The sequence below is a fragment of the Mesoplodon bidens genome, assembly GCF_964165515.1.
Source record: "Mesoplodon bidens genome assembly, chromosome: 2".
NCBI lineage: Eukaryota > Metazoa > Chordata > Mammalia > Artiodactyla > Ziphiidae > Mesoplodon > Mesoplodon bidens.
Window position 1 is genome coordinate 165,320,166 of NC_138177.1, and position 70,019 is coordinate 165,390,184.

Below are 70,019 nucleotides of genomic sequence, written 5' to 3' on the forward strand. Positions count from 1 at the left end.
ACATAGAAACAGCTCATACAGCTCAATATTAAAGAAATAAACAACCCAATCCAAAAATGGGCAGAAGACCGAAATAGAGATTTCTCCAAAGATGACATATAGATGGCCAAGAAGCACATGAAAAGCTGCTCAACGTCACTAATTATTAGAGAAATGCAAATCAAAACTACAATGAGGTATCACCTCACACCAGTTAGAATGGGCAGCATCAGAAATCTACAAACAACAAATGCTGGAGAGGGTGTGGAGAAAAGGGAACTCTCTTGCACTGTTGGTGGGAATGTAAATTGATACAGCCACTATGGAGAACAGTATGGAGGTTCCTCCAAAAACTAAAAATAGAATTACCATATGATCCAGCAATCCCACTACTGGGCATATACCCAGAGAAATCATAATTCAAAAAGGCACATGCACCCCAATGTTCATTGCAGCACTATTTACAATAGCCAGGTCATGGAAGCAACCTAAATGCCCTTCGACAGACGAATGGATAAAGAAGATGTAGTACATATATACAATGGCATATTACTCAGCCATAAAAGGAATGAAATTGAGTCATTTGTTGAGACGTGGATGGATCTAGAGACTGTCATACAGAGTGAAGTAAGTCAGAAAGAGAAAAACAAATATCGTAAATTAACGCATGTATGTGGAACCTAGAAAAATGGTACAGATGAACCGGTTTGCAGGGCAGAAGTTGAGACACAGATGTAGAGAACAAACGTATGGACACCAAGGGGGGATAACCACCGTGGGGTGGGGATGGTGGTGTGCTGAATTGGGTGATTGGGATTGACATGTATACACTGATGTGTATAAAACTGATGACTAATTAGAACCTGCAGTATAAGCAAACAAACAAACAAAAAAAACTAATACTAAACTTTCTTTGGGTTATTTGTATGGAAATATGTTAATATAAATGTTTCAGCCATTACATGAAATTTCTAAAAATATTATATGTTCTGGTATAATGTTATAAGTCATAATTCTAGTTATTACTTTAAAATGTATATCTCAGAAATAACTAAATTTCCTTGTCAATTGCATTATTATGAACTTTCATAAAATCTTTAACGTGGTCATTTTAAAGTCTTTTGTCATTTATAGACAGTTCTGGGTGTACTCTGATGCTTTTGCAAAAATGTTCCTACAAAAGGGTTTCATCTTCAAGGAATTCATGGAAAAGACTCTGACAAGTACAGGTTTCTGGTAACTGACTATACTGCTGAACTGAATGAATAAGCATTTTCAGAACTCTAATGGAAAACTGATGAATTCATAAAAGTGCTAACAAAAGATCAACATAAAAAAATTAATTACATGGGACTGAGCGAACTGATGAGGATGATTATAATTTTTGTGACTTTCTTTTTGAATAAAAAAAAAATCCCACAAGGACTCAGAGGTAAAAAATATTCAAATCAATTTTCACTGCAAAGTAAAGGACCTGTTACAGTGGAGGATTACTGGACTGAATGTCAATATTATGACATAGTATGAGTGTGTTTCGTGTTTGGTAATTGCAATCATTGTTGCTTTTGTTGTGGTCATCCATTTACAATGCTTGGTGTCAGTTTATTTATCTCTTGTAAAAATAAAATACAGTGTGTGTGTGTGTGAAAAAAAATACCAACACACTTAAAAAAAAACTGAATTCAATTTCTTTTTTAAAAAGTTAATTATTGGACTTCCCTGGTGGCGCAGTGGTTAAGAATCCACCTGCATCAGGGGACACGGGTTCGAGCCCCGGCCCGGGAAGATCTCACATGCCGTGGAGCAACTAAGCCCATGCACCACAACTACTGAGCCTGTGCTCTAGAGCCCGTGAACCACAACTACTGAGCCTGCGTGCCACAACTACTGAAGCCCGCACACCTAGAGCCCGTGCTCCACAACAAGAGAAGCCACCACAATGAAAAGCCCGTGCACCTCAACAAAGAGTAGCTCCCACTCGCCGCAACTAGGGAAAGCCCGCGTGCAGCATCGAAGACACAATGCAGCCAAAAATAAATTATTTTTTTAAAAAGTTAATTATGTCCCCAGCTTTATTGAGATATAATTGACATATAACTGAATTTAATCTCTATATTATTTATCCAGTAAACATGAATTGCACATCTAGTATCCAGTGCTAGGCCCTGGAAGGACAGCAACGAATATGACAAAGTCCCTGCTCTCGTGAACCTTCCATTCCAGAGAGAGGACAGACAGGCGATAATACGAGTAAACAAACGTATAACATAATTTCAAGTGATGCTAAGTGCTCAGATAAAAAATAAAGTGGGGGAAAGGGACAGAGAATGATGGGAAAGGCTCTATTTTAGATAGAATGGTCAAGAAGTCTTCCCTGAGGAGGTGGCACATGAGCAGACACCTAAATGAAGTGAAGGTGTCAAGCATGTGAAGATCTGGGGGAAAGAGTTCCAGAGGAGGGGACAGTAAGTGCAAAGGGCCTGAGGCTAGGAGCGCTGGGCATGTCTGAGTAACAATAAGACCAGTGAAAGGGAGAATGGTAGGAGATAGGTTAGAGAGGCAGCCAGCAGCCAAATCCTCCAGGGTTTATGCGCCATGATAAGGAGTTTGGATGTTGTTCGAGGGTTATGTGAAGTCATTGGAAGGTTTTGAACTGCAGAGTGTGTGATCTGATTTACATTTTAAAAGATCACTCTGGCTGACCTGAGATGAGAATGGCAGCAGGGAGACTAGTTAGATGACCAGAGGTGATGATGCCTGGGACTCAGGAGAAAAAGGTAGAGATGGTGAAAGGTGGCCAGATTGGGATAAGTTTTTTTTCTTTCATTGTGGTCAAATATATATAATTTGCCAGTTTAACCAGTTTTAGATCTATAATTCAGTGGCATTAAATATATTCACAGTGTTATGCAACTATCACTATTTATATCCACCCATCTATATATTTATATCCAGAACATTTTCATCATCCCAAACAGAAACTCTGTACCCGTTAAGCAATAACTCCCCAATTCCCCCTCCCTCCAGCCCCGGTAACCTTTATTCTAACCCCTGTCTGCATGAATTTGCCTATTCAAGGTATCTCAAATAAGTGAAATCATACAAATTTGTCCCTTTATGTTTGGCTTATTTTCAAGGTTCATCCATATTGAAGAATGTATCAGAACCTCATTCCTTTCAATGGCTGAATAATATTCCATTGTATGTATATATCACATTTTGTTTATCCTTTCATCTATTGTTGGACATTTGGGTTTTGTCCACCTTTTGGCTACTGTGAATAATGCTGCTATGAATATCGATGTTCAAGTATCTGTTCGAGTCCTCACTTTCAATTATTTGCAATACATACCTAGGAGTGGAATTGCTGGCTCATATGGCAATTCTATGTTTAACTTTTTGAGGAACCTCCAAATTGTTTTCCACAATAGCTACACCATTGTACGTTCCCACTAGCAATGAATAAAGGTTCCAGCTTCTCCACATCCTTGCCAACACTTATTTCCTATTATTTTTCTTTATAATAGTCATTCTAGTGGGTCTGAAGAGGTCTTCTCATTGTGGTTTTGATTTGTATTTCCCTAATGATTAATGATGGGCATCTTTGCATGTGCTTATTGGTCATTTGTACATCTTTTTTGGAGAAATGTCTGTTCAAATCCTTTGCCCAGTTTTAAATAGGATTGTTTGTTTTTTGTTGTTAACGTGTAGTAGTTCTTTATATATTCTGTATATTAATCCCTTATCAGATGTATAATTCTTTTTCTTTTTTTTTTTTTTTGCAGTGCACGGGCCTCTCACCGCTGTGGCCTCTCCCGTTGAGGCTCCGGACGCGCAGGCTCAGCGGCCATGGCTCACGGGCCCAGCCGCTCTGCGGCATGTGGGATCCTCCCAGACCGGGGCACGAACCCGTGTCCCCTGCATCGGCAGGGGGCCTCTCAACCACTGCGCCACCAGGGAAGCCCCAGATGTATAATTTACAAATATTTTCTCCCATTCTGTGGGGTTTTTTCCTCACTCTCTGGATAGTGTCTTTTAAAAAAAATTTTAAAAATCGAAGTGTTGTTAATTTACAATGTTGTGTTAGTTTCAAGTGTGCAGCAAAGTGATCCAGTTATACATATATAATATATATGTATATTCTTTTTCAGATTCTTTTCCATTATAAGTTATTACAAGATATTGAGTATAGTCCCCTGTGCTATACATTGTCATTGTTTATTTTATATATAGTAGTGTGTATATGTTAATCCCAAACTCCTGATTTATCCCTCCCCCCATTTCCCCTTTGGTAACCATAAGTTTGTTTGCTGTGTCTGTGAGTCTATTTCTGTTTTGTAAATAAGTTCATTTGTATCATTTTTTTAGATTCTACGTATAAGTGATATCATATGATATTTGCTTTTGTCTGACTTACTTCACTTAATATGGTAATCTCTAGGTCCATCCATGTTGCTGCAAATGGCATTATTTCGTTCTTTTTTATGGCTGAGTAATAAGATAATGTCTTTTGATTCATAAAAGTTTTTAATTTTGGTGCGATCCAATTTGTCTATTTTTTTCTTTTGTTGCCCGTGCTTTTGTTGTGACACTTAAGAAACTATTACCAAATCCAAGATCATGAAGATGGGGTAAGTTTCGAGACTAGAACTTAAATGGCCAACCAAGGGATTGGACATTGGTGTGAACAATAGAGAGGAATGAAGGAAGTGTGTCCTATGTTTTTGGCTTGAGCAACTGGGTAAAAAGTGATGGCATTTACTGAGATGGGAAGAGTCGTGGAGGTGCTAATTTGGGAGGGAAAATCAAAGCTTCCATTTTGGCCATGATAATTTTGAGATGATTATAAGATGAATAGGCAGTTAGAGATACAGACCTGGGGTGTAGAGTATCAGCGAGGGCTGCAAGTATAACTTGGAAGTCATGAACATGTAGATGGCTTCAAAAGCCGTGAGATCATCTGGGAAGAGTGAAGAAAGAATTCCAAAGACAGGCCTGGAGCTCCAAACAATAGATTGGGAACTGAGGATGGGATGAAGGAAGGAGAGAGTGGTAATAAGCAAATGAGACTGAGAAGGTACAACCAATTAGGAAGAAAGAAAACCAGGAGAGTTGTTTTTTTGGGGGTTCTTTGCAGTATGTGGGCCTCTCACTGTTGTGGCCTCTCCCATTGCGGAGGACAGGCTCCAGACGCGCAGGCTCAGGGGCCTAGCCGCTCCGCGGCATGTGGAATCTTCCCGGACCGGGGCACGAACCCGTGTCCCCTGCATCGGCAGGCAGACTCTCAACCACTGCGCCACCAGGGAAGCCCCATAAACCAGGAGAGTTTTGAGTCTCAGAAGCCAAGTGAAGAAATGGCTTCAAGAAAGAAGTGATCTCCTGTGGTAAAGGGTGTTTGGTGAGCCTGACATGACCAGTTTCACTGGGTTGGCAGGAAGAAAAGCCTGCTTGGGATGGGTTAAAGACAGAATGGGGGGAGAAGAGAAGAAAGAGAGAGAATGAGAGGTGAGGCAGTGGAGTCAGGGAGTATAGAGAAGCATTTAGAAAAAGTGGAAAACAAAAACAGGATAATAATTGAAGGGGGGCCTGGGGGTCAAGGGAAGTTTGACCTCTTTCTCTCAAATGGGGGTTGTGACAGTAAAGGGGAAATTAGTGATACAGGAGAAGGAGGAGAAATTTGCAGGAACAAAGTCTTTGAGTAGGTGAGTGGGGATGGGATCTAGTGTATAAGCTGAAAGTTGCCTATAGGCATAGCAGGAGGAATAATTTAGAGTTTTCCCCACACACTTCCCAGGGCCTGCATCTAAGTTCTAGGAGTCTTCTGAACCACAAACACAGGTGGAATGGAGCAGGGTAAGGAATATCTAGTCTTTGTCATCTGTCCTTACTGACATCTTCCTTCCTACCTGGTGTGAAGTCATCTGTCCATGTGGCTTGCTGCTGTGTCCTCCTCTTCATGTCTGCCAGCAATATGTGCCACACCTACTTTGCTCAAGGCCACTGGAGAAAATGTTCCACTGCTCCCGGTGCCACCCTCAAACATGAGGAGTCACATTCTTCAACCATTCCTTTTCTACTGCTCCTGGATTGGGTTGGGTGTGAGGACCTAGGGTAAGGCTAGGCTGCTGTTACAAAGAGAATGAACAATCACTCAGTGGCGTGAACAAAATAGAAGTTTCTTCTTCTCTTGTATAATCGCAATGGACTGAATATGTCCTCCCAAAATTCAAATGTTGAAACCTAATCCTGAGTGTGATAGTATTTGGAGGTGGAGCCTTTGAGAGGTGATTAGGTCAAGAGGGCTAAGCCCTCACAAAAGAGGCCCTAGAGAGCTCCCTTTCTCCCTCCACCATGTGAGGACACAGAAGAGAGGAACCAGGAAACAGGTGTCTTCATCAGACCCTGAATCTGCCAGCACCGTGCCCTTAGACTTCACAGCCTAGAGAACTGTAAGAAATAAATTTCTGTTGTTGATTAGCCACCCAGTCTATGGTCTTCTGCTATAGCAGCCTGAGCTGACAATCACGGTCTAAGGACTAACATTCAAGTCACCTGGTGGCTGTGCTCTCTCTCGTCATCCAGGCACCCAGATTCCTTCCACTGTCTGCATGATTGAGGCTAGTTCATGTAGAGTTGAACTGGCAGAAAAAGTCCTGGAGTCCTCCCCCTTTCAGTTAACAACAGTTCCATTTTTCCAGTTGTTTGGGCCAAAAATCCTGGCGTCATCCTTTACTCCTCTCTTTCTCTCATATCTCACATCTGGACGGTCAGTAAAGGCTAGGTATCCCTCACTATTTGAACTCCTGTTATCCAAACTCAGAAACCAAAAAGACACAGATAAATATTTTGAAAAGTCCTTCAGTATCTGAGCCCTTACTACTACAACCAGCTTTCCACCTAGGCCCTGTGTTTTAGGGGACCCTGCATATCACAAACACACATCAAATAAAGAACACACAAGTGCCTCTGACTCTCAGGATCTGAAGCTCATCACTGGCACAGCACAGCTCGTAATCATAAACATCTGCTCTACAACTAGCACCATTCAGGTCCTGGGGAATGCTTCTAAAATCTCTTGCCCTATGTCCTCAAAACAAAAGTTGACTGTGTTGATTGCTGTAAAAGTTTACAGGTTACGTCGCTGCCAACATCAGGGACAGACATGGCTTCAGTGTCTGGGGAAGATTGAGAGATGGAAGAGTTTAGGTAAGAGAAACAACAAACTGGTTGACCTGCCAAATCCTTCCTCTCCGCTAGCATGGATGTAGTTATAAATCCTTGCATGACAAAGCATCATTTGCCGGTAGTGCCCAATATCCATTTTCTTGCTTCTCTTCCAGTTTCAATTCCAAATGAGACGTACTCATAAATTACCCCAACATTCACAACAGCTGCACATGGCAGCAAAGGGATGTTTTCCAATTAAACAATTATTACTCACCTGGGTATGTATAGCTCTAGATTATATGTGAAGCATAGTACAAATTATTTCTATTAGCATTTAGATAGATATTGAATACTAAAATGGTAGAAAGTTTTATTTAAAAAAATAAGATTTGATAAAATTTACCAAAACAAAATATATCAGCTTCAAATTTTGACTTAAAATGTTATATTAGGGGCTTCCCTGGTGGCGCAGTGGTTGAGAGTCCGCCTGCCGGTGCAGGGGACGCGGGATCGTGCCCCGGTCTGGGAAGATCCCACATGCCGCGGAGCGGCTGGGCCCGTGAGCCATGGCCGCTGAACCTGTGCGTCCGGAGCCTGTGCTCCGCAACGGGAGAGGCCATAACAGTGAGAGGTCCGCGTACGGCAAAAAAAAAAAAAAAAAAAGTTATATTAATATGTATAGCTTGCTTTTTTATTTGTAATATATGATTTAAATCTTTGGAGTAATTTTTTTAATTTTAAAATATATAATAAAATTTTAATTTTTAGTTAATCTTTTGATGAAAATATATTCAAATTTTGTGTATTCTGAAAACAATTACATTTTAATTTTAATTCTTTAAATCAGAGGTTGGTAAACTTTTCTGTAAAGGGAGAGATACTAAATATTTTAGGCTTTGTTGGTCATTGCATTCTCTGTCGTAACTACTCTGCCATTGTAGCATGAAAGCAGCCATAGACAATACATAAATGAATTAATGTGGCTGTGTTCCAATAAAACTTTATTTACAAAAGCAGGCAAAAGGCCTGATTTGGCCCACAGGTTATACTTTTCCAGTGCTGTCAAGAGAACACAAATTATGTGAAATTTTTAATTATGAAAAAATATTAGTAATTTTGCTGAAACAAAATCAAGAAAAACACATTGTAGGTGTGTCAGTACCCTTCAGCCAAAGACCAGCAGAAACACACCTGTAGTTAAATGAATTGGATTTATAACTCCCAGCAGTGAGGGAGAATACACATCACTGGGAATCATAGGATGTCTCAGAGGGTGTTAGAAAGAAACTATTATAGGATCTGGGCTAGGGTTGAGTGACTTGGGGGAAGGTCTAAGAAAGTGAGGGATTGCTCTAGATTGGATGTCAGAAAGCAAGGGCAGGGACTTCCCTGGTGGTCCAGTGGCTAGGATGCTGCACTCGCAAGGCAGGGGGCCCAGGTTCCATCCCTGGTCAGGGAACTAGATCCTGCATGCCACAACTAAGAGTTCACAAGCCACAACTAAAGATTCCACATGCCACAACTAAGATCTCACATGCTGCAACTAAGAACTGGCACAGCCAAATAAGTAAATAAATATTAAAAAAAAAAAAGATAGAAAGCAAGGACCATGCTATGACTGGGGATGTAAGTTTGATCTATAGAAGGAAGAGACTAGCCCAAGGGTAAAACTAATTGGTAAGAAGTAGCAGTCACTCATTTTAGCTAAGGTGGGGTTGTTTGATATTTTGACTTGTTGTCTATGCTTAGACAAAATATAAAGTGGCCTTGTTTTGTCTCATTTTATCATGGTGTCAGAGTAATCTTGTCTGAGACTGGTATTCTGTGTGGTCATTTATGTTCAATAACAAGACCTAGCTCTGAGTGCCAGGCCAGCCTCCTTTTTTGTTTTCTTTCTTATATGGAATAAATACATAATTTATTAATTGTGTACATATTTTCTTACTCCTCATCCAAGTATTTTCAGTCCACCAATAGAACACTCAGGTATGTACTAATATTCAGTCATTTTAATAGACTTTCAGTCATATAAAAACCATAGGTTTCTATACATATTTTTCATTTTCTTGTTATAAAGCTATATTTGTTAAGGTATGAAGATAGAATATACCTTAAATAATAGGTTCTTGTCTTGATTTAGAGTTTTTAAATATTTAGACATCTGGTAGGTGAGCATCCAATTTATACCATTGTTCCAGACCCTGTAGAAGTGAGTGGTGAGCCTGTTTGCTTCTCCCTCATCAAACTCAAGGTGACATGACCACTCTCACATCAGAGCTCACCATCCAAGCTCAGAAACCACATAGATTCAGATAGTGAGGGATAGTCAGGATACTTCCAGAATTCAAGCACTTCTTACACCCCTGTTGCCAATACTCTGGTCCAAACCATTTCAATTTCTCATCTGGTGTGGTGGGCTTTGTATTATGTCAACTCAACCAAGCTGCAACTATGTTTCCCAGAGTTCCTTTTCTTGTATAGATTTGGATGAGAATTGGCCACAGAGGGAGATTTAGGCAGGATTTAGGAGGTGGAAGTGAAGCCGTAGACATGCTTACGCTTGGAAGGCTAGTACAGGGTCAAGTGCTGCTGCAGTTCATGCATGTTTTCACTGATCTGTTGGCTCCCCTTGTTGGTGTAAGGCAGCAGATGGACCATAGCTCCTCCAGCACCCACTCCCCGCCCCAATCTCTGCCTTCAGCTTCTCCAGCTCCAGGGTAGGTGTGTGTTGATGAAAGGCACCAGATTCTCTTGCCAGTCATCATCAAAATTGGAGACTTAGAGGTGGGGAGAGAGAAATGCGGGGGTGGAGGTCTAGTTTGTCCTCACAGATTCCAGTTCATCTTCATGGGTGCCAGCTTGACCTTGCCCTCCACCATTTCATGTCCATCTTTCAGAACACCCATCATTTAGGACTTCCCTGATGATTCCTAACCCAACATCAGAAGCACAAACAACAGCTGTACATAAACTGTGTAACCAGCACCCATAATTGCATATAATCAAATATGTATAATAAATCCCTTATTCTTACCACTCTTAATGGTTCTGCTTCTCTGATGGATACATCTGGATTATTGCAACTGACTCCTAACTTGTCCTCTTGCTTCTGTTCCTGCCCTCCTGGGAAGCCAGAGTGATCCTGTGAAAGCTTTTCAGACATGTCACTCCTCTGCTCAAATCTCTCCAATAGCTTCCCATTTCATTCTAAGTAAATGCCAAAGTCTTTCCTTTAATTTTACCAGATTCAGTTTAGATGTCTCTCAGCAGTCAACATCCTTGCCTCATTGCCAAACGTTACTGGCTGCCTCAGCATCATCAGGAGGCAAGAGCTAGTCTTTGGCATGAACTCAATTAAGCCTGCTACAGTAGGAGCACCAGAAGCTTTGGCACTCATGTCTGACCCAACTGGGCTTATGAAGGCTCTGGCTTCCCCTGCAACAGCCCAGTGGAAGGAGTTAACACGGTTCCAAAGGGCAGACTGTTAAGACCCTGTTGGCAACCATGAGACTAGACAATGAAAAATTGATGACAGATAAATTCCTCATTCTTCTGCCTTACTATGGACTATTCCAAGACATAGTGGTTCCATGTGACCCCTTTGAAGAGATCCCATGTGACTGAGCAACTGGCCTTGATTTTTGTGGGGCTCTGGCCAGCTAAGTAATGTAAGAGCTTATATTTCTTTCCTTCTTTTTCTGTTTCACTTCTGTTCTCCCCCTCACTTTTGCTTCCTTGGGATTGCAACACCCAAGAAAGCATCAGTGTACAACCTTTGATTCAGGCTCCATTTTCTAAGGAACATGGGTGGACGTTTAGTACCAGAAGAGGTCCTAGAAAACAGACCTCCGGGGTGTGATTTTGTAGTTGAATTTCTCACCCATGTGAAAGCAATAGGGATCTCATTGTTGGTAGTAGATGGAGTGATAATAACTTTGCCCTTCAGCTGGCATCACAATTAGTAAAGCTTTCACTTGTGGTGAAGGGAAGGCTATGAAGAAAAAAAAATCACAGCCAATCACATTATAAGTGGGAGAGTTGCAAAGGTCTCTAAATGTACAGTGTCAGTAGATCTCCTATGTCATAGTCAAGGTCCTGATAGGGAAAGAGTAGGATCCTGAGACCTGGGCTAGGGACATCAGGGTAGACAAACCTAAGAATCTTTATCTCATAAGTTCTCCTGGGTGGCAGAAGCAGCCCCTTCCCTCTTGCTAAGGAATAACAGTTTCTCACTTCCTTGAGGCCAAACAATAATCTCACATGAAGCAGGTCCTTCATAAGATATTTGTTCTCCTTAATACAAATGTCACTCCCATCACACACTCAAATAACTGGGGTCAGTTCCCAGCAAATCCTAAGTGGGGAGATTCAAGTCTTGACCCAGGAAAAATAAGCTACACATCAAAGGAATCGAAAGGCCTGGCTAATATATGTGGGAGTGATCTTGGGAGTTTTAGACATGGCACTGAGGAGGCAGGCATGGCAGAATATAAGACTGGCTAATGGGGAATACATCATCATGGGCCACACTTGAGTTAGGTCAGGCTTTGATATGCTTGCAAGGATGCCTGAGCTGGTCTCTGGTAGTTTCCAAAGAGGGTCACCATCAATTCCTTCTCTCCCTCTAAGTACATGCCACTCCTCACATCAGAAGATGGAGTCTATTTTCCTCCTTTCCTTGAATTTGGACTGGGCTACGACTTGCCATAACCAACAGAATATGGTAGAAGTGACAATGTTCCAGTTCCAGACCTGGCCTTTGAGAAGACTGGCAGCTTCCATTTCCTCCCTCTTGGATGCCAGCCACCATGTAAGAAATCCAACCACACAGACACCCTTACACCGTGAAGAGACACCATGCTGAGAAAGAGAGATGCCTGACCAGCCCCAGATGTTCCATCCATCCCAGCTGAGCTGCCATTTATGTAAGTGAAAAGGACATCCTGGACACTGTGCCTCCTGCAACACCTACAAACAATACATGAAGCATAGGAACACCCAGCTGTGAGCCTAACCCAGGCTGCAGAATTGTGAGAAATAATAAATTGCTGTTGTGTTAAGCCTTTAAGTCTTGGGTGGTTTGTTATTCAGCAATAGATGATTGAAATATGATCTTAATAGTTTGCAAGGATGGTTCCTTAAAGCAGGATGATGACCTACAATAAATGAGGTCAAGATGCTAGAACTTCCTTGGTAGAGTATTAAGAAGAGGTCAGAAAGTTCAGGGAGGTGGGAATGTAAGATCTAAGAACTCAGCACCCATGTTCTCTAGGAGGGCCCACACGACACCCTCTGCACTAAGTCAAAAGGGACTCACTGATAAAGGGGACACCAGCACTTCTGAGTAGCTCAGTGGTGACTGTTTGGGGCACCCTAGGATTAAGAGTAAGAGATGCTGCTATGGATTTGGGATCCCTAATACCAATACTAATGTTGGGATTCCAGAATGGCAGAGGTGGCATCCAAGACCAGGTGAATATAATTACTGTCAAGGGCAGCGAGGCCAGAGTGACAATGAGGATGCCTCGATCTGCAGTAATCTATGGCAAGTTGTTATGGGGATGGAATGGATGGACAGCTGACTGGGTGATCCTCTGTTTTCATATTTTTTAAAAAATCAGGAGCTGGTAAGCAGACAACTGACATCAGCTGCTACAATGGATAACCACAGTCCCTCATCTAGATTCTAGATCTAAGTTCACAGAGCCAGAACCCCTTGGCTACAGCAGAGGCCATCCCCCTAAAGAAACAACTCTACAGTGATACCATAATTATATATAGTAAATATTCCTCCAATCCTTCCCCAAAGGAATCTGCTGTCATTTACAAGGATAACTGTGCATTGGAAAAAGGACAATACTCAGAATTTTGAAAGATTATTAAAGAAATGGAGTCTGAATTGACACAAAACAGAGTTCTCTGGCTAGAGCAGGGAGTAAAGGAGCGCAGGTGATATAGATGGAGTTTAGTCTAAGTCCAATGGGTCCCAAAGAAGCTGACAGAATCCTTTCATTGATTCCACGATCTGCAGAGTAAAGGCTATAATGATAGGAAAAGCCAAGCAGAAGCTCCTGAAACTCCCTGTATTAGTCAGAGTTCTCCAAAGGAACAGAACCAATAGGATGTGTACATATATAGTAAGGGAGTGATTTATTTTAAGGAATTAGCTCATGTAATTGTGGAGGCCGGCAAGTGCACAATCTGCAGGGTAGGCTGGCCACTTGGCGACCCAGGGAAGAATTGATGTTACAGCTTGAGCCCGAAGGCGGACTGCAGGCAGAATTCCCTCTTCCAATGGGGAGTCAGGATTTTTTTGCTCTTAAGGCTTTTACTCAACTGAATGAGGCTCACCCACATTATGGAAGGTAATCTGCTTTACTCAAAGTACACTGATTTAAATATAAATCTCATGTAAAAACTACCTCACAGCAACATCTAGAGTAGCGTTTGACCAAATATCCAGGTACTGTGGCCTAGCCAAGTTAACACGTAAAATTAACCATTACACTGCCCTACAGCTGATTTGTGCAGTATTATTTCTGATCTAATACTTTGGCTGAGCTTGGATTCCCCATCGTATCCCCATTCAATTCACCTGTCTGGCCTCCAGGAAAACAGATGGATCAGGTAGACGATGGATAGATCACTGTGAACTTAACCTTGTGATAGCCCCAATCAGAGCTGTTCTCCTGGATGTGGTATCTTTACTGGAGCATATCAGCACAATCTCGAGCACTTGTGTGTGGTTATTGATTTAGCAAATGCTTTCTTTTCAATACCCAAGAGAAGAGATGATCAAAGGCGGTTAGCTTGCCTTTACATCACAATATGACAGTGAGAGCACCTTCACTCTCTCCCCTCAGGGCTTTGTTAACTTTCCAGCTCTCTGTTATCTATAGTCTTCAGGGAACTTGATCACCTTGACATCCCACAGAACATCATATTGGTCCACTATATTGATGACATCATGCTCATTGGACATGAAAAGGAAATGGTAAGCACCATATTTGCCAGAGAGTGGAAGGTAAATTGCATGAAGATTCATGGTCCTGCCACACTGGGAATATTTTTAGGGGTTCAGTGGTTTGGGGCATGCCAGGACAAGTTATCTCACCTCACATATCTCTTAGAAAAATGCACAGTCTTCCCTGGTGGCGCAGTGGTTGAGTCCGCCTGCTGATTCAGGGGACACGGGTTCGTGCCCCAGTCCAGGAGGATCCCACATGCCGCAGAGCGGCTGGGCCTGTGAGCCATGGCCGCTGGGCCTGCGCGTCCGGAGCCTGTGCTCCGCGGTGGGAGAGGCCACAACAGTGAGAAGCCCGTGTACTGCAAAAAAAGAAAAAAGAAAAAATGCACAGTTTTTGGTGGACCTCTTTAGATTTTGGAGACAGAATAGACACGCTTAGAACTACTTCTCCAACCCTTTATTAGGTGACCTGGAAAGCTGCCAATTCTGAGTGGTGCCCAGACCAACAGAGGGCTGTATAGCAGGTTCAGATCATAAAACAGGCAATGCGGCCACTTTGGATTATATGATCCTGCAGATACAATGTTGCTTGAGGAATCTGTGGTGGATAAAGTTTCTGTGAGGGGTCTCTGAAAGCTCAAATAGGAGAGTTGCAGTGAGGACCCCTAGGATTCTGGAGTAAGGCATAATTACCATGATCCATTGGAACAAAAAGGTTCTGATGTGTCACTGGGCCCCAGTAGTGACTGAGCATGTGACCACCAGATGTCAGGTGGCTGTATGTCTAAAGTTAGATGTTATCAGACGGGCACAGCAGCAATCCAATATGATGGAAGTGGTACATTCAGGGCTGGGCTCAAAGAGTTCAGAGGCATGAGTAAATCAAATGAACAGGCAGCTCAGACTTCCATGGCATCTAATTCTGTTGATCTGACACCTCTGCTTTACTTCATACCTATGGCCTCATGGAGGGTTCCCTATAGCAAACTGATAAAGGAGGAAGGGAGTAGAAGCCGATTTACACACAAGTCAGTATAGGCACAAGCTGGAAATGGACCACTCTATTACAACCCCAAGTGAGGGTAGCCCTGAAGGACGGCGGTAAACTCCCTGGGGGCAACACTCCAAGCAATATACTTTGTCCTTCCTTTCGTATGGAGGAAGATATGACTGAAGCACAGATATACACTAATTCCTAATAAATGGCAAATGGCTTGGCTAGTTGGTCAAGGGCATGAAAAGAGAAAGAGCAGAATTTGAGAGACAAGCAGGTCTGGGTAAGGGGCATATAGATGAATTTATCGGAGTGGGTGCAAAGTATGCAGATCTTGTGTCTCACATTAATGCTCACCAGAGACCATCGAGGCTCTCCAGCCAGATGGCCAAATGTCCCATCTTGTGGATGTCAGCCAGCCTCTAAAGTTAGCCACCCTGTTGCTTTGCAAAAGACCCATAAAAGGGTGGCCATAGTGGCAAGGATGGAGGCTATGAATGGACCCAACAACTTGGGCTCCCTTTCATCGAGGCTGATCTGACAACAGCCAACAATTAGTCAACCAGCCAGCAGCAGGCAGCAGCACAGAAACATTGGTCAGGGAGGGCAGCCAGCCCCCCGCGGGCAGGTCAATTATATCAACCCCCTTCCACCTTGCAGAAAACAATGATTCATCCTTACTGGAATTATGTACTCCGAATATGGTTTGCATTTCTAGTTCTGCAAGCATCGCCATCCAAAGGTTGAAAGAATGCTCAATCCATTACCCAGAGCCAGAAGACTCATTTTATGGCAAAGGATATATGACAATGGCCTCATGAACATGGGCTTCACCGGTCTTACCATATGCCCATCACCCAGAAGCAGCCAGCCTGAGAGAACAATGGAATAGAGTGATTTCATTTCCACAAGTTTTAATCTCCTCTTCTGCAAAATAGGATTATAAACAGTTCTAGTGCCTCACAAGACTGTTGTGGGATTGGATCTCTTTCTTGGCCCTTGTATGCTGCAAGTGCTCAATAAGTGGTAGGCATTATTATTAATTGAATTAAACTGTGAAAGACCTTCTGCCCCAGGAGGAGCTGGTGATCGGGCTTCACTAAGCCCAGTAGGGCTGTGGATCTCACTCTAGTTTGACCTGCTTTGAATACTCTTAGCTATTCTGAAAGTGTCTGACTTGAGTTACACTTTTTGGCCAGTAGGCAGCTCAGCGGAGATGTTGTCACTGAGCAGAGCTGGAGGGGAAGAGAAAAGATGACGCAGAGCTCGAGAAACCAAAACTGGAAACTCTGACAGGGATTGGCCACCTGGGGGTCAATCTGAAAGGGCTATATAAAATGAGCCTAAGAGCTGTTACCTCACTGCTGTTCCCGTCTATCAGCTGGCTGTAGGCAGGAAGCTTCCTTCTCTGCTTTCCTCCAAGGTAAACCCGGAAGCTATGAGATGTGGGTGTCAAGCTGCCAACCTTTGCCAGGCTACCTGCCCGTGAGGCTCATGCCATGAGAGCCGGGATGCCCACTCTTCAGGGAGTCTACACGCCTGAGTGCCCTGGGCTCAGAGTGGTCTGAGGGGATGTGTTGGTGGGCTTTTAGGCGGTTCGGTTGCAAAACCCCAAGAGTCATGAAACTTAGCTTATAGGTGCCATGTCAGCAGTCTCTGGCCTTAACCCTGCCACTTCACCTCCTTGGGCTTTAGTTCCTCATCTGTAAAATGAGAATCAAGCTACTTTACCTGCCCAAAGGACTGGACGATTTCTGAAACCCCTTTATTGTAGAATCTAATGTGACAGTGAGTTTATCTTTGAGGATAGATGAAGTGATCTGAAGTAGATATTCAAAGTGTGGGTTTGGGCATTAGTCAACTGTGGCTTTAAATCCTGACTGCTACTCCCTAGTTTAGCAGGCTTGGGATTATTACTTTTCTGAGCTTCAGTTTCCTTATCTATAACGTGTGGTTTAGAACAATGGTACCTACTTCATGGGGTTGCTATGGGTATAAATAACCTTGCGCTGTAAAGTGCTGAGTAAGTGCTCAGTACAGGGGAAGTTGTTTGGGTTTTTTGTTAGTTTTCAATTCAAGGAAAATGCATTGAGCGGACAAAGTTCACATTAGAGGTGAGTTGTGCTGGGGAAAGGGAAGTGTGTTTCTATTTTGCTGTGTAGTGGAAAAAGCATAGGTTTTGGATTCTGCAGCCTTGAGTGTGTGTCTAGGCTGCACAATTTCTTATGTGACCCTGCGCAAGCTCCTTTACCCCTCTCTGCTTTCTTTGTGAGAAAGGAAGTTGATGTGAAGCCAGTGTTTGGGGCCTGTAAATATTCAATGCATTGGGAGAATAAATCTATCAACAACCATCATTTAGAAAATTCTGTGTGACAGGCACTGTTCTAAATGCTAGGGATACAGTGGTGAACAGTTGCAAAACTCACAGCCACCCTCCGAAATAGGCTTTATTAATAGGCTCACCTTAGGGATAAGGAAACAGGCTCAAAGAAGTCCCAGGTATCCTGCTTAAGACAAAGCCAGACAAAGCCAGAAACAGAAACCACAGTAATGATACTAGCTGACTTCCGCTGAGTGCGCAGTGCATGCCAGGCACTGTACCAGAGAGGATTCCATCCTGTAATTCTCATAACCACCGGTGTGGCAGGAACATCAGCCCGCTGGTGCCGTGAGGAAACGGAAAGCCTGCGGCTCCTTAGAGGGGTCCTGGGCTCAGTCCAGAGCATCTCGCTGCTTTTTGTGGACTCATCCTCGAATCGAAAGGGAATACAATAGAGCGGGAGTGGCTTCAATAGGGCTCTGGGGACCGTCTCTTCCCTCTCCCCCATCCCAAGTACGGCGACAAAGCCTTGCGCTGTGCCACCATGCGGCAGAAGGCGGTATCGCTCGTCTTGTGCTACCTGCTACTCTACACCTGCGGCTGCGAGGAGACAGGTAAGGATCCTGGGGCACCTGAGGACTCTGGGATAAAGAAGCGGAGAGTTTCAGGATCCCTGGTTTCGAGACCCAGGCGTGCCTCTGAACGAGAGAAGCTATTCCAATGGACAGCGCAGCGCGGGGTCCCTGTAGCTAGAGAGTCCCAGATTCGAATCCGTGCTCTGTCAATTCTTCCATTCTCCCTAAATGAGTTCATGCCAGTTCTGTACCAGGCAGAGCACCCTGGGAAAAGTCTCTTCCCTTCATTGAGGCTCTCCGAAATGGGAGGATGGTGGCCCCACCTCCGGGGGTGGTCTGGAGCATCAGGCACAGAGTAGGGGGACCCTGCTCCCCACTGGACATTGTCCACTATCCTTCCAGATGAGAGAAGCTCAGAGGACAGTGACTCCGGGTTCTGGGGCACGCTGACCTACATGGCCGTCGGAGGAGGTGGGTCTGGAGGGCGGGGAGCCCCGGAAGGTGGGGCGGTCCCTGCGGCTGGCATCCCTCACTGCTTCCTCTTCCTCCAGGGTTCATGGCCATGGCGCTGCCCGCGCTGGGCTTCACGAGCACAGGCATCGCCGCCAACTCGGTGGCTGCTTCGCTGATGAGCTGGTCGGCCGTGGCGAACGGAGGCGGAGTGCCCGCCGGGGGGCTGGTGGCCACGCTGCAGAGCCTGGGTGAGTGCGGGCCGGGCCAGGTGACCCTCTTTTCTGTCCTGAGCCCTTTTCACAGGCTAACTCAGCTCTACTAGGTGGGGCTTCTTCTAATCCCCACCACTCAGTGGGGAAACTGAGGCACCCAGGGATTAAGGAATTTACTCAAATTCTCCCATATAGTTAGCACCACGGCCAGGATTCAAACCCAGTCAGTCTGCCTTTGGGTTTTCAGACTCTAAGGCCAGAGCCTTCACTAATGCTTTGGCCAAGTCACAAGTCTCTCAGTCTCCTCATGCGTTAACCAGGATAAACATCCTCAATCTAACATTTTATGAATCTTCTCAATCTCAGAGAACCAGAGTGGCAAAGAAATGTGGTGAAGCGACCCAATTCAATCTCATACTAACCCTGGTCTTGCATTTCTTGAACATCATGAAGGGGATGGATACAGAGCACAAAATGATGCTTCTAAAAAACGTGCTTTCACCTGTCTCTCTCTCTCTCTTTCATCCAGCCCTTTCTTTTTTTTTTTTTTTTTTCTCTTCCCCTCTGAGGAGTCCAAAATCCTACAGAAAAACCACCCCTGACAAACTGCCCCTCTGCCTTTCTGAACCCTCCATCTTCCCTCAGTTCTGGATGTCAAAAGCCCAAAGAACCAGCCCAAAAGGACACAGCCCTTCTCAGAGGGGGCAGAGAGGAAGACACAGACTAGGCTGCACCCCAGCAGTGAGAGGTGAAGGGTGTGGGCAAGGCTAGAAACAGTCCTGTGCTATAAGATGGTTGTCCTCTCACCAACTGTGTTTGCCTTACAGGGGCTAGCGGTGGCAGTGTCCTCATGGCCAAGATTGGGGCCCTTCTGGGCTATACTGTCCACAAGCAAATCGAAAGCAGAGGGAAGGAGAGAGCGGATGAGGAGTAGCTAGCAGCTCCCTGGACCCTCCTCCTTCCTCCTTGTCTTCCTTTTCCAGCTGCAGTCCAGAGGTTCCTCTTTCACACTTGGCAATGACCTAGGTAAAAAAACAGAATAAACGTCTCTCAGAAAACACTCTGTCCTGCTGTGAGTCGTGCTTGCTATGAGAAGCCCAACAAGATCTGGCTCTGGTCTGCCTCATCCACACACCCCACCTGCATTTCCCCCAAAGGCCATCACAGCTCCTGGAGCAAAACTAGCTGATTTTGCCTCTGAGCCTTGGCATATTCTGTTCTCGCTGTCTAGAATGTCCTTCTGAAGCTCATAACCCAGCTCAGACATCTCCTTCTCCGGGACTCCTTCCCAGCAGAGCTGCTACTCCTGTCACAGCCTGAATGCTCAGGCTCTATTTCTCAGGGTTCCTGGGGAGGCAGATTCTTTCTGTTTTCGGTGAGAGAAGTTTCCAACTACTTCCCTGATTGGGCAGAGATGGAGAAGCCAGATCTCCATTCTCCAAAGAAGTGCTAGAGTGGCCTCCCTCAGGTGGAGGATAGAAGGCCAGACATTTGTCTTGGGGAAACAGTGTAACAGCAGCTTTTGGGGGGTCAACAAGGCCTCCCTTCCCTCAGAAAACTCTGGGGACAGGGTAGGCAGTTTTCATCTGGAGCCTACACGCCTTCTGAGGGGGAAGGGAAGGCCAAGCCCTTGGGAGGATCTGAGGTTTGGGAGGCCTGTTCAGTGAACCAGAGTGCCAGGACCTAGGCAGGGGGAGGGCAGAAAGGCCCTGGAAATTGTTTGGTAGTAAAGCTAGGGCTGGTTCTAGCACCAATTGTGCTGTGGTTCTGGTCTGAGTGGGTGCACCAGCCTCGATGCCAGACCAGCCTTCTAGAGAGATCTGCACCCCTGGGAAGTGGCCATGTGTGAACTACAAAAGCTGGTCACTAAAGGGCCAAGCCAGCTGTCCTCAGGCCTCCCCCACCCAGCCCCACTTCTAATCCAGAATTTCTTCTTCGATTACAAATGTATGGAGGTGAGTAAGAGGCTCTTTCGTGCTTGCTCCCGTCCCCAGGTCCAGCGCCACCCCTGCAGGTGGCAATGGTTTGCCTCAGCTGGCTTGCCCCAGGCCCCCAGAGAAGCAGTGTTTGTGGAAGAGGGGACACAGGTGGTGGAGGCACCATCTGCACCTCAAACACTGTCTCCACAGCTTGTGTCCAAGAGCGGAAGCTGAGCTGAGTCCCCTGCCCTGACAATCACCACTGGGCCTCAGCTGAGTCCTGCCTTGGTTCAGGCCATTCACTGAGAGGCAGATGGAGTGGACTTCTGCCCAGGAGGGGATGGAGTCTCAAGCATCACACTCTCCCAGGCCTGGTAATTGCACCCCAGTTTGTCTGTAGAGTTGATATCCCAGAGACAGAAACGTGTATCCCTCAGTCCCTTCACGGCGAGCACTGCATCTAATTCATTTCTCCTCCCCCGTGCCTGGCACACAGTAGGTGCTCAGTATATGTGGGTAGAATTGAACCTGAGGTTAGTCTCCGCCCATGTACCTGTCCCTTTACCTTTCCCAACTTTCATGGGAAGGAGGGACTGAACCTCTTGTTCTTTCCCTGGGGAGCCCTTGATAATACCCGCTGTCACTGCCATGCAGGCCTCGGGGAGGGGACCTCAACCCCCTTGAACACTGTGGTCAAGTAAACACAGGCCCCTAACCTTTTATTCAATATTCTCTAGCACAGATGAGGCTGGGTTTTCAATAAGGCAGTGGAGCAGAGTGGTTAGGGATGTCCCTCTGGAGTCCCACAGACCTGGGTTCAAACCTGCCCTGCCATCTCCTACCTGCATGCCCTGGCACAAGTTCCTTCACTTCTCTGTGCCTCAGTTTCCTCCCCTGTAAACTGAGAATGATAATAGTATTTACCTCGTGGGGTTTTTTTTTATGAGATTAGATGAAAGAATGAACAGAAAGAGTTTAACGTGATGCTGGCACATAGTAAGCACTCAGTAAATGTCCATTATTATTATGATTAAGGGCTTGCATAAAGCAAAGAGGAAATAGCCAAATAACAGCCAAGAATTAGATAAGCTAACTTTGGAGTCAGGGTTTACTTTCTGGGGCTCACAGCCCCTGTTCTTCCTTCCTCCTAAGGGTGGGCAGCCTGCCCCAGGGGCAAACACCCTCCTTAGACATCATATTGCCTTGAACAGTGTCAAGGCCAGAGAGAAATGGACAGCTCTGCCCCCAGATTTTAGATCTGAGGCCTCAGCAGTTCTCAAGCTGAATGATACTGGCAATGACTTGTCTTTAAGGAGATCCTCTGCCTACCACAGGATCCCTTTGGGCCTGTGCAGGATAAATCTTTGCTTTCATTCTGCAGAGGTTTGCTGGGCACTCACTCTGTGTCAGGCACTGTGCCAGGTGTTAAGGACACTGCAGTGGAAGAGACCCAGTTCCTACGTACTTGGAGCCCATAGCGTACAAACTAGGAGCCCCCCAAAGCATCCATGACCCCCTTTCTCCCTCCCTGTCACCACCTCCTCGCCCCCATCTCCTTTCACCCATCCTGGCCCTTGTCAACTTTCACGGACCACAATCGTCTTGTCTACAAAGTATGAGACAGAATGATGAATACAAACCAGAATTCACTAGTGCAACAAGTCAGGACATGCTAATCACCTTTGGACTTCTCCTTGACAATGGCCTTCAGAAAGACACAATGCTGAGTCCTGGCCCAGCTCCAGGGGGTGGCGCTCAGGCAGGTTACTTGCCCTCTTTGAGTCCCAGCTTCCTCATTTTCAAAACCAGGGGATTTGGACATCAGAGTCTCCGAGCACTTCCTGCTCCAAAACTGCTGAGCCTGAAGCACAGACTTCTGAATCTCCTGGGTCCTGTCAGGTCCCAGTGCTCTGAGATTTTATTTTTGGAAGCTACCAAAAGCCACCTTGTGGTGCCAACTTTGGTGACTAAGGTGGGTGATGTTGCTGAGAGATGCCTGTTTGGTCACAAATGAGGGTAGCTAGAAACTAGCAGGGCATTTCCTCACTCTGGGACCACACCCTAACACAAGCCCAAAAATAGATCCCATCTGTGTGGCTTACTTGATGGAAAACAGTGTTGAGGTCCTCTGACATCATCATTTCTCTCTGGACCTCAGTGTCCTAGTCTATAAAACAGAGGAAGGGAAGTGTTGGACTCTCCTCTAGACCTAGAATGTCTTTCCAAAGTGCTCAAGTTAGGGGTGTCTTGCTCTTTGATTAAAATCCCTTTATCTAGAGATTTCTTTTATTCTTTAAGAGCCTCCCTGGCCCCCAGACCCTTGAAAGTCCACTCACTCCCTCTCCAGGCAAGCCTCCCACAATTCCATTACTCTATGCATGGATATGGCCACCAGGTGGCAATACAGTCCCAGCCTGGAATCCTCAGCCTGAAGCATCCTCCAGCAGCTCCACCAAGATCAACAGCCCTCCCTGGGGCCAGGCACCCCCATAGATGTTAGAGACCAAAAAGATTCAGGCCCTGCGCCTGCTCTGCAGCAGGAGCTCCTGAAGCTCACAGGAGTGGTCAACCCTCAGGATCCCTGCAGGGCCTGCCTCTTCCTCTCCTTCCAGACCCTCAGTCCTGCAATGCTGGGATCTCCTGAGCACAGCATTCAGGACCCTCTGCAATCAGGTCTCACTTCCAGCCTGTGCTTCCAGACCTGAGCCACAGGGATTTAAAGGCAATGAGAGGAAACTCCACACAAACATTTCTTGTCTGGGCAGCAGATGGTGATGCCAGGAAGAGGGCATTCCTGGACCCAGACTTGAAGGGGACCTGGGCCAGCAGAGGGCCTGGGTCAGCAGTAGCCGGAGGGAGCTGAGGCAGAGGAGGCCTGTGGCTTCCTGTGAAGAACTGAAGAGCCACTTCCTTTAAGCAGATGGCTGTGAGGGAGGGGCAGAGGTCAGGGGGAGAGGAAGGCCCTAGGAAGACCCTAGGAAGCGGACCAGGGCAGCCTTCTATTTCCTTCCCCTCTGGGGTCTCCATGAAGCAGACAGTGCAGACAGGCAGTCCTTTATGTGCTGTGAAGCCACAGAGAGGAGAGTCAGGTTAGGGGCAGTTCATTTGTACAAGACCAGTAAACAAATGGCTGCTTGGTTACTCAAAGAAACAGGCCCAAAGGCACCTCCAGGCATGCAGGAACTGAGGCTAGACGAAGGCCTTCCCCATGACCTTCCAATGACAGTTCCTTCTTCACTCTGGGGTCTCCGCTCAAATGTCACCTACTCGGAGAAGCCCTCCCTGACCACTACTTTAAAGCAGCCTCCTTGTTTCTCTCTACCACAGTGGTTCCCAAACTTATCCGCTGATGGGAATTACCTGGGGGCCTCAAAACATACAGATACCTGTGTCTCACCCACAGAGATTGTGATTTAACTGGTCTGGGGTGTAGCCTTGGGCTTTGGAAGTTAAAAAAAAAATCTCTGGGTGATTCTAATGTGCAGACAGGCAAGTGTGGGAACCACTGGGCTAGCATATCACCCTGTTTCAAGTTTCTGTATGAGGCCAGTAAAGAAATGGGGCTTGGTTACTTCAAGAAGCAGGCCCAAGCACTCAGCCCCAAATACTCAAGTCCAAGTACTCAGCTTCAGAACCCAGTCCCAAACACCCAGATCCAAGGTTTTACATATATCAACTCATTTAACCCTTACCACAATCTTTTTTTTTTAATATTTATTTATTTATTTAGGCTGTGCCAGGTCTTAGTTGCAGCACGCGGGATCTTTGTTGCAGCGTGCGAACTCTTAGTTGCGGCATGCATGTGGGACTTAGTTCCCCGACTAGGGATTGAACCCCGGCCACCTGCACTGGGAGCACAGAGTCTTACCCACTGGACCACCAGGGAAGGTGGTAAAGGGTTACCACAATCTTCTTAGGTGTTATTAGGATCCTCATTGTACAGAAAAGAAATCAGGCAGAGAGAGGTCAAATCACTTCCCCGAGGTAAACAGCTGGCAAGTGACAGGCCAGGATTCAAACCCAGTCAGCCTCACTAGGACAGTGCCTGGCACCCAGAGGGGACTCTATAAGTGACTGTCCAATCAAGGAACTAATTTTAATCTCCTTCTGCCTCACCCATCCAACCCCATTCAACTGAGCAACCAGGCAGCCTGGAGATTCTATTTTCTAATTATTTCTTTAGTCTGTTCACGCATCTCCACCCACAGGGCCCCCCTCTCAGCATCTAGCTCACTACCCTCAGGCCTGGAGGGCAACTACAAGGTCCTTCTAATGGGTCTCCCTGTGTCCACTCTTGCCCCCCTGTGCTCACTCTTGTCTATTCTCCACATAGAGTCAGGAAGATCTGAAAACAAAGTAGATCAAGTGACATCCACCCCACCCCCCTCAAAACCAACGGTGGCTTCCCATCACCCTTAGCATAAAATTCTACTTCCTGGGCTTTCCTGGTGGCACAGTGGTAAAGAATCTGCCTGCCAATGCAGGGGACACGGGTACGAGCCCTGGCCCGGGAAGATCCCACATGCCGTGGAGCAACTAAGCCCGTGCGCCACAACTACTGAGCCTGCGCTCTAGAGCCCGCGAGCCACAGCTACTGAAGCCTGCGTGCCTAGAGCCCGTGCTCCGCAACAAGAGAAGCCATCGCAATGAGAAACCCACGCACCACAACAAAGAGTAGCCCCCGCTCGCCGCAACTAAAAGAAAGCCCGCGCGCAGCAACGAGGACCCAACACAGCCAAAAATAAAATAAATAAATAAATTTATTTTTTTAAAAAATTCTACTTCCTTACTTTGGCCTTCAAGGTCTTTAATAACCTGCTCCCCCAAATCTCAGAGTCTTATCTCACCTTCCTTCCCCTCCCCCAACTCTTTTCCAGCCATACTGGCCTCTTTTCCCTTCCCAGAGCCCTCCAAGAGTCTGCCAAGTTCAGTGCCTGTCCACAAGCTCTTTCCTCTGCTTGGAACACTCTTGTTGCTTCAGGAGTCAGCTGGAATGTAACTTCTCCAGAGACCTGAGCCCCCAGTCTAAATTAAACACTCCGTTATTCCAGCAGCCTGTACCTTATGTTCCTAGAATTGATCACGGTTGTAATAACAGCACGATTGGTATAAGCATTTTGTTACTGTCAGACCTGCTCACTAGACTTGAGCTCTCTGAGCACAAGCACAGGACTCGTCGTTATCTACAGCCAGCACCCAGCTCAGCGCCTGGCACACAAGAGGCGCCCAACAGCTTTGGTCGAGTGGATGGACAGATAGGTGGACAGCTGGATGGACAGACGGATGGGTGGACGAGTGACTGAGTGAACAAATATATTTTAAAACTTATAAAACTATTCACCTGCCTGTATTTCTCAGGTCACCTATAAAGTGCACGATTCACAGGGGTGTTATTTTCATCCTTCTAGAGGCCCCACCCACCAGCCCTTCAAGGCCTTTCTCAGGCCAGGCCACTGGGCGGGGCTTCCGGGGGCCGGATGAGTGACGTCACGGGAGGCGTGCCCGGAGTCAACCTCTGCTCCCTGATTGGCGGGCGCCACGAGCGGCTGCACTCACAGCCACTGCTGTCGGAGTAGATGCAGTGGGACCCAAGGCGAGGGAACGCAGCAAGGCGTTCCCGTGGACCTCGGCGAGGCCGTCCACAGCCGCGCCAGCCTCAGCTCATCGGAGTCCCCTGCGGTCGCGTTCGCGTATCGCCGAGCGTTTGGCCAGGTTCTCGCCATCCTGCAGGGAGATGTGACAGCGGAAGGGGCCCGCGCTGTGGCTGGACGGCTGCCCGCAGCGGGCGGGGCAGAGAGCCAGTGACCAAACCTCGACGCGCTCACTGAAGCGCGGCTATTTCGGGCCGCTGACCTCAGCGAGGAAAGTTCCAGAAACACAGCCCCACACTCTCCCCTCACACCTCTGGACACGCTTCACCTCTTCCTCCCACCCCAAACTCAGACCCCAAGGAGCTGGACGAGGAGTAGCACTGGACTCCTACCTCCTTCAGACCCCATGCCAGCCCTGCAGGAGATGCTGTTCTCATTTTACAGAGGCACAAACTGGGGTTTCTGGATGGATGCTCTTTACCTAAGATCACATGTGACATAGTGGCCAAGCCAGGGCAAACTTCAAAGCCCAACCTCTTTCTTCTACCCCTCAGCTTGGTGTCTCTTGTCTACCTGCCCTGCTACCAGGCCCATCCTGCCGGAAGCATCATAAAATCCTGAGGGTCCCATGGCTCCTGTTCCACACAGCTAGATCCCACCCCCACTGGGGCCTCAGCAGCTGTGTCTGGGCAGCACATGGGGGTCACAGATCCTGGGTTGGGCAGGCACCAGGTGGGAGGGGGCATAGCTTCCCCAGGTATCCAGGTGCCCTCCCTCCCTTCACTCAGGTGTCTCCACCTCATCCAAGGGCCTTCCCTTGCTGCCCATCTAAATACTACTTCCTACTTGCCTTCTGTCCTTTTATCTGCTTTATTATTTTTTTCTTGGCACTACCAAATGACAGGTAATTATTTGCTTGGCCTCCATCTCTGCTGAGGAGCCGGCTCTCATCACCTCTGCTCCCTCTACTATCTGTGGCCTTTGCAGAGCCATTCCCCAAGGGACCCTGCCTCTCCTGCCTCCTCCTATTGTCCTCTCTCCCTTCTTCCTCCCACAAATGTTTATCCATGCTTACTCTGTGTCACTGAATAAGCTCAGTGCTGGTCCTTGCAAAGGGAGAGACTGACAAGGAAACCACGTTATAATTCATTCACCCATCCCCAATCCTATTGCCTTCCCCTGTTCTGCCCTCAGCGGTGCAGTCTGCTCTCCACACTGCAGCTTGAGCCATCCTGATAAAAGGGAGGTCAGAACATGTCACTCTTATGCTCAACCCCCTCCCATGGCTCCCTAGCCCAGAGGAAAAACCAGTGTCCTTGCTGTGACCTGCAAGGCCTGCATGAGCTACCTCATCGCCTCCCACTCTCCCCTCTGAGAGCTCTATTCTGGCTGCACGGGCTGCCTTGCTGGTTTTCAACCTGCCAAGCATGCTTCTGCCTCAAGCCTTTGCATTTGCCCTTGGTGCTGCTAGGAATGTCTTCCCCAGGTATCCAGGTGGCCTCCCTCTCTTCACTCAGATGTCTCCACCTCATCCAAGGGCTTCCCTCACTGCCCATCTAAATACTACTTCCTACTTGCCTTCTGTCTTTTTATCTGCTTTATTATCTTTTTCTTGGCCCTACCAAATGACAGGTAATTATTTGCTTATTGTGTGTTCCCCTACAGGAGTATAAGTCCCATGAAATCTCCTATAGTTCCCCACCCCTCAGGAGAAAAAAAAGGGGGGGAAAGAGAAAAGAATATCAGGAAACTATGAAGAAAGAAAAGACAACATTAACCGTACTACTATAGATAATTATATTTAAAGCCTCAATAATTAAAACAACTCGCTTTGGATGCAGGAAGAGACAAAGGAATGGGCTGGACTAGAATGTCCAGAAATAGACCCAACTGCACAGGAGAATTTAGTATTTGATAAAGGTGTCATCTCAAAGTGGAGAATGGACTCTCTAGTAAATTGTTCTAGGACAATTAGGTAGCCTACTGGGGGGAAAATGAGATCTCTACCTCACATGGAGCATTAGGATAAGTTCCAAAGATTTAAATGTTTAAAAAAATTAAAATAAAATAAAAGCACTGGGACTTCCCTGGCGGCACAGTGGTTAAGAATCCGCCTGCCAATGCAGGGGACATGGGTTCGGATTCGAGCCCTGGTTTGGGAAGATCCCACGTGTCGCGGAGCAACTAAGCCTGTGTGCCACTTAGTTGTCATAAATAAATTAATAAGTAAATAAATTTAAAATAAAAGCACTAAAGGAAAACGGGAGAGAATCTGTAATCTCATAGTGGGAAAAGTCTAACCATGACTCAAAAAAAGTCATTAGAAAAGATTGATAGGGACTTCCCTGGTGGCGCCGTGGTTAAGAATCTGCCTGCCAATGCAGGGGACATGGGTTTGAGCCCTGGTCAGAGAAGATCCCACATGCTGCGGAGCGACTAAGCCCTAGCGCCACAAATACTGAGCCTGCACTCTAGAGCCTATGCGCCACAGCTGCTGAGCCCACGTGCCACAACTACTGAAGCCCGCGCACCTAGAGCCCATGTTCCGCGACAAGAGAAGCCACCACAATGAGAAGCCTGTGCACCGCAACGAAGAGTAGCCCCCGCTCACTGCAACTAGAGAAAGCCCACGCGCAGCAGCGAAGACCCAACACAGCCAAAAAAAAGAAAAAGAAAGAAAACCTAAATACATAAATAAATAAAAAAGAAAAGACTGATAAAGTCAACTATATAAAATTAAAAACTGTTTCATGGAAAAATCATATAAATCAAGTCATAAGATGAATGACAAACTAAAGGAAAATATTTGCATCTCAGATCACAGATAAGGGGTCATCTCTCTAATTTATAAGGAATTCCCAGAAGTCCATTAAAAGGGCCAAAAATCTAGTAGAAATAGGCATAAGATATGAACTGACAGTTTGCAGAAAAGTAAATACAAATGGCTTTTAAAGATATGGAAAGAAGATCAAACTCACTCGAAAGAAATGAAAATCAAGAAAACCACACTAGGGGCTTCCCTGGTGGCGCAGTGGTTGAGAGTCCACCTTCCGATGCAGGGGACACAGGTTCGTGCCCCGGTCCGGGAAGATCCCACATGCCGCGGAGCGGCTGGGCCCGTGAGCCATGGCCGCTGAGCCTGCGTGTCGCGTACCGCAAAAAAAAAAAAAAAAAAAGAAAACCACACTAGGATACCATTTCTTATCAGTCTGGCAAAAAATCCAAAATTTTAATAATATACTCTGTGGGCATTTCTGTAAGGAAACCATACTCTCACACCTGCAAATATAAATTGGTACAGGTCCCCGAAAGGGCATTTTGGCAAAATCTATCAAAATTACCAATGAGTCCAGATATTCTACATCTGGGAATTTATCCTTTGGATATACTTGCACAAGTGAGAAATGATGTATGGATACAGTTATTATCTGCAGCACTGTTTGCAATAGCAAAAGACTGGAAACAAGTCAACTGTCCATTAGTAAGTGTTAGGTTAGGTAGAGCACAGTCTATCCATAAAATGGGATACTATGCAACTAAGAAAGAGAATAAGGGAGATCTGTGTGTCCAGATGGGGAAAGGATATCTGTAAGGGATATTAAGTTTAAAAAACAAGGTGCAGAGCAGCATATATGATATCCCACCTTTCGTAGGAAAAGGGGGGAGAATTATATACACAGTTGACCCTTGAACAATGCAGAGGTTAGGGGCTCTGAATCCCTGCACAGTGGAAAAACCCATGTACTACTCTCTCTGCCTCATAAACAAAGGACTTGATAAATGACTCACACAAGGGCAGGAACGGAAACAGTTTGGAGAGAATCAGGATCAGACTCTAACTCTTTTGATTCCATAGATTGTGATCGCCAATCAAACACAAACTTTTCCCCACACCATTAAAGATCTGTAAAATGAAAATCCAGGTACTATATTTATTGGAAAAAATCCCTGTATAAGTGGAACCACCCGTGTCGTTCAAGGGCCAACTATATATTCAAATTCCTACTGAGGGGCAGGGCAACCAGTGATTAAGAGCACAGGCTCAGAAGCTAGACTGCCTGAGTACAAATACACATTCTGGTACCATACTGGGTTCAGTAGTGTCCCACCAAATGTCCACCTGGAACCTGTGAATGTGACCTTATTTGGAAATAGGGTCTTTGCAGATGTAATCAAGGTGAGATGAGGTCATCCCTGATTAGGGTGGGCCCTACATCCAATATGACTGGTGTCCTTATAAGAAGAAGAAAATTTGGACACAGCGACAGACACACACATATGAGACAGAGGCAGAGATTAGAGTGATGCATCTACAAGTCAAGGAATGACAAGGATTGCTGGCAACCACCTGAAAATAGGAAAGAGGCACAGAAATTCTCCCAATAGCCTCCACAAGGAATGAGCCTTGTTGACATCTCAGTTTTGGACTTTTAGCCTCCAGAACTGTGAGAGAATAAATTTCTGTTTTAAGCTACCAGTTTGTGATAATTTCTTATAGCAGCCCTAGAAGCTGTAGTAGTAATACAGCTACTTAGAAGCTGTGTAATCTTGGAAAAGTTATTTAGCCTCTCTGTGCTCCAGTTTTCTCATTGGTCCTGGAACCAATCCTACACAGATACCAAGGGACAACTTTCACTGAATCACTATATTCTTGGACAAGTAACTCAGCCTCCCTGGGACTCAGTTTCCCCATCTGTAAAATAAGGACAGTGAGATTGACCTTACTGTGCATTTAGTGTGCTCGGTGACACGATACAACGGGCACCTCACATGCATCATCTCAGTTCATCACATTACAGATCTTATTAATATAGCCATTTTACAGATGAGGAGACAGGCTTAAGGAGTTTAAGCAGCTTGTTCAAGGTCACCCAGTCAGTAAATGGAGTAGTCAGGATTTGTTTAGAGGCCAATGTCAAGGTTATGGAGAGAAGGCAGTGTTAATCAGTTCAAGCAGACCCTGGGCCAAACCCCAGCTTTTTCACTCATTCACTAGTTGTGTGACCTTGGGTAAGTCTCTGGAACTCTCTGGCCTCTATCCCTATTAACAGGAAGAATGACTCTACTTCACAGGGAGATAATGCAGGTAGAATGTCTAGAACAGGGCCTGGCATAGAGTAGGTGCTCTGTAAAGGGTGGTCCCTCCTCCCTTCCTTATTTCCCTGCTCTGGTAGGGATTTCAGGCCTGCGGGCTGACCTAGCTGTCTTAGAGACAATATTTGTGTTCCCTCCTCCCATACTGAAAAGGCCTGGGGGACTGCTGAGAGCACCCCTCACTCCCAGGGTCGCTCCATTTGCAGGGAGCCTCTGCCTGCTGGGGTCTAGGGGATAGTCTCCAGGCTGATGGAGAGCAGCCCAGTCGGAGAAGGGCTATTCCGGCCCCAGGTCTGACACAGAAACCACAGCATTGTGCCACCTCATTGCACAGTGTGTGTGTGGCTAGGGTGTGCGCACAGGAGGTAGAAGGGCTGGTGCTCCACAGGGGCGTGGCTGGCGCTCTGCCCTATGTTGAGTGAGCTGCTGGGCTACTACCTGCTGGAAGGTGAACACACTGTGTGGACGGCAGCTGGAGAAGTTGGCACCGTGCAGCTGCTGCTTGTCCAAATGACAGCCCAGTACGTCGCTAACGCTACGCATGGTGGAACAAATAGGAATTGTACCCTGAGGGCCTGAGCCACCCAAACTGGCCCACTTTCTTCCACCCATCACCTACTGGCACCCTCTCACTGAGCTCCCTGGCCCCCAAGGGCCTCAGATCTCACAGGCTATGAAGCAGAGTATCTCCTCCACCCCAACAGGGCTCCTATACTCTGGAAATAAGCAAGCCCCCCATAAAGCAGAAGGGACTGCAGGTAGACTGCAGAGAGACCCTTGGAAGAAGGGTCTATGCCCAGCAATGCTCCCCACTTCAACTGGGAGTCCCATTCTTGAGAAAGGGTTGTTGAGGAAAGGAAAGGAGTCCTGCCCAAAGGCAGAGGGATGGCCAAGTTAACCTGACCCTTCTCCGGAAGCCCCAGAGCTCAGACGGGATGCTGCGTCAGGCCTGGCTTCTCCTTGGTGCCACTGACTTGGAGACCACAGCGGATATTGGCCCCCCAAGGCCATGGTCACCAGCATCACCTGGTAGCCCATACTGAAGGGCTGCTTATGGCTGAACTGGAGGGTGATGACCTGCCCTGAGGGGCAGGAGAGAGCATGGGACTTCCAGGGACCCCAGAATCCTTGGACTGCAGACTCGGGGCTGAACGGGGCTCTCTGGGCAGCCTCCAAGACCATACACCATCTTCACCACTATTCTCACTCACCTCTGAAATATCCCAGCCCACTCAGTGAAAGACTCCAGCCCCCGCTGAAGTACTCCTGTTGCCTCTGAAATAATCCAGCCTCCCCCAGAAGACTTCAACCTTCTCTATAACGTTCCAGCTTCTCTCTGAAATATTCAAGATCCTCCTCACTCCCCATAATATTCTAGCACTTTCTGAAATAACCCAGCCCTCAGTGAAATTCTGTACCCCCCCCACTATAAAATATTCCAATCATCTCTGAAATACTCCAGCCCCGGCTTTGAAATAGCACTCCACTGTTAAGCTGCAGCTCAACTTTATTTTTTAATTTTATTTATTTATTTGTTTGTTTGTTTGTTTGTTTGTTTGTTTAGGCCGCACCACACAGCATGCAGAACTTCCCCAACCAGGGATCAAACCCGTGCCTCCTGGAGTGGAAGCGTGGAGTCTTAACCACTGGACCCCCAGGGAAGTCGTGCAGCTCAACTTTAAATGTGTGCTCCAAGTTCAATACTTCAGTCCCCCTGAAATATGCCAACACACGTAATACTCCTCAGTCCTCACTCCCATTATAGTCTCCACCCCCAGTGAAAATCCTCCAGCCCCTTCAGTAACACTCCAGTCTCTCTCTGATAGCCCAAAACCTCTGTAATGCTCTGGCTGTCCACAAAGATGGACCCCCAGGCCTGCCTAGAACATACTGAGAGGTAGTACTTGCTCTGGCTCCTGCTGGTTCAGAAGTCCTCCTGGACCTCAAATGGCTCCTGGACATCAGCATAGGGCAGCATCCACACCCCTGCTGGGAGGAGGCTGTGAGATGACCCCACCAGCTTCATCACAGTCCTCCAGCCAAAGAGAGTCCCCTTCTAGAAATCTTCACCCCGCTCCCACCCAGGTTAAGGGCCCCACTAACAAAACATGATAGCAGTCCCCAAAGGTTGGCGGCGCCCAGTCCCTGTGGGACAGCACTCCACTGACCTGCCAGGTCAACTTGTCAGGAACGCCCTGGCTGGGTCAGCTGCCCAGAGTAATCCCGCAGGCTCAGTCAGCTCCAGCACCCGGCCGGTTTCCCCCTTGTCTGCTCTGAGACATCTGTCCTGTGGCACCATGGATCTAAGATAAAAGGGCAGTTAGGTCGAGGCCAAGCTGTCTCTGTTCAAGGAACACAGTGACCCAGTAGGGCTTCTGAGTCACCAGGGAGTGGAGCTGGGCCCCTGGGGAGGGTTTGGGGGGGCTACTTGCCCTTTTTTGTGCTTATTCAAGTGCTACCCACTGGGTCACCCTTATGTGAGGGTGAGTGTAGCCAGAACCTAGCAAGTCCCTGACCGCGAGGTGGCTGCATGGAAGGTGATATTAATTATGGGTTAGCAGTGGAAGGAGCTAGGTTCCAAGGCCAGCTCTGTTGTGTTATTTTAGGCCAATCACTTTTCCCCTCTGAGCTGCAGTCGCTTTACCTTTGAAACAGATAATAATACTTATCTTGCCCCTTACCAGTTTGCTTCAAGGCTCCAGTGAACTAGCAGTTAGAGAATGAATCTTGCATTTAACAAGTATTTATTGAGTGCCTACTATGTGCCAGGCCTGCATCAGTCATAGACATAAAGTATTTATTATTTCTCTCTGCATCAATCAGCTTATGTGCGTGCAGGGACTAGGGTATACAGTGTGGTGGGAGAGATTCTAAAACTCCTGATCAGACATCCCTCCCTGGCTCCTGACAGCCTTTTGTACACCTACTATGTACGAGGTACTTTCAAAGGCATCATATCCTTTACTCCTCATCCTGGCAGATAAATATTAAGTTCTGGTTTTACTGATGTGGGAATTAAAGCCTAGAGTTGTTAAGTCACGGCCTAAGAAAACATAGCTAGTAACTTATGGGGCTTAAATTTGGTCCATCCTACCTTTGACAAGGAAGAAGTCAGAGCAGCACCACACCCTGCTGCCCTCCATGAGCCAGGTCTGTTCCTGGGGGTCCTGGCAGTGGGACCTGAGCCAGTGCCATCTCTGTCCTCCAAGAGACCCCAGTCCCATAGAGGACAAGAGGACCAGACACCAAGCAAGACATCTGGAGGTTGAATAGGCCTCATAGGGCATCCTGTCCCACCCTGTCCTTGTACAGATCAGGAAACAGAGGTCCAGAGGCGGGCAGACCCTTATTCAAGGTCACACAGCCTGTCAGAAGCCCTGCCTCTTACCCAGGTAAAGACCTGCTGCTCATAAAAGACAGAGCGTGCCAATCTCCCTCCAGCGGTGCCGACAAGAAGTGCTCGAGGGTCAGGGAAGGGAGAAAATACCACCTGCCTAGAAGGCTGAGCCTGGGCAAGAAAAGAGGAGAGAGAGGCTGCCAGCTGGGGAGACCTCTGGGCCAAGGATTGGCAGTGGGACTTGTGTGCATCACCATGGGGGCCCATCCCCTGCCCATACATGAGGCTAGTCCATGAGGATCTCCTCTGTTGCTCTCCCTGGTGATTCCTGAGACCAACCATTCTGCTGCTGAGCTATTCTGAGAACGTAGTTCTTCCTGCTTCTGAGCTGAAATTCTGCTGCCTGAGGCTGCACCCACTGGTCAGAATTCTGCTGTCTGGGTCCCCAGAAGGAGTATCATCCCAGAGCCTCGGGGTGGGGGGTGGAAGTCGGGGGTGGGGTGGAAGTCGGGGGTGGGGTGGAAGTCGGGGGAGGGACTCTATCAGAGTTTTCACCTGTGGGTAATCTCCTATTTCTCCTTCAGAACCCACTAGATACTCTATCCCCTGGGGAGTCATCTCTCTCCCCCAAGCAAAGTTCATTCCTGTTTTCAACCAACGTCTATCAAGCACCTACTAGGTGCCAGGCACTATCGATGTGCTGGGTAGATCTGGTGACCAAAGCCCTGCCCTAGTGGAGCCGAAAGCCTAGGCGGGAGGGAGAAAAACACATTGACTAATACACACCCTGATAGCTGTTTTTTTCCCCAAAACTATCTAGCCAAATTTTATACATTACATTTGGCAATGATGTCTCTTTGGTCTCCTTGAATAGAGAACAGTGACCCCATCCTGCCTTTTTTTTTTAAAGACAGCAACTGTTTTGAATGACCTAGTCAGTTGTCTTTCAGAATGTTCCACATTATAGGTGAGTGTGAAGGTTCCCTCTAGTGTTGTTTACCGTAATCCTCTAAACCCGGTGTCGCTTGTAACTGGAAGTTAGGTGGAGACCACAGGATGGCAAACTTTCTCTGTGAAGGGGCAGAAAGTAAATATTTTGGACTCTGCAGCTCATACAATCTCTGTTGCAAGTACTCAGCATCATCGTCGTAGCATGAGAGTAGCCATACACAGTACGCAAATGGAGCGTGGCTGTGTTTCAGTTACAAGTTTATTCAAGGACATTGAAATTGGAATTTAACGTAATTTTCATATGTCACGCAATATTATTCTTTCTTTGATTTTTTAGAACCGTTTAAAAATGTAAAAACCATTTTACTTCAGGGGCTGCACAAAAACAGGCAGAGGGCCATCTTTTTTTTTTTTTTTTTTTTTTGTGCCTCTCCCGTTGCGGAGCAAAGGCTCCGGACGCGCAGGCTCAGCGGCCGTGGCTCACGGGCCCAGCCACTCCGCGACATGTGGGATCTTCCTGGACCGGGGCACCGGGGCACGAACCCATGTCCCCTGCATCGGCGGGCGGACTCTGCGCCACCAGGAAAGCCCAGAGGGCCATCTTTGACCCATGGTTTGCTAACCCCTGATTGGATTCAGGTTAAGCATCTGTAGCAAGAATTCTTCATACTGATGGTGTATATCTAATAGTCATCGCATGAGGAGGCACGTACTGCCAGCTTATGCCAGTTACAGTGTGAGTTGCAGGATGCCCACTAGACCTCTCCATTGAAAAGAGAGACCCTCTTTGCAAATGCCAGGTCAGCTGTGTGGGGCTCCTTCAGCATTATGCGACGTGACTAACACATCATTGACGATTCTTGCCTAAATTGATTGTCTACTTGAGGCTGCAAAATGGAGTTTTTCTAGTTCTCACATTCCCTCTAGTGTATTAGCTGGCATTCTTCTACAAAGAAAAGCTTTCCTTCATCAAGTAGGAATGAACCGAAGCTCCTCCTAAAAAGACAGGATAAATGTTAAATTCTCTAAGGGAAGGTTTTGAGGTTTTTTTTCTTTCTTAATGGGAAATTCTAGAACCTGTTTGTATGCTGAGAGGACAGTTCTTTGGAGAGGAAAGACATGGTGCAGGAGAGGAGGTTACGGAAGGCGTGAAGTCCTAAAAAGGTGGGAGGATGTAGAGTGCAAGTGGGGAAGGGGGAAAAAGGGTGGGAAGGGGGAGGGCAGAAGAAAGGGTGTGAACTGGTCATCTGGGCAGACATACAAGGCCAGCTTACTAAGAAATGCACTGGAGGGTTGTTGGGCCTGGTTAGCGTCCTTTGAATCTGGGAGCTGTAACTCTTGTCTGTCTGGCAAGTGGCTTTCTCCTCCTCACCCAGAGAAGGTGAATGGTTGGATTGTTGCAGGCCTGGGGCTTTCCAGGCAAGCACACTGGAGGGTGGCAAGGCAGGGCAGGGGCTTGGCAAAGGGGCACCATAACGACTGACCACAGAATCCAAGATAGTTGAAAACAGAAGTGAGAGCGGGAGAGTGATGGCTGGATGAGAAATGGATGGGAGGTCTCAGCAGCTTGCTGGGCCTTGATTTTTGGTTTTGGTATCAGTTTTCAGAACTGATTTAAAGGAACACATGAGCGAGCGCAGGAACTGTGAGCACTAAGGATAGTGGGGGAGGCCCCCCCGTGGCCTTTTTGCCCTGTGCCCATTGTCTCCTGTGTCATATGGGGAGCACGTGCCACATGGAGGGCAAGGACTGGACCTGACTCCTATTTGAGCCTCCACCACCCAGCGTGCCACAGACTAGTGACAGGGAAGTTTGAGTATGATTGAACGAATGAATGAATGATAGCGCACACTTATACGGCACTTACTATGTACCAAGCACTAGTCTAACAGCTCATCAATTTCTCTCAAGACTTCTGTAAGGTAGAGACTCCCCATTTTACAGATGAAGAAAAACTGAAGCATGGAAAGGTAAAATAATTTGTCCAAAGTCACAGAGCTAGGAAGAGGCAGAGTTGGACTGCAAACCAGGCAGTCTGAGCCCAGAAGTCTGTGCTCCTAACCACCATGTTATTCTGAATGGATGAATGAGAGTCATAGACTCGGCCTATCTCTGTCCTGGGTGAAGCCAGATATATCTTGAGGTCAGAGCCCCGATCTAGTCAAGAGAGACCCCGAGATGATCAACAATGAACTGAGAAATACTCAGTTCTAGATTGTGACAACTGCCGTGAAGGAGACAAACTGGGTGCCAAGGGCAAGAATAAAGGGACCTCCTTAGATGAGGTGGTCAGGGAAGGCTTCTCTGAAGAGGCAGCACTTCAGGTTAAGGACAGAAAGGAGCTAGTACTGTGAAAAGCCAAGGAAAGAGTGTCCTAGGAAGACGGAACATCAGGTAAGAAGATCCTGAGGCAAAAAGTCAATGTAGTCTAGGAACTGAAAAGGATTCCAGTGTGGCTGAAGAGGAGGACGGCCCAGATGGACCTGAAGAGGCGGGCGTGGGCCAGGTACGCAAGGCTTGGGAGGTCATGGCAAGGCATTTGGATTTTATTATTCTTCCCTATTATTGAATTGTATTTTTGTTATTCCAAGCAAAATGGGACGTAAGCCCTGAGAGAGTTTTAAGCAAGGAACTTATGTGGTCTGATTTGTATTTTAAAAGCAGAAGCAGTTCTGTTCTGTTCATTTGCTTATTCATTGATTCTTGAATATTTTCATTCATTCTTTAATTCTTACATTCAGTCGTTTATTTTTTCACTGGGCTTTCATTTGTTTACCTGTTAATTCCTTTCCTCCTTGATTGATTCATGCACTCCTGTACCCAGAGAACCTGCCTCTCTGTGCCAGACCCTGCCTGGGCCCCAGGAGCATTGCCAAGAGCCAGGTCTAGTCCTTGGCCTTGAGGAAAACATATCTCATACCGCACACCCCAGGAAAATGATGCTGAGTGCTCAGCTGGGGATAAGAAGCCAGCCCTTGAAGGATGACAGAGCCTGATAGATTGGGGGATCCCCAGGGATGGGACCAGTCTCTTTCATGTCTGTGCTCCCGGAGCCTGACACCTGACAGGCAATGATAAATGTTTGTTCGTTAACTGAACAGGTGGGACAATAGCCAGTCAGGGAGTGCTTGATGGCGGAGGTGATGATGTCCAGCCAGGGTGACGCCACCCTTCCCAAGTCCCTGCACCTCCACCTCCTCCCCTGTGTCTTCCTCCCCCCATCCTTCCTCCCATTATCCTAAGAGAAAGCCATTCTTACCTGCACCCCACTGTTCTCTGCCACCCCGCAAGCATATTGAGACACACGTGAGCCCATGCGTGTGCACAGACACACACAGGCATTCAAACGCATCCCTGCTCATACACAGAAGCACATGTGCCTGCATAATGTGTCCCAGTTGTTGATTCCAAAATTGCAGTCATCACGTTCATTCCCTCCAATCACACACTCACACACACACACACACACACACCTGTTCTTACACACACTCCCTGCCTCCCCACTATATCCCAACACACATACTTCTCCACCAAACAGCCCTCCCACACACATCTCTTCCTCCCCAGACAGGAGGGATTCTCCCGGTCCTGGCTGAAGGCTGAAGAAGTAATAGTGGTGGGAGGGGGGATTGAACCCCAGGTTGAGGGGAGGTCAGGGACCCCTGATCGTTGGAAAGGCTGGAACTGTGATAGAAGATGCTACTCAGTTTTTCTAAAACTTGGGTGTGTGGGGGAGGCTTGACACCTCCCTGCTTCCTCAGTGTAGCCCAGTGACTGATCCTCTGAAAAGCAGTTTCCTAAGAGAAGGGTCTTCTGCTGCTCCCCACCGTCCTAGATCCCTGCCTCCCCAGCGCTCAGTCCCCAAGGATGGCAAGGTGTGGTGACTGGATCAGAAGTGGCCCTGGTGACAGCAGTCTGAGGTCAACTGGCTGTGAGAATTTGAGTTAAGGTCTGTCCGCATCTTGTCCTCAGTTTTCTCAGCTGCAGAAGGAGGGTGGGGCAGTGATAGAGAAAAGCCCCTCTTAACCTTAAATGCCATGATTTTAAAAGAGCAGGTGCTTCTGGGTGTGAGGAACCTGCCCCTTTGGAGGGGGTCTCGGGAAGGTTGTGCTGGGGGTTCAGGTCTGGGGACAGGAGCCAGGGTGCAGGGGGAGGCCTGGGAAAGCCGAGCCGCGGTAACCCGGGGGGAGGTGGGAAATGGGGGCGGGAGGGCCTGGGATTTGAGGGCCCCTCCCCGCTGCGGGCAGCTGGCTTGGGGCTGGGGCGTTGACTGCAAGTTCTCCTCGTCGTCACCGCCACCGCGCCGCTGCGGCTGCAATAAGAGAAGTCCGAGGCTGCTTCTTCCTCTCTGCCCAGAGGGGGCGGCGGTCAGAAGCGGGCAGCACCCCAGTTTTCTCGCCCCCACCCCCGTCGGTACTTCTGGCTGCTGGGAGCCCCGGCTGGCTAGCCCCGGGGTCGGTCAGAAGCGGTGTCCCCTGGGACCAGGTAGGTGCAGTCAGGTGGGGCTGGATGGGCAGGCGGTGCCCCGCCCCCAGCCCGCCCTAGGCCCCAGGGTCCGGGTTGCTGGGGAGTGGGGGGACGTGAACTTGGGGAGGATTGCTGAGGGAGTTGAAGGCCAAAGCGACCCCGCTCTGAAAAGAGCCTAAAAAGGAAAACTGAGGAGACCTGGAGAGTGAAACTGGTAAAATGTGGGGAGGGGGATGAGGGAATATGGGGAAAGTAAACTAAAAGGACCCCCAAAAATGGTCTGGTGGGGAAAACGGAGGGAACCTGTAGAGATAGAATTTGGGAAGGGGGCTGGGTCGGGGGAGGGAAACTGAGGGGACCCCCACAAGGGCCTGGGAACCTTGAAAGCGAGAATTTGGGGAGAAGCTGAGGGGTCTGGAAGAGAGGAACTACTAGGTGGGGGGCCTGGGAGAATCAGGTGAGGGAGTTTGCCAGAAGGGGGTCAAGAAGAACCATTTCTGGAGGACGCAGAACGTGGGGCGCAGTTCCGGGGGTCCAGAAAGTCCCCCTATCCGGAATCGGCAGAAGTTGGGGGCGAAGTCTGTAGCTGGGAAGGGAGGGGAGGCTGCCACGCTGCAGCCCCCTAGACTCTCCCGCCCAGCACAGGTGGGCGGGTCCCGGTTGGCTAGGGGACTCCTTCAACTTGCTGGAGGCGTGGGTTCCCGTTTCCTGGGGAAGTCCCCGCCCTCGGCAGGGATGGGCCTCTCTGGGTGCCCCCCCCTGGCCCGCGGTGGCGGTCTCGGTCCACGTTCCTCCCGGGATCCGGGAATTGCTGGCCGCCCCGACGGAAATCCTGCCTTTGACCGCGAGTGCAGGGAGGGGCTGTCTCCATGGCAACAAGAGGGCGGAGAGACCGAGCCCAGCGCTTGGCTGCAGCAGGACTCAACGCCCACGATGCCCCCTTTGGTCCCCTCCCCCCCCCATTTTGGGTCCTCAGTCGGGGGCGGCCTGCGGGACAGAGGAGTAAGGCAATGATGTTCAGTGTTCAGGGATCCTGAGGTGGGGAATCTGCATTCTCAGGGACTTAGCCAGACTGGGACCTTGATTGCTGTGTGACTTTAGGCAAGTTATGGGGCTTCTCTGGGCCTCATTTTCCTCATTTGAATTATGTAGGACATTATCTCTGCCCCTACCCAGCTCCCATCCCCCACCTTATCCCCAGTCATGAGAACCAGGTGCAGAAAGCAGTTTTTGCCCAGTGTGCTGGAGGGGGTTAAGACTTATCACCCCTTCACTTTCTCAAAAGCATGGAGCGGGACCAAAAAGCCTGACAGGGCCTCCAGGAACCAGCACGCAGCTGACTTCCAGTGAAATAAATGTTTGTGGGTCTGTTGAGGCCCCATACTGGGAAAGTCAGCAGGTTTGAGATATGTCCCCCACACCCCTGCCCCCCCCTTTTTTGCTATTTTTTGTGTTTATGTTCATAGTATAAGCACTGGTTTGTCAGCAAGTTTTGCCGTTCTCAATTCCAAATAATACAAAGTTCAAGAATATGAGTTTTATGGAAACTTCATTTTATTGAAACCAGTGATCCCTGAGTCCTTTGGCATCCTTCCATCTGTGTGTGGTGGTGGGAGAGCAGGGCTCTGTTCCCACTTCTAAGATGGGAAGATGGAGGTTTGGGAGTGAAGGACTGACAGGCCAGCAGTAGGGACCCAGAGTCCAGGGTATCCCGTCCCTGATGTGGTGAAGGAAGTAGCCAGGGATGAGGCCGGCGTTCCCCCCTCAACCCTACCAAATCCCACGTAGCCCTCTGGAGGGGGGAGCGGGTGAGGAGGGGCGTGACGGAAGAAGGTATGGGGTTCCTGGGCTTCATGGCTGGCTCCTGCTCTCCAGTGGGTATGAAGCGGTGAGTGAGGGTGGAGAGTGTCTGTGGGTGTGCTTTGGGCTTTGAGTGAATGAGCATGAGCGTGTGAGCATATGTGTGGGTGTTTGGGTGTTCTCTGAAGCCACCTGGGGCTGACGTGGCAAAGGAAGTGGCCAGACTTTTGGGAGGATGGGTAGGGAGACCCCAGAACTGGGGAAGGAGGAGCCAGGGCCCTTCCTGCACAGAGCAGACCAGGCTGGGCTAGCATGGGACCCCGGGGAAGTCTGGCCACACTGTGGAATCTAGGCTCCTGTTCCCTCAGCTCCTCCTGGACCACCCATGGCTCCCATCCCCCAAGAATCTCAATTTCCTCAAGACCCCTATTTTAGAGGCTAATGGGTAGGTTTTCAGCAACAGATGAGAAACCACCTTTACCCACAAGAAATGGAGAAAATTCAGCTGACGCCCTCAGGGCCATGTGGAGGGGAAAGTGAGTGTGGCCCCCCTCCCACCTGCATGCACCTGGCCCTACCGCGGTGGCAGAGTCAGACCCTGGTATGTCCTCTTAGCCCCTGGGTGTTCAGGGCTGGGGGTGGTAAGGCCTCAAGCAGGAATGGTGCGAGATGGTTGGAGGTTCTATGAGAGGCGAGGGCCTCAGTGAGGGAGATGGGGGCTCAGTAAGGGCACTAGAGCCAGTGAGGGGTGGAGGGTCCCAGTGAGGGGTGGAAGCCTTCATCAGGGGTGTCAGGCCTTGGCGAGGGATGGGGTGCGGCGGGGCTGAAACTTGGGCCTGCCCCTGGCCAGCCCAGAGCCCTGAGGAGGAGCCGGAACTCTTGCTGGATGGTGGTTTCCCGCTGCTGTTCAGTCCCAGTTCCCTTTTGGTGAAATCCCCCAGGCAGCTGGTTCAGCTCAGCCCTCCCGCCTCACCCAGAGCACTTCCCTTTCTTCTCAGCCTTGCCACTCCTCCTCCCTCAGCCTTGGAGGGGGGCTTCCTCAAGGGAAGGGAACAGAAGTGAAAGTTCACTGAGCAACTACTGAGTGCCCTGTGCTTTCAGGGGCTTGACCGCAGTTGATGCGCAGAAGCAACCCCATGAGGTAGAGATTTAGATTCCTATTTTCTAGGCGAAGAAACTGCAGCTCAGAGAGAAGTGAACTGACTTGCCCAATGTCTCAAGCTAGTTGTCAGGCAGGGTAGAATTTGAGGCGAAATCTGTCTTCAGATCCCACAGGACGTCCTGTGTCTACATCAAAGCCCTGATGTGGCATTGGCAAGTATGGACCTCAAGAAAGATGGGTGAGCCTGGGGCTCCTGTGTCCAGGAGTAGGGGTGGGAGGCAGGCAGGTTCCCTGCTGGGTGGCCATCTGCCGTATGGCAAGGGTGGTGTGATCAGTTGGCCAGGAGCTGGGTAGGAAATATGACATTCACCAGTCAGGGACAGCATGACCTCCTGCTCAGGCTTTGGAGAGCATAGCCGGGAACAGAACTCTGGACCCAAATTAATAATCCTGGCTTTGAATCCCCTGTCTGGCTGTTTGACCTCCAGCAAGTCACTTCCCCCCTACACACAGGAGGGAGGTAGACTGATAAATGGTCCCTGGGAGCCATTCTAGCATATGGTTCTCAGCCTCACTCAGCCACACTGGGCAAGAGAGCCTTCCCGACAACTGCACAGAAGGTACAGGTGCAAAAACTGAGGCTCAGAGGGCTCACGTTATTCACCCAAGGCCCCAGAGCTGGGTAGGACCACACAGAGGGAGATGCTGAAGGTGGGAAAAACATGGTCCAGGACTGGACCTCAGCTCTGACATCCACAACCTGATTTTGATCCAGATCAGACTTTGGAAGCCAACTCCTGTCAACCACATGTTCAAGAGGCATGTTTATTAACAGACTCAACTCCCTGCAGTGACCAGAACACTTGTAGCCGTTCTCTGACCTAGTGCCTTTCTGGTGTTAGCAGGCAGCCTAGATCAGCGCTGAGAAAAGAGAGACCTGGATTCAGATTCTAAGAGCTATGAAAATCAGTGATTGCCTGAGAGACCCTGGGCAGGTCACTTCCCCTTGCTGGGCTGTAATGAGAATTCAGGGCATGTAGCACAGGGCCTGGCACATTGTAGGTGCTCATTAAGGTACATACATTATTGCTTTCACAAGGACTTCAAAATACAACATTGCTTATGATGGGCTTTGGAGCCAAATTGATTGGGGTTGCATTTTAGCTTCCCCTTACTTGCTATGTAGCTAAACTTAGGGAAGTTATTTAACACCTTTGTGACTCAGCTTCCTTATCTGTAAAATAGGGGTAAAAATAAAACCTACCTCATAGGGTCACTAAATGAGATCCATCATGGGAATTACTTGGCACGTCAGGCACTGAGTAGGTGTTTAATAAATTAGCATTTTAAAACTAATAGTCATTGCCCCCCGCCCAGACTTTTAGGAAGTCAAATTACCCTCCTAGGAATTGGTGGCTGGTAGTTGAGATCAGAGCTAGGTGAGGACAAAGAGTCCTGGGGGGCTATTTTCATGCAGATGCCAAGCAGAGAGGACCCTACCTGCTCCCTTTCTCTTTTTCCTATTTTTAGCTCTTTAGTTCTCTGTGTCTGCCTCTCTCTTTCTCTGTCTCTGTCCCTCTCTGTCTCTCTACCTCTCATTTCTGTCTGTTTGTCTCTTCTCTTTGTTTCGTTCTGGCAGTGATATGCTGGAGCTAGCTAGCTGGTACTGGCTCTTGGGAGCTGATTCTGCGAATCTCTTTCCAGCCCAGCGTTCAGGAAGTCACTTCAGTAACTTGAAATCAGCCATGGTGGGAATATTTACACCATGGAAATCAGCAACTGCTACAAATCAGGGCCCTTTTTCCCCCTTTTGTTTTAAGTCAGTATACCAGGATACCCTCACCCCTGCCCCCGCTGCCTTGCCAGGACTCTCCCTAAGCCCACAGAGCCTTCCGCCTCCTTCTCGGAAGCTGACAGTTTCTGAACCCACGTTCCACTCCAGGCATGCAGAATTCTAGGCTCCCCTTAGGCTGATTTGAAAACATTGTGGTAACATGTACCGGTGTATTGTTGGAAGTGGCCGCATTGTATCTAAGTGGGGACCCAAGAGGTTGTATAAGTTTGTATCTCTTACAGAGGGGAGCTCTGTGTGGGTCTGTGTCTCAGGGATGGGGGAGCTACATATATCTCTGAGTTTCCCTCTGGGGGCTCCGTGCACCTGCGCATGCTTGCAGGAATGGCTGTAATCATCTGTGTCTGTGACCAGGCAATGGAAGAGAAGTGGTTCAGATCCTGGAACCAAACGCCAGGATAAATCATCTGTGTGACCTTGGGCAAGTTTCTAAACCTCTCTGTGCCTCAGTTGCCTTATCAATAATTATAATACTTACCTCGTAGAGTTGTCGTGAGAATAAAATGAGGTAATATATATAAAGCGCTGAATGCAGTGACTGGCACAGAGGAAGTGCTATAAATCCTCCATATGCTATTCTTTGGGAGAGGCTGCGTGTGTGTGTGCGTGTGCGTGTGTGTAGATGGGTGAGGGCTGAAAGTGTGTGTGTATTCACAGATGTCTGCATCTGTGAATCTGTACAGAGGAGCTCAGAGTCTCTGTGTGAGGCGCTACGGGTAGCTGAGGTGACGTGTGTGCGTCTGAGAAGGTGTCGGGAGGGCCATGTGGACCTGCGTGTAGGGCTCTGTATTGTTTGAGATGTGCAATGTGTCTTCCTGTGAGAAGACCTCCATTCTCACCCTATAACTTTGTTTTCATCTTACCCCCATCTGTTTCCTCAGTGCCTGAAGTCCCCTCCCTTGGCTCTAGATGCCCCCCACCTCCACGTCTATTCTCTGCCTGAGTCTAACCAGCCCTGTAGCCCTTCAGACAGTGGCTTCACCCCAGGGGAGGGGTCCTGAGGTGAAGATCTCGGCAATGGCTTGGTGAACAGGGCCTATTTTGGGGCTCAAACCACAGCCTGCCTCACAGTTCACCACATGAGTGTCACCCCCCCACACACACACACACGGGAGAATGGTTACAGTGGAGCATGAGACAGGCTGGTGGGTCTAGAGTGGGGGTCAGGGCACTGATGTGACAGAGCCATCGGCTAAGCAGCTGGATCCAGTGGATCCAGGAAGGCTTCCTGGAAGAGGTGAGTAGTGCTGTGTAGGAGGGGCAGGACCCATAGAGAAGAGGGGGGAGGCTATCCATAAAGGGAAATGGACTTGGGAGTTGAGAAAACAAGACCGGGCACCTGTCCCAAGGATCCTTGGGCCCCTCTGGGAGAAATTAGGGTTCACTGGGTTGGTCCCAGCCTAGAACTCTCCATTCCTCTCATATCTGAGATAACCAAGCCCTCTCCCCGGCAGTTCCTCTCTGAGTGTTGCAATGGCAGAGTTTCTGGAGGGGCGTGGAGAGCCCTTGCTCAATGACCTGCCTGCTGTGTCACTCAGAGGACACAGCTACCAGGAAAGGCTTGGCTCACTTAGGGGGTCCCCAAGGGACCCTGGTGGCTCTGGCTTCTGACCTGGGCCTTTCCCTGATGTGGGAATAAGAACAAGCTCTGGAGGTAGGTGTCCACCTGCACTCAGCTACCAGATATAGTCCTGGGGTTGCCAGGGTTTACCCAGCCCAGGGTGGAAACAGAGGCAGCGCCCGGAGGCTGGGCTTGTTTTTAGGAGACAGTGACCAGAGGCCTGTAGTGAGCTGAGCAGGGCTTGACAGAAATCCTGTTAGAGACATGGGTCTAACCCAAAGGTACGAGTGTGTGAGTGTACAAGTCTGTTAGCCTGAGAGGCAGCCTGTGGCATGTGTGTGCCTGTGTGTGCTACCATGCATCAGAGCCTGGGCTCGTGTGAGAGTTAGTTGTGTTGGTGTGTGGCAGTGCTGGTAAGCACACTCATGCAAGTGTGTGCTATGAGTACTGGTGTGTGACTGTGTGCTGCCATGGGTGCTACTCTATGTGTCGGTGTGTCAGGTGGATATGAGTGCGAGAGGGCTGTTGTGGTGGTGTGTCCTGTCTGGGGGTGGATGTATAAGTGAGCCGGGGCTGTGGGAAGGAAAATGAAGGCAGAAGGCACGCTAGGGCCGAGCCCAGGCCCCCTGGCTTCCTGGAGAGGACAGGCGCTGGCAGCTGGCTGCAGGAACACTGGCAGAGACTTCACCTTCCGTGTCCTCTGTCTCGCCTTCAGGTCTCTGGCCCCTCCCAAGGACCATGCCGCAGCCCCACTGACCCAGGAGTAGGGGCCTGAGGGGTGAGTGGGAGGAATGGAGACAAAGGGCTCTCAGGGTTAGGAAATGGGGTAGGGGGTGGTCTTTCTGGGCCCCACAGTTCCTCACAGCCCCCTCCTCCTACAAGGACCCTGTTGCTAGGTAACAGATGGGGGAGCCGGAATGAGGCAGCTTGAAAGGCCGGAGGCTGGACCCATGACAGGAAATGGCCTTGATCCCCCTCTGCAGGGAAGCTCCAGGTGCAGGCACACAGCCCTCACACACACTTACACACAAACACACATTGATACATAGACATGCACACACACACAGAGACACACACATACCCACAGAGACATGCACACCTACTTACACAGACCTACACACACAGATACACACACGCAGACAGGCACAAATTCTCCCACTCAGGGCTATGCACAGAGTCGTGACACACAGATACAGAGGCACCCACTCACACACACCCACTTGCATGCACAGTCACACACACACAGGCGTGCACACGCACGCTCACACAGAAACACACGCATACGTAATACTCATACAGATGTGAACACACAGAGCCATCACATGCAATAAACATACACACACTCATACACACACTCACATACACACACAGACGCAGACATTCACAAAAGGCTACACATACACACACACACACAGACACACACCCACCAGCAAACTCACAAATACTCAGAGATACACACACAAGCACTCTGACGGAGTCACGGAAACCCAACACATTGAAGCACTAGAAGGCAAAAATATGTAAATGAACACAGCAACATCGTGAAGCGGAAAACCAGCCCCGTGGAGGAGACACATACTCTCTCCACACACTAAGGCAGCTGGGGGGGTGGACGCAATGGTGGCCCTGCCCCACCTTTATCCCTCACTAGGGAGGACACCCCCTACTCCAGGCCTGAGAGAGGAAGCTGCATGCCTGCGTGAGTGTGTGTGCGCAAGCGTGCATGCATGTGTGCCTAGGGTGGCATATCTGGCAGGGGCCCCAAGTGAAGCATGCCCCCCATTCTGTAGCAGGGCACGTGGAATGGGCTGTGTGTTCTGCAAGAAGTTGGAGCCGGGGCCCAAGGAGGATGGTGGCCTGGAAGAGGACTTCAGGGGCTACGGGGCTGCAGACCGCTGTGGCCCTGCCCCTACTCAGGGCCAGCCTGCATCCTCCTTCACCCATATCCCCAACTACAACAACTTCTCCCCTCAGACCGCCAGCCCCGCCTTCCTCAATGGGGGCACCATCAGGGGCATCTCAGGTGAGTCCAGTGGGCTGGAGTCAGGCACTGACTGGACCCTGGCAGGACCTAGGGGAAGGAGAGACTTGGACTTGTCCTTAGGAGCCTCCATTATGATTTGGGAGACACGGCCCTGCTTTTAGCGCACAGTCTGAGGGAGTATGTACAGCCCTACCCTCGGAAACCCTAGTCTGAGGGGGAGACATAGTTCTGTTCCCAGTCTGAGAGAAGGACTCTGATGACAGATGCCAGTGGGAAGTCTGCTTGGTGGGGGAGAGCAGAAGCAACTCCCCAGGGAGCCCCCAAGGTGGGAGGGATGGGCTTGAAGGTGTGTCCTGAATCCATGTCCAAAGCAGAAATCCACTGGATTCCAAAGACCTTTGCGATCCAGTGCACTGCAGCAGTGGGGAGGCATAGTGCCTGGCTGTGGAACAGGACTCTGGGGTGCAGCCCCTGTGGTGCCTCCTGATGAGTAGCCCTGACTCTGCAGGGACTGGGGTGACCCTGTTCATCGCCCTTTATGACTATGAGGCCCGAACAGAGGATGACCTCACCTTCGCCAAGGGCGAGAAGTTCCACATCCTGAACAACATGTAAGTGATCAGGCCACCCAGCTCAGGACATGGCCTGGACTGGGAGCAGGACCCAGAGAGGAAGCCTACCTGGTCCTTGTCCTCAGAAAGCTCTAGCCTAGTTGGGGAGGGATACCTGACAATCACAAGCCGGGGTGATTGCTACTATGTAGGGGAAGCCTGAGGAACTATGGGCACAGAAAGAACACCAACCATGGTCTCCAGGGTAGTAGTGATCAGGGCAGGCTTTCTGGAAGTGATTTCTAAGCTGAGACTAGAAAAATGAATAGACATTGAAAGAAGAGGTGAGAAAAAAGGAAGAGAGCGAGAGAGAATGAAACTAGAGAGAATGAAACTAAATGATGACTTCTGGAAACCACCAAGTGATTCAGTATAGGTGGGCCATAAAGTATGAAGTGCAGAAGAGAGAGAGCAGATCCTGGAGAGGTGGGTGGGAGCAGATTCTGCAGGGCTTTTTAAGCCATCTTGAGGAATCTGGATTTTATCAAGAAGGAAATATAGCCATTGGAGGGGTTTTTAATGGAGAAGTGACCTAGTTAGCTGTCCACTGCCCGCCCAAACCCCAGCCCAGCTGAAGTGCCAGAAAAGAAAGCCAGGAGGCCCAGATGTCCCCAAACATATTCCTTCAGTGGGGAGAAGCTCCCGGGGCAGCTGCAGTGGCTGGGGGCAGAATAGACGAAAGCCTTGGGGAGGGTGTGTACCCAAGGTGAGGGGTTGGCAGGGTCAGTGTCCACCTGATCCTCGGTGTGACCCTGCCTGGCCCCATGGTGCCCCAGGGGCTGGGTTGCCAACGCAGCCGCCTGTTCTGTGCCTTCAGCGAGGGTGACTGGTGGGAGGCTCGGTCCCTCAGCTCTGGACAAACTGGCTACATTCCCAGCAACTACGTGGCCCCTGTGGACTCCATCCAGGCTGAAGAGTAAGTAGGGGTTGGGGGGAGGCCAGCCTTACACACAGGACCCTGGAGTCCAGACTCAAGGCCACTTCTTGGGCAAGTCACAGCTCCACTCTGAGCCTGTCTCCTTACCTGTAATTCTGTAAGATCTTTGTGAGGATAAAAAGATAATAATGATGACACTAAGAGTAGGTAAATATTATTTAGCACGTACTATGTTCTGGACACTATTCAAAGTGCTTCCTTTGAATTAACAAAGTTAATTCAACATTAACAAAGTTAATGCATTAACAAAGTTAGAAACTAATAGAATCCTATTTTACAATGAGGAAACTGAGGCACAGAGAAATTAAATATCCTGTCCAGTTCACATGGCTAGTAAGTAGGTGGAACTGGTATTTGAACCCAGATAGTCTGGCTACATTTGCTAAGCATTATATATATATATAGCCCCTCGGAGACAACAACAGTGTATGAGCTTTAAAAAAAAAAAAAATTGTAAAGTGCTAAACAGATGGAAGGGGGCATTACTTAGAATTAATTCTATTAAGGAATCAGGGAATTATCATTTATGGAGTATCTTGATGTAATTGAGATACTATGACAGATACTTTACCTATCTAGATTCATTTAATTCTCACAGTAACACTATGGACATTATTATTGTCCCATTGTACAGATGAGGAAAATGAGGCTCATAAAAACTCTTTATCTAGCCTCACATATACATACATATATGGGAAAAGTAAAGATTGGAGAGACGGCAGAATGGGAGTCACCAGGACTTGGTGACTGATTTGCCATTGGGCTATGGGGAGTGGGAGGAATCCAGGGTGACCCAAAACCTTCTTGAGGAACTGAGTGGGTGCCATTTGCTAAAGTGGGGAACACAGGAGCAGGTACAGATACATGAGCGAGCTTGTTAGGTTGAATTCATGGAGAGGAACACCCACATGGAAGAGACGGCCAGCAATTAGATTAGGTTGTGCTTTGTATGCGAGGTGCCCAGCACATGCCAAGCCATGCCCCTGAATTAGCGCAGAGGAAGGGGCATCTTATTCTCATTGGAACTAAGGCTCCTTAGTTTGTGTGCTGTGGCTCCTGCAGAGGGCACATCTGGGCTGGGGTGGCAGGACTCTTCAGAGTGGAGATGATAAATAGAGCTGCACAGGGGAGTGAAGGAAGAGGGAGAAGAATGAGAAAGAGATTGGCCCTAGGACCCAACTTTGGAAAGAACTGTTGGAAAACCAGGCCAGGCTAAGTCAGAACAGCCAAGAGGGCGGAGGGGAGCTTTCAGGAAACAAGAGAGGGAGTGTCAGAGGCTGCCACTGGATTTGGCAGTGGGGGTGACCTTGGTGAGAGATCTCTCCATGTAAAGTGGGGGTGGAGGCCAGACAGCAGAGCCTGGGAGGGAGTGGGAGGTGTGGAAGTAGAGACCCAAGTGTGAAGTGCTTTTTCAAGTGAAGGAAGGTGAGAGATATAGCAGAATGTTGATGGCAGGATAGAGCTTAGAACGGTTTCCTTTGGGGAAGGAAGAAATGTGGGCATATGTAGAGGCTGGTGGTGGGATGGAGAGGCTGCAGATGGGGGCTGGTCGGTGGGGGAGAGGTGTCCTTGAGCAGATGGGAGTGAACAGGGTCCTGAGCTCAAATGGGATGAGGCCTTCATCTGGAGAGGGTGGTAGGAGGCATGGAGGAGAGGAGAGGTGATGAGGCAGAAGGTGAGAGGTTTGGGGGTCCACATCTCGGCGGCAGTGTTGTGAAGTTCAGAGAGGCACTCCATGCAGTTTCATGGTTAAGAACAGTGTCATGGTCAAGAGCGCACGCCCTAGAGCAGACAGCTTGGGTTCCTATTCTGGCAGCACAGCTTAAGAGTCGAGTGGCTGTGGGTAAGTTGCTTAACCACTAGGCATTTCAATTTTCTCGTCTGTCTAATGGGGGTTAATAATAGTACCTACTTCACAGTGTTGTTATAAGAATTAAATGAATACATATATGTATGACAGCAGAGCCTGACACAAAATAACTGCTGTTATGATTATGTCAATTATTAAGGAAGTAGCTAATGTCATGGGTGTGAGTGGGGGCAGAGCATTGATAAAACTTGGGAATGTGTTCTGTCTGCATAGTTTCTCCTTTCCCACCCTGCCTGCCCTCCTGGACACGCTATTCGCCAATGCCTTCCCCTCTTGCCCAAACTGTGCGTAGTACCCAGGTATGGATTGACAGTCCCAGAGTTCACTGAGACTGCCACCTCCCTTGATTTGAAAACTACGCTCCTTTTAATTCAGCCCAAGATGGTCACAGGCCAATTTAGTGATCAAATGACATCTGAGTCTTCTATGACACCTACGGTCACCTCGACTCTCCCAGTGTACTCTCACAGTTGGTTTCAGGCTACAGTTCAGTCCCAGGAAGAATATCCAAGAGACAGAAGGAATGCTTGAGGTCTGAGGTTGAAGTAGAGACTTAGAACAACATCCAAATTTAAGAGAGTGGAGGAAAAGCAGCAGTCAGAGCTGGGCAGGAGCAGTCAAAAAGAGGGGAAGAGGGAGTTCCCTGTCAGTCCAGTGGTTAGGACTCGGCGCTTTCGCTGTCCTGGCCCGGGTTCAATCCCTGGTAAGGGAATTAAGATCCCACAGGCCACGAGGTGCGGCCGAGGGGGAAAAAATAGGAGGGGAAGAGAAGCAGGAAGGGGTGTCATTCTGGACGCCAGATGAGGAAAGGATTTGAGATGTGTTCAGGGAGAGGAATCTGAGCGACTGCCTGCGATGGTGGGAAAAGAAGTAGGGTGGGAGGCAAAGGATTTCAGGTAGAGCTCATCAGCCAGCCCTGTGGGCAGGTCAGTTCCCCTCTCTGTGCCTCAAGTTCCTCATCTGTAAATGAGCCTATAGAAGGAGCGGTAGTGAGATGGACCCTGATGAGGTCACTGATGACCAGGGTTCTAGCAATTTAAATTCAAGAGAAACCCAGAGAGTGAAGTCTAACCTTTATTGGGCACCTTCTGTGTACCAGGCATTCTACATTTGCCTTCTCTGTGATCCTCCTAATCAGGCTGAATCTTGGCTAGTGAGGTGACTTTTCCCAGGAGGCTGAGTTGGAGGTTGAACTGGGTGTATCTGACTCTTGCCTGCCCTCCCAACAGGTGGTACTTTGGAAAGATCGGGAGGAAGGAAGCAGAGAGGCAGCTGCTCTCCCCGGGGAACTCCCGGGGGGCCTTTCTCATTCGAGAGAGCGAGACCACCAAAGGTGGGGCTGTGCCACTGACCATCCAACAGGGAAGCCTAGCCATTAGGGGTAGGCTAGGAGCAGTGGGGTGGGGCTTGGGACAGGGCCACAACTGGGACAGGGTTGGAGGGGCAGAGCTAAAACTGGGACTGGGTTCAAGGGATGTGGCCATCCAACCTCAGAGTCCCCAGCCTTTGGGGCCTCTCTGGGCTCCCAGACTGGGGATGAGGAGGAAAGCTGGCCCAAAGGTGACCCTTGCCCACAGGCGCCTACTCCCTGTCCATCCGGGATTGGGACCAGGCCAGAGGCGATCACGTGAAGCATTACAAGATCCGCAAGCTGGACACAGGTGGCTTCTACATCACCACGAGGGCTCAGTTCGACTCGGTACAGGAGCTGGTGCAGCACTACCTTGGTGAGGGCAGCCCTCAAGGCTGGCGTGTGCTTCAGATTCCTGAACCAATCGGCTGAGACTGAGGCCCAGAGAAGGAAAGGGGCTCCCAAAGCAGTAGTGGCTGGACCAGAACTAGAACCCAAATATCCGGGCTCCCAGCCCAAGATCCTGCTCTGTAGGTTTCCAGAGGAAACTGAGGCATGAAGCTGTCCATGGCCAAAGGATGCCCTCTAATGTCTGAGCTGGGTAGGAGACTGAGTGGACCTGACTTGGAGGATGGGCTGTGGGGTTGAGGGGAAGGTTAGCATCCATGCCTGGTTTCTGCTTTGGTTGGTTAGGCCAAGGATAGGTCTGTGGAAGGGTGAGGGCTTCATGTCCACACCTGTCTGGAATTTCCAAATCCATGTCTACCTGTCAGGCCCAGCTGGAGGCCACCTCTTATGCGAAGGCCCCCAATCTTTTCAGGGATCATCTCTCCCTCTGGTGCCACCTCCTTCCCTGGGCACCAGCATGTTCACCTACTCAGTGGACCAGGTTGCCTTCTGCCCTGGCCTGTGACCTCAGCTGTGTCCTAGTTCCTTATAACTGATCTTGGGGGCTGGGGTGGGGTGAGGAATGTGTGGGCCATTCTGGCCTGCCTTTGACTTCCAACCTCCCAATCTCCCACTGCCCAGAGGTGAACGATGGGCTGTGCCACCTGCTCACGGCGGCCTGCACCACCGTGAAGCCGCAGACGCTGGGCCTGTCCAAGGACGCCTGGGAGATCAGCCGCAGCTCCATCGCGCTCGAGCGGCGGCTGGGTACCGGCTGCTTCGGGGATGTGTGGCTGGGTACGGAGGTCCTGGGAGCGGGGGCCGGGGCCCGAGGCAGGGGCGAGGGCTTGCGACGGCGGCGAGCCGGTCCTGACAAGCCTTTCCGCCCGACAGGCATGTGGAACGGCAGCACGAAGGTGGCGGTGAAGACGCTGAAGCCGGGCACCATGTCCCCGAAGGCCTTCCTGGCGGAGGCGCAGATCATGAAGCTGCTGCGCCATGACAAGCTGGTGCAGCTGTACGCAGTGGTGTCGGAGGAGCCCATCTACATCGTGACAGAATTCCTGTGCCACGGTGAGGGGCGGGGTCATGAGGCGGAGTCTGGGAGGGCGGGATTTGGGGCGAAGTTAAGGTGCGTGTCTCTGGGGGAGGGACTTGGGTGGAGACTTGGGATGGGGCGAGGAACAATGGGCAGGGTCCGAGTGAGGGGCCGGAATGAGTGAAAACACAGGAGTGTTGGGAGTGGGGGCGGGGCCAAGTTAGACGGGCCGGGCCCGGCCTGGGGGCGGAGCCTTTGCCTGGGGGCGGAGCCTCGTGGGTGGTCAGCTGGTGGGTGGAGCTTGGGCGAGTGAAGGCGGGATCTGTGATGAGAAAGGATCTGGGGCAGAGTCTTAGTGGGGCTTGTCTAGGGAGGATGGAGGAAGAGAAGAAACGAGACGTGGGCAGAATCAGGGTGTCTGTGAGAGTAGGGCCTGGGCGAGATCTGTGAGGGGCTGAGGCACCTGGCAGAATCCTGAGTGGGGGCGGATCTAGGGTGAGAGGCCTGGGAGCAAGGGGTGGGGTCAAACTATGTGAGAGGAGTCATGGAGAGGGGCGAGGCCAAGCGAGAGAAGGCAAGCCTGGAGCTGGGAGTAGTGTCTTGATGCTGATTTTTTGAGTTCTTCTCCCCAGGTAGCTTGCTGGAGTTCCTCAAGGACCGGGAGGGCCGGGATTTGAGGCTGCCCCAATTGGTGGACATGGCAGCCCAGGTAAACTGGGACAACAGCCTTTATCTCTCAGAGCCCCTCCTATTATTTTCCACAAATCCCTGTGTCCTCAAACGCCTAGCCTACCCTGGAAGTGCAGCCCCAGCCCCTGGATCATCTGTGTGACCTGAGGCAGGACACTGCCCCTCTCTTTGAGCCCCAGTCTGGAAAGTGGGTTTTTCAAATGATCCCTCACGCAAACCATGGTGTTCCCATCTCTCTATACCTTCGCCCCCAGGTAGCTGAGGGCATGGCCTACATGGAGCGCATGAACTACATCCACCGAGACCTGAGGGCAGCCAACATCCTTGTGGGGGAGCGGCTGCTGTGCAAGATTGCCGACTTTGGGCTGGCCCGTCTCATCGAGGATGATGAATACAACCCCCAGCAAGGTGCCCTGCCTCACCCCACCTTCCAAGAGCTCTCCAGTGCACCAAGGGGCTGCCATGGGGCCCCACCTTCCCGCAGACGATCCAGGACATTCCCACTCTGATGTAGTGTAAGAGGCAACTTTGGGTTCAAACCCAGCTCCTCCACTTACCAACCATGTGGCCTTGGGCAAGTCACCTAACCTCTCTGGGAGCTGTCTTTTCTCACAATAAAATTCTCAATGAAAATATTCAGACAACAGTAAGTCAACAGATATTTATCAAGCACCTACTATGTGCAAGGCACTGCTATAAATCTCAAGTGAAAGACCATAGAGTGTAATAGGGGAAATGTTGTAGCCAGAATGCCTGGGTATGAATCTTAGACACTTACAAGCTGTGTGATTTGGGCAAGTTATTAACTACTCAGTGCCACCTTTTCCTCTTCTGTACAATGGGGATAATAATAGTAATAGTAAAAAAAAATAGTAATAAAACTCACAGGGTTTTCATGAAAGTTAATTGAATTAATGCACGTAAATCGCTTAAAATGGTGCCTAGCACGTGGTAAAGGCTATACAAGTGTTAGCTATTATTATGATGAGAATTATTACAATGTTTGTAAAGTGCCCGGTACTATACTAGACACAGTAACAAGTGCTGGCTAGATACCAGGTCTTTTCTGTTATGCCCAGAAACCTCTGTGCTTAGGGTCCCCAGTCCTAAAGATGCCATTCTCTTAATCCAGCTGTTCCCAGGGATTTCTGCACTAACTTTCCCTTCTCCCCCAATCTCTCCAGGGACCAAGTTCCCCATCAAGTGGACAGCCCCAGAGGCTGCCCTCTTTGGCAGATTCACCATCAAGTCAGATGTGTGGTCCTTTGGGATCCTGCTCACTGAACTCATCACCAAGGGCCGAGTCCCCTACCCAGGTTTGCTGGGAGGTGGGGAAGGTGGAAGGGTGGTCATAGGAAGGGCTTCTTCCTGGTTGCCTCTTCAGGAGGGGCTAGGCCCCCTGACTGACAGAGCTCCACCCTCCAGGCATGAATAAACGGGAAGTGCTGGAACAGGTGGAGCATGGCTACCACATGCCGTGCCCCCCAGGCTGCCCAGGATCCCTGTACGAGGTCATGGAACAGACCTGGCGTCTGGACCCGGAGGAGAGGCCTACCTTCGAGTACCTGCAGTCCTTCCTGGAGGACTACTTCACCTCCACAGAACCCCAGTACCAGCCTGGGGATGAGACATAGCCTGTTTGGGCATCGACCACCTCTCTGGGGGTGCTCACAGCCCTTCCAATTGCCAGGGCTCTGGTTCCAAAGCCCCGCAGGCCTAGAACCCTCTAGAGTCCTAGCATGTCAGAGCAAGCAAGTTGCTTTGGCATCATCTAAGGCAACCCATTCATTTTAAAGATGAGGCAAATCAAGGCTCAGAGATAATCCCTCACCAACTCTGGCCCCAAGCTCTATTTCTCCCCTTCCCACTTCTGCCCCTGCATGCCTCTAGTCTTCCTGTCTGCACTCCCACAACAAAAGAAATGCTCAGATCTTGTCTAGTTATTTATAAAACTGTATATCCTTTCCCTCACTTATCTCCTGTCCCTGCTTTCCTACCCTGTCATCCCACCCTGGTCCTGGCCCCCAGAATTCACCTCCTACTCAATTCTCTCATGTCTGTAAGTTACAAAGAGAGGGAAAGACTTTGCCGGATCCCTTTCCCGCTGGGCGGATTCTGTAGTCCAGGACAGAGGTCCAAGCCCAGGGTGAAGGAGAGTGTTGCTGAGGGCTCATCACCTCTCTGAATCATGTATATGTTTACTGATTTTGTAAATAAGAAAAGTGACAATATGAATCCTTGAGCCGTGAAAATCCCTTCCTGTGGGAGGGATGGTGGTCGGTGGAAGGTGAGTGGGGTTGATTTGGCTGCTGGGAGGCAGGGGAGGTAAGAGAGCGCCCTAATACCTACTAAGCACAAGGTACCCAAGGTGTGTTCTAGGACACCCCAGAGTCCTGAAGCTCATCCCCATGTGAGTTTAGGGCAAGTTGAGAGATGGATATAGAAGACAGGTAACTGCAGATCAAAATATCTCCTTCATTACTCATGTGGCTTTCAATCTGCATGCAGTGGTTTTGCTAATTCTTTACTTGATTTCAGCAGATTTACTGTTCATCACAGGCACCACAGCAGACCCTCAGGCCTCCCCCAGTGGGGCAGGGGGAAGACCACAGTGGACGCTCTGCAGCTCCCCAGAAGGGACAAGGGGTGGGTGGGGAGAAGCCTGAGAGTCTAGCTCATTGGATTTCACTTGGGGCAACTGTCCCCCAGAGGGCTTTTGGAGAGGTTTGGAAGCAGTTTTGTTAGTCACAATGACTGGAGGCTCCTACTGACATGTAGTGGACAGGGAGTGGGGTGCTAAGCAGCCTGCCATGTACCCTGAAATGAAGATTTGTCCCCCGCCCAGCACCCCCTTTGAGAGACTCCAGCAGCTGATGTGCCTCCAGGTGGAAACAAGATGAACAGGGAGGGCTTCCCTGGTGGCGCAGTGGTTGAGAGTCTGCCTGCGGATGCAGGGGATGTGGGTTCGTGCCCCGGTCCGGGAAGATACCACATGCCATGGAGCGGCTGGGCCCGTGAGCCATGGCCACTGAGCTTGCGTGCATCCGGAGCCTGTGCTCTGCAGCGGGAGAGGCCACAGCAGTGAGAGGCCCGCATACCAAACAAAAAAAAAAAAGACGAACAGGGAATAAGGATTCCCACCTCTCCCATCAGGAAGTTGTTGACCCCTGACTTACTAAGGGAATGGCCAGGGGAAAGAGTCTGGGGGCTGGGAATCACTGCTACGCTTGGCAGACAATGACTAAGCATTGACTCTGTGAAGGGCCCTTTGCTAGGCAGGACCCTGGGAACACAGAAATGAATAAGACCTGTCCCTGTCCTAGAAGAGTTCACAGTCAGGCTGGGGAGAAATAATAGTAATAATAACTCTTTTATTAAGTGTCTGCTGAATGCCGGATGTGTTTACATCCATCTTTTCATTTAACCCATTCCTGAATCTGGTTCTATGATTAGCCCCCCACATTTACAGATGAGGAAACTGAGGCCCAGGGGTTACATGATGTACCAAGGTCACACAGATATACGTGACAGAGCTGGGATTTGAACCCAGGTCTCACGTCAAGGCCCATGATCTTTCTACCAGACCTTGCTGCCTCTGGGCCTTGGGAAAAGATCCTATCTGCCCCAGGTGGATGTCTGGGTGATCCTTCTCTCTCGAAATATTGGTAGAAGGAGTCCCTGGAAACCCCCCAAGCTGAGTGACTTAAAGGAAAGTGGATGAGGTGGCCAGTGCAGATGGAGCATTCCCTGTGCTCAGCCCTGTGCTGGGGATGGCTGAACAGGAGCGATAAGATGGGTAGAAGCCAAGTGGCTGCTTAGAGAAGTGGTCACAGGAGTCGGAGCCTTAACTCTGTACATTCCAACTCTCAGGGGCCAAGGCTTCCAGAAGGCCATGGTCTCTGGCCAACCAAACTCACAAGAGCCTGATGTATAAACCAGAAGCCTAGTGTTTTCACCTGCCGTGGAGTAAGCAGATAAGAGCACAGTTCTGGAGCTGTAGTGTAGTATTGTGAATCTTGCCTCTACCACCTGCTAGCTGTGCCATTTAGTGCAAGCTATTTATCTCTCCAAGCCCCAATTTCTTCATCTTTGAAATGGAAATAAACGCACAATACATGTTAGCTGTCTTTGTCACTACCACTTACAAATCATTTACTCTATGCCAGACATCCTACTAAGTGCATGCAGCCTACTAAGTGCACAGAGCCCTATAAGGTGAGGGCTATTATATCTTGATTTTACTAATAAGGAAACTGAAGCACAGTGAAGTAAATAGATTATAGGACATAATGGCAGAGCAGGGGCTTGAACCACGTCCTCTGACTCCAAAATCAGTGCTCTCAGTCTCTAGAGTCTTTTCCTGGGACCAGACTATTTCTGTCTGCCCAAAGGGGCTCTGCCTGGCACCTGAATGTCCATTTAGTTTAAATGGAGGCCCAGCAGGACAGTGAGCCACCTGGAGTCCACCAGGCCCCCATGACTCCTCAGCAGAGACAAGAGCCACCTGAGCCTGGAATCCCTATGTCTACTGGTTCCCTGTCCCTCCCTCTGGTGCAACCGAATGAATTCTCCCTTGCACCCCCTTTTCTGTGCATCCTTCTGTTCCCTTCAGATAGAGCACAATGCAATTGATTAGGCCTCTGTTTTCTCAATTTCAATCACATCCTCGCCCTGCCTCCCTGAGATTACAGGCGGGTCACCTTGATTGCGGTTTCCACCGTTCACAAAACCCTTCAGTCATTTACAAAACCATCTCTCGCCTCATTCACTCCCCCACCTGGCTCTTCTCTTCTGTGATGCGTGATTTTACTGGCTTAAGACTCAGAGGGCAATTTTATTTCCAAGTTCATGGTGGGGGAGGAGGACACCTAATTGACTAATGCTGGATGTTTCACATGCTTCGTCTAATTTGAGCCTCGCCATGAGGCAGTGCAGAAGTATGATTATTCCCGTTTTACAAAAGTGGAAACAAAGACTCTGAAAGACTACAACGCTTGCTCAAGGTCATCCAGCTGGATGAGAGAGTCAGGATTTGAACACAGGTTTGTGTGACTTCAAAGTCTCATGCATCCCTCTGTGTCACATTGCTTTATTTGATGGAGCAGCATGGGAAAGTATAATACTAAACCAGAGTCAGGGCCAGGGAGGATAGGGGGTGCGGGTAGCCCCATATGTGCTGAGGACTGTTTTCATAAAAGAGCCAAGTCATTTATTAATTTCACACACATCTACTGATGTCTTCTGTAGGCTGGTCCTGTCCAGGAGACAGAACAGTAAACAATTGCAGGGCTTCCCTGGTGGCGCAGTGGTTGAGAGTCTGCCTGTCGATGCAGGGGACATGGGTTCATGCCCTGGTCTGGGAAGATCCCACATGCCACGGAGCGGTTAGGCCCGTGAGCCATAGCCGCTGAGCCTGAACGCCGGAGCCTGTGCTCCACAAGGGGAGAGGCCACAACAGTGAGAGGCCCGCATACCGCAAAAAAAAAAAAAAAAAAAATTGCAACACTTAGGGGCAAGGTCAGTCTGGAGGCCAAGGGAGACTTCTTGGAGGAGGTGAAAGAAAAGTCTGCTTGATGAAGCAGCCAGAGGGTGAGATCATCTCCCACTGAGGGAATGGCATGTGCAAAGGTCCAGAGATATGGGAGAACAAGACCAAGTCAGGCAAGAGCAAATAATTATGTATGGGAGGGTTGAGGGAAAAGATGAGGCATATAAGAAGATGGTTGGAAGGTCAGAGGCAAGAGGTAGGAGGGTCAGAAAACCAAGGGTTATGGTCCCTGAGTTGTGGAGAAAAGTCAGAGAGAAAAAATCTCGGTGCCCCAGGACCTATTGGGATGAGTCTATTCTGGATCCCACTGCTCCAGTTCTGAGCTGGGTGGACCCACTATCCACTCCAAGAGTTCTCTCCCAGGTACAGTATCAAAGCCTCCCTTCTACCCGGCCATCCACATCCATCACCCCCCCCCCCCACACACACACACACACACACACCCCGGATGGTCTTGCAGTGGTGTCCATACTCCCTCTAGTGGTCACTCTGGGCACTACATCCAAAACTTTCCTCTGAGACAGGAGGACCAGGTCCCTTTAGAGCCTCCCAATCCATCAGAACGGGAGAGACAGCAATTCAGTAAGGTTCCTGCTCTCAGAAATCTCACAATTTAATGATGGTGAGGGTGAAGGGGACAGGCACAGGTAGATGACGTAGGAGAACAGGGGAGGGTCCTAACTCAATTGGGCAGGGGGAAGTCTCAGTGGAGGTGTTGCTTCACCATCAGAGACCTGAAAAACGAGTGAAAGTTTGCAAGCAAGCAAGCAGCAAGCAAGAGAGAGGCGTTCCAGATTTGACAGAATTAAGTAGCTCAGAGGCAGGAAATGGGACCGTGCAGAGAGTTACAATTAAGTAGGTGTGATTGAAAAAATTTGAGGGGGATCAGTGGCTAAAGATGAAGATGACGAGGTAGGCAGGGGGTCTTGTCTGCCATTGCCCTCAGGCTAGGATTCCAAACCTTGGGCCACGGAAGCCACTGAAGGGTTTTGAGCAGGGTAATAACAGAGTCAGATTCACCTTCCAGAAGGAACCCCGTGGTGACCAACACGGAGGAAGGATGGGAGGGGAAAAGGTGGGAGAGGAACACCCTTCTTGGACACAAAGAACCACACCAGGTCACACTCATAGGAGAACACAGAGCTTTGGGCAGGCCTGTGAACCAGACATATCAACACACGTGATGACACCTACAGACATGTCAGTGGGACGCCAGGCTGAGCACCCAGACAAACAAACACATACTGACATACACTCAGACATATAACTCAGGTCCTTGAGCCAAAAGGAAACCAAGGACACACATTTACCCCCAGACACAGGCTGACAGTTAGAACCATGCACACCCTGATGGACACAGGAATTCACACACACACACACACACACACACACACACAGTGTGGCTGTCAAGGGCTCTACCCTGCCCCCCTCTCTCTCCCCCTGGGTCCCTCACCACCTCGGGCAGGAACAAAGCTGACCTTTGCCCTCTGGCCTCTGGCCTCTCCTCCCACACCCCCTGCCCAGAGGGAGGAGCCGTTTGAAGTCTGGGCTGCAGCTGGGGTTTCCTGTTGCCTGGAGGAATGTGGGAGGACTTTCAGGGAGGGGCGAGTGCAGGGAAGCTAGCCCATGAGGAGGGATAATGGGGACCTGGGGGCCTTGGTTCCCACTGTACCACAATGAAGGAGGGCTTCCTGCTTCCATGGTCTCTTGGGCCCCAGCTCTGAGCCGTTCCCATCCAGAGGAGGGGAAAACCAAGGCCATAATGGCTCCAGTCCAACGGGCCTCTTGTTCCTGGATCAGTAGCTCAGTGGCTCAGGACAGGCCCTCAACCTCTTTTGGCCCAGTTTCTCCTTCTGTGGACTGGGATGAATCCCTCTCCAGCAATCCGGACCTTTCCTGAGGTAGCTCCAAGAGTGGGACCAACCCCAGAACTTCTGTAGTCAGGGAAGGCAAGGCTCCCTCCATCTGACCTTTCCAGGAGCTCCAGGGGCCTGGCTGCAGGCTGCTGTGACCTCTCAGTTATTGTCATTATTATTATCATGGCTTCATAACCCCTCAGCATTGCCCGTGCCGGTTTTCCAAGTGCTTTCACGTCCATGTGTTCAGTAAATCTTCTCAACAGCTTTGCCTGTAACACAGAGAAAGGATTCCTCCTCAATTTGACACACGTGGAAATTGAGACTCAGAAAGTTTAAGGACACACAAGTAAAAGCAGAATCAGAACCAGGTCTGGGGAATTCCCCGGCAGTCCAGTGGTTAGGACTCCACGCTTCCACTGCAGGGGGCCCAGGTTCGATCCCTGGACGGGGAACTAAGATCCTGTATGCCGCTTGGCACAGCTGAAAAAAAAGAACCAGGTCTGTCTGGCTCCTATTCCACATGGCCTCCAAACCCTTAGGCCCCACAACTTTACCTCTGGACTCTCACCTCTATTTCCTGGGGTCTAGCTATACCACCTTCTGCTTACATTGAATCAAAAATGGTTGGAGTGAGCAGAACCCAGAAAGGATGATGCAGATTTTTCCAGAACCTGGGTGCCCTCTTTCAAGTCTGCTTTCTCTGGGAGCTTATAGCTACCCTGCCCAGCCTGAGGTGACCCCAGATGCTGTTTTTGAGGACTGGGTAGCCCCCTTTTAGACTAGGCTGGTGAAGCAGAGATGGCAATTAGACACTAGGTGGCAGCAGCCACCTACAGGAAGACAGCTTGAGTTTGGGAAGACCACCCCCCCCTCACCCAACACAATTTTAAGAGGCTCCAAGAGAAAGACCAGCCCCCAAATGACTGGAAAACCTTGTAATGCTTGGTTTCCAGCTATGCCCAACACCTTGGGGACTAAGAGAACCCACCCTGTCTGGGGACGGGGCCGCTGAAGCAGCCTGGAGTGCGAGGGGAATGCATGGACAACCCCACCTAACTTCTATTCCCTTCTCACTCGTGGAGCCATGGGCCCTACTAACCTTGCACCTTATGACCTAAACTCTCCCCTCCCATGCCTTTCCCAAATGCCTTTTCATCCCAATCTACCTGGGGCTCCCTATTTCCCAGAAGCTATCCTGTATGCCCACCCAATTCCCTCCCCAAATTTGATTCAGCTTAGGTGGGATCTTCATGCCCTTGGGCAGAGCCTAATAGGTAAGGATGTTGTGAGGGGGTAAAAGAAAGAGGAACCTGGGCCTCTCCTACACTCCCCAGTGATAAGTCTTGCCGGTGGGGGACCACCTGGTGCAAGATGCCAAAGTCCCATCTATTTGTGATAACTTTAGACTCAGGCTTTGGAGATGCAAAGGGCCCCTAACGACTTTAACCACTGCTTTCATTAATATCTGACCTTATAATTGTTCCCATTCAATGAATAAATCTTTGAACCCAGGGCTTGCCTGCAAGGAGAAGCTGCTCCCAAATGGGGGCCTCTGCAGCTGGCCATGCCAGAACCATGATGCCAGATCAATAGGTATACTATTTAGACCCTAAACCTCTCCCATGGCTGCTGTGCCCCCGGTCCCTGCAAAGGGCCATCAGAGAGTGCCCCCTAGATCTCCTCTTTCACCCTCTGGGGGTTCCAGACTGTCTAGACGAGGGGCTTGGGAGGGGTGGAGGTGTAGGGAAGGTGGTGACAGGGAGCTGCAGTTAGCAAAATGACACCGCCTGCCTTTGTCACATGCTGGCCATCACCTCGCAACACCCCGCAGGGCCAAAGGAAGAATCAGAAACAGGTGGGCCAAGGACAAAGGCACCGCTGAAGAAACTTCAGACATGGGGCAAGACAGAAAAAAGCCAGCAGACACTGGACAAAGGAATGTCAGACACACAAATGAAGTGGGACTAGCGCAGGACCAGTCAGGGCCGGTGCTGGTAGACACCGAGGACTGGACAGCCACCATGCATTATTCATCTCCGTGTCCCCTGTGAGCCCTGCACACCTCAGTTAACATTTGTCTAATTGAAGTGCCAAGAGAGGACACACAGACACTGGGAGAGAAGGTCAGACGGAGACCTGGGGAGTCAAAGCTCCCTGCCACGGCCCAGAGGTTAAGCAGTGGGCTTTGGAATGAAATGGATCCTGGTCTGGCTGGGCTCTACCACTTCTTCAGTGGGTGTCATGGGCCTCAGTGCCCTCATCTCTAAAATGGAAATGATAACAATACCATTTCACCAGGTCTTTGCAGGACTCAAGAGCCCTGCGGTGTTCAGTAAATGGCAGCAGCAGCAGTTTTCCTTTCTGAGCTGTCCAGATACCTCCCCTTGGTAACCAGGCCCTGGCAGTGCACATTTCCATCTGTGGGGATAGGCCAGGCAGGGGGCCCAGAGCGAGGGGCTGGATAACAGATGTGACCTGAAGAGGAGGTAGGTGAAAGTGCTGAGTCCAGCCCCCTGGGCACAGCAGGGGCTCTGAACTGTTGAATCTGAATGCTGCTTCCTGACACAAGGAAAAAGCTCAGTCGAATTCAGGAAGGCAAGGGGTGTGTGTGTGTGAGAGAGAAAGAGAGAGAGAGAGAGAGATCTGTGGATTATCCAGGAATTTGTGCCCTCGCCACCCTTGGACTTCTAGAAACACTAAGCTTTGGTGGGGGTCGCTAAACCCAGAGCTCAGAACTTGAGACGGGGTCACTGAGTGAGGAGGAGGTGCTGGTGGGCTTTGAGGTTTCTAGAGCAGCCCTCTTGCCATAAACCCTTGCGTTTTACTCAGTAGGAAACCTTTTCATAAAGGGAGAACGACCCCAAATTCAGGGAGCCGGTCCTCTCCTCTTTCCTCTTCCTCTCTTATTTAATTGGGATGCCCCAGAAAGTAGCAGGCCCTTTAGCAAATCCCTCGATTCCCTATTCTACTCTCATTCCCTTCGCAGACCCCGCCCCTTCGCTCCCGCCCCTAACCTCCGCTCAAGCCTGAGCCCCCGCGGGGGACTAGGAACGTGGGAAACGTTCCCAATCCTTGGGGAGAAACAGCACCCCTTGGTAAAACAGGACTCGCCCTGGCCGGAGGGGCCCGGGCGCTGGGGTCCCTGCAGGGTCCCGGCCGCGCCGTCGGAGCTGCTGGCGCCGCCCCGCCCGCCCCGCGCGCCGAGCGGCCGAGGCGGGGACTACAAGTCCCGGCGTGCCGCGCGCGCGCTCCCCCCTGGGGTTCCGGATGGTGAGCGGCGAAGGTAAGGCGAGCTCGCAGAGGCAGCGGCGGCGGCGGCGGAGACGGAGAGAGGCAGGCAGGCAGGCAGGGCGAGGGCGAGAGACGGAGGGAGGGAGCGAGCGAGGCGGACCAGACAGACAGACAGGCGGGCGGGCGGGCAAAGCGAGCCACCCGCCAGGCTGCGCTCAGCCCCGCTCGCAGCGGAGAGAGCAGAAGGCAGGAGGAGGGAGGGGAGGAGGGGGAGGGAGGGAGAGAGGGAATCCAGCTACCACCACCCAAAGCCAGCGTCTGCTTTCTGTCCTCATTTCCTTTTCCCACCCAGCTCTGAGAGCAGAGAAAGGCAGAGGGAGCGAGAGATAGAGACAGTCAGAGAGACAGACAGACAGCCAGAGAGAGCAGGAGGGAGGAGGGCGGAGGAGGAGGAGCAGGAGGAGCAGGAGGAGGACTACGCGGGGCGCGTTCCCTCCCAGGTTTGCAATTGGGGGGGTGGGGGCGGGGGTGTCCAGGGCTGTGAGAGTGTGTGCGCGGTGGGGGGAGCGAGGGGGGCGCAGAGAGCGAAGGAGTGATCGAGGTGGGGGGCGCCGCGGGAGCGGGGGGCCGTGTCCAGCGGAGTTAGCGGCGGGGAATGTGAGCCGAGGCGCGAGCCATGCTGTCAGCAACGGCGGGCGGCTCAGGGCTCCACCACGACTGCTCTCCCCAGCTGCCGAGCGCCCGCGTCGCTGCCGCGGCCGGAAGACAGACGCCCCCCAAAGCCCCTCGCCTGGCTCGGACCAACGGAGCCGGCAGCCCAGCACTCCGGTGAGTGGCGCCTCCTCCCCAGCCCTAGACCCCTGCTGGGGACCGGCCGGCCGGGCTCTTTTGTGCAGCGCACCGGGGGGGCTCTGCGCCCCCTCCGCGCGCCCGGGTCCGGTCCGCCGGACCCCGTGGCTGCGGTGCCCGCGGTGCGATCGGTCTTTGTTTCCACCGGGGCCCGCGGCTCGGCTGGGCTCGGCTCGAAGCCTGGCAGGCAGCGCCGGGAAGGGGGAGGGGGAGGTGGACGAGAAGGGGGGGCGGGGAGGGGGGGTTCTCGGGTTTCCTGGCCGCCCCGCGGCTCCCCCGGCTCGGGGGCGAGGTGCGCGCCCAGCGCTGCCGCGCGCCCCCTCCTCCTTCCCCCTCCCTCCGTCTTTGGATTTAAAACTGCAATTTGCTCTCCAGCTTGCTGAGAATGTGGGGGGGGGGTGAAGGGGGGGACCGTGGGAGCGGAGAACAAGGCTGGATTTTAGGAACGGCCCTGGGAAAGGGGGAGACTGCGGAGGGAGGAGCCCCTCCCCTTCAACCCCCAAATCCCAAGGTTCTGCTGGTGCTCTGGGAGTTGAGGGGCGGGGACCTAATGACCCGGAGGGGGTGTGGGGCGGAGGAGGGATTTGGGGGCGGCCAGGGCCGTAGGGGTTGGGCCGCGTGCCCGGTTACCTGGCGAACAAAGTCGGCTCACTTTTGCATAAATAAATAAATAATCGCCTATCAATGCGTTTCCTCTGAGGCTCTGATTGAATCGGCCCCCTCTTCCCCAGGGGGTGGGGTGCTGAGTGACAGCTGTCAGCCCCCTGGGCCGGTAGCTGGGGGTGAATTGCAGAATCCCTCTGCTTTCTGGCTACGGGCGCATTCCCCTGCTGGGTCCTGGTCCCCAGGCAGAGCCAGAGGGGCAGGGGGCTGGCTCTGAGTCTAGGAAATAACCTTGTTTCCTGTTCTACAGGAAAAGGGACAGCAACCCAGAGTTTGGGGGCTGGGGATGAAGACTGATGGGAGCTGGAGGGGTTCCCCAGCAGCCTGACCCCCCAGCCTCCTGCCAGGCGAAGGGGCCAGCTGAGGGAGGAAGGATGTGGGCCTTGCTGGCCGGAGGCGGGAGCTGGGGCCGTCCCTGAGGCGGGCAGCGGGCACTGAGAGGGAGGAGGGAGAGAGAGAGAAGCGGGGGCGGGAATTCTCTACCGCAGACCCTGGGGGCCAGGGCCAGATGTGGAGGGGTGGGGAGTCCCCCCTCCCTCCTAGCTTGGGGGCCCTGGGGCTGGGCTGGGAGGGGCTGAGCCTGGTGCCCTCCGTTCTGCACCAGTGCCTGACTGGCAGGGCCAGCTGAATTTGGGCCCAGGCGTCACCCTGGGAGGTAGAGCCAGGCTGCACCAGCCTGGCCCCTGAGCACAAGGAGGGACCCTTGGGGGGCCTGTGCCTGTCTGGCTGGGCAGGCGTTTCCCGCCGGACCAGTTGGTGTCAGGCGGGACTTGGCCCCAGCTCCCTGGGCAGAGCTCAGGGTGTGAGGACAAGCTTTGCCTCCGGGTCAGGGTGGCCACATTTTGTCCGCTGCTGCCGCCGGCGGGGCGGGGGCATGCGCCCGGGCCTGGGCAGAGTCCTGCCAGGAGCATTTGGGGTGTTTCTATTGTTGGCTTGTTCCTGTTCCGTGTGGCCCGGTGTGTGTAGCTGTGTGAGCTGGGGCTGTAGGTGACAGATTACCAGTTGATCCGTCCCCCACCCACACACAGCCCCCACCCCTGCTGCCTGGAGGGGCAGGCTGGGTTGTGGTGGTGAGCTGCGGAGGGGGGACCCCCCAGGTGGCATGTGCCTGCAGCTTGCCATCTCCCTCCTTTGGGCAGATGTATATTTTTATAGTAATGGAAAATCAAACTGGATAGTAAGTTGAATTCATTTTTTTCTTCTGCTGTGTCAATAGTTGGAATAACCCCTAGAGACTAGTGAACTTCTTGCCCCAGAGCTCCTACCCTCCAGAGGTTGCAAAGATCAGTGAGGGCATGAGCTTTGGGGGACCAGTTCAAACCAGTGACTCTTGTCCCTCTTGGTCTGGCATTGGGGCAGGTGCCCAGGTGGGCGGGCATTGCCCCCTCCCCAGGCATTCCCCCCACACCCCACCCCACCCCGGGTGTAGTCTGTCCTCTCAGCCACCTCCTTGGTCAGTGCCTAAGCTGTGCCCAAGCCCTCAGGGACCTTCTCCTGGTGGGCTCTCTCCCCCTGCCTGGGCTCCCGGCCCACGTGTTGATATTTATTTTCTGTAGTAAAATCCATTTTTAATGCCGTTACTTTTGAAATAATATAGAGAGAAACAAATGTGATGTGTTTAAGTTGCCCTCTGTGAGTTTTTAATGTGATCTATGGCTGAGGTAGTGATGGAAGGAGCTGTTCGGCTTGGAGGAATTTGGTGTCATAAAGAAAAAGAGCTTGCTCTTTATTATGGTTGCTGGGCTGGGGGGTCTGGAACAGGGTCGTGAGGGCAGGGAGCCCCAGCACCCCCAGGTGCTGTGGATGGACAGCGTTGCTTCTCAGTTTGGAGGTGTGTGGGTTCCAGGATTGTTTTGCATGGCTCCCCAGCCCTTGATGGGGCCTTTGGCGAGGGGGCTTGGGAGCTGGGGGGCTTTGTCCCCTCCCATTCCACCTGCTTAGATTTGGGCAGGGAGGCTTATGGAACCCCCTGCTGAGCTAAGTGGAGGTGTACTGTAGGGAGGATGGATTTGGATTCTAAAGGAGATTAAGAGACAGACGGGATCTTTACCTGCTTTGTGTGGCTGTGCTGGAGGCTTGGGGGGCAAACTGTCCCTGGCAGAAGACCTTTTTTTTTAGGGGGGGCTGATCTGGACCCGCAGATCCCCAGAGGGACATTGCTTGTTCTCAGTCAGCCTGGAGCGCTGGCTCGAGCCACTACCTCCTCTTGCCTCTGTTCCCCATTGGACAGGGGCTTCCTCCAGGCAAACCTGATCCCCCTCACTTCCCCTCTTCTCTGCTCTGCCCCACCCCAAGTCAACTTCTTTTTTTTTTTTTTTTTTTGGTTTGTGGAATACAGAGCTCTGTGCCTCAGGCCAGCCACCCAAGACCACAGGGTGCCATGCCTTCATACCAGATGCCCAGGCACTTCTGGTGTGATTAGTGAGGTCAGGCAGACTCACCATTATGGGATGGAGCCCAGCTCTGCCTCTGGGTCCCCTGGGTCTCTTGGGACAGAGCCGGGGAGGGGGAAGCCAGGATGGGGTGGAGCTGGGAACTGAAGGGGGGGGGGCAAGGGTAACATTGTTGCTAATGTCAGCAGATGGGCCCCCCAGGGAGAGAGCTGGGGGAGGTGGGGAGGAGAGAGACCCAGACAGCCCGACATGAGGTGGAAAGAGGA

General features: G+C 50.3%; 2 protein-coding genes across 9 annotated transcripts; both read left to right on the forward strand.

Moving 5' to 3' along the window:
• The first annotated feature begins 16,458 nt into the window (after positions 1-16,458).
• IFI6 (interferon alpha inducible protein 6) lies at positions 16,459-19,741 on the forward strand. Of its 3 annotated transcripts, none has more exons than XM_081225117.1 (5): positions 16,459-16,530; positions 17,942-18,041; positions 18,405-18,473; positions 18,554-18,703; positions 19,495-19,741. In XM_081225117.1, exons 2-5 carry the CDS (start codon positions 17,972-17,974, stop codon positions 19,599-19,601), a joined length of 396 nt encoding a protein of 131 aa, XP_081081243.1. In that variant the 5' UTR covers positions 16,459-16,530; positions 17,942-17,971; the 3' UTR covers positions 19,602-19,741. The 3 variants fall into 3 exon arrangements, with proteins under 3 accessions (XP_081081243.1, XP_081081245.1, XP_081081244.1); XM_081225118.1 differs by having other exon boundaries at positions 16,494-16,530; positions 17,755-18,041; XM_081225119.1 differs by lacking the exon at positions 18,405-18,473.
• Positions 19,742-39,891: 20,150 nt separating this feature from the next.
• FGR (FGR proto-oncogene, Src family tyrosine kinase) lies at positions 39,892-57,441 on the forward strand. 6 transcript variants are annotated; one of them, XM_081224855.1, is made up of 13 exons: positions 39,892-40,044; positions 47,057-47,119; positions 48,132-48,364; positions 48,834-48,936; positions 49,754-49,852; positions 52,973-53,076; positions 53,321-53,470; positions 54,124-54,279; positions 54,376-54,555; positions 55,153-55,229; positions 55,465-55,618; positions 56,395-56,526; positions 56,636-57,441. In XM_081224855.1, the coding sequence occupies exons 3-13, from the start codon at positions 48,145-48,147 to the stop codon at positions 56,842-56,844; spliced, it is 1,584 nt and encodes a 527-aa protein (XP_081080981.1). In that variant the 5' UTR covers positions 39,892-40,044; positions 47,057-47,119; positions 48,132-48,144; the 3' UTR covers positions 56,845-57,441. The 6 variants fall into 6 exon arrangements, with proteins under 6 accessions (XP_081080981.1, XP_081080980.1, XP_081080978.1 ...); XM_081224854.1 differs by having other exon boundaries at positions 48,135-48,364; XM_081224852.1 differs by having other exon boundaries at positions 48,135-48,364; positions 54,124-54,249.
• The last annotated feature ends 12,578 nt before the right edge of the window (positions 57,442-70,019 follow it).

Excerpts from the sequence above, each read along its gene's own strand:
- IFI6 (XM_081225117.1), top strand. The coding sequence starts at position 17,972 with ATGCGGCAGAAGGCGGTATCGCTCGTCTTGTGCTACCTGCTACTCTAC. Across the intron at positions 18,042-18,404 it reads CTGCGGCTGCGAGGAGACAG|ATGAGAGAAGCTCAGAGGAC; the intron begins GTAAGGATCCTG and ends CTATCCTTCCAG. Across the intron at positions 18,704-19,494 it reads GGCCACGCTGCAGAGCCTGG|GGGCTAGCGGTGGCAGTGTC; the intron begins GTGAGTGCGGGC and ends TTTGCCTTACAG.
- FGR (XM_081224855.1), top strand. The coding sequence starts at position 48,145 with ATGGGCTGTGTGTTCTGCAAGAAGTTGGAGCCGGGGCCCAAGGAGGAT. Across the intron at positions 53,077-53,320 it reads AGAGAGCGAGACCACCAAAG|GCGCCTACTCCCTGTCCATC; the intron begins GTGGGGCTGTGC and ends CCTTGCCCACAG. Across the intron at positions 54,280-54,375 it reads CTTCGGGGATGTGTGGCTGG|GCATGTGGAACGGCAGCACG; the intron begins GTACGGAGGTCC and ends TCCGCCCGACAG.